The 72,089-nt window shown below is 36.6% G+C and overlaps 3 protein-coding genes across 6 annotated transcripts; all 3 read left to right on the top strand.

Annotated features, from left to right (window-relative positions):
- Positions 1–26,893: 26,893 nt before the first annotated feature.
- LOC143600868 (cytochrome P450 CYP82D47-like) lies at positions 26,894–30,499 on the top strand. 2 transcript variants are annotated; one of them, XR_013147558.1, is made up of 3 exons: positions 26,894–27,862; positions 28,300–29,036; positions 30,444–30,499. XR_013147558.1 is itself a non-coding variant. In XM_077078424.1 (2 exons), the coding sequence occupies exons 1-2, from the start codon at positions 26,897–26,899 to the stop codon at positions 28,930–28,932; spliced, it is 1,599 nt and encodes a 532-aa protein (XP_076934539.1). In that variant the 5' UTR covers positions 26,894–26,896; the 3' UTR covers positions 28,933–29,058. The 2 variants fall into 2 exon arrangements, 1 of the variants encoding a protein (XP_076934539.1); XM_077078424.1 differs by lacking the exon at positions 30,444–30,499 and having other exon boundaries at positions 28,300–29,058.
- A 6,954-nt stretch (positions 30,500–37,453) lies between these two features.
- On the top strand, positions 37,454–41,059 carry LOC143600873 (cytochrome P450 CYP82D47-like). 2 transcript variants are annotated; one of them, XR_013147560.1, is made up of 3 exons: positions 37,454–38,422; positions 38,860–39,596; positions 41,004–41,059. XR_013147560.1 is itself a non-coding variant. In XM_077078426.1 (2 exons), the coding sequence occupies exons 1-2, from the start codon at positions 37,457–37,459 to the stop codon at positions 39,490–39,492; spliced, it is 1,599 nt and encodes a 532-aa protein (XP_076934541.1). In that variant the 5' UTR covers positions 37,454–37,456; the 3' UTR covers positions 39,493–39,618. The 2 variants fall into 2 exon arrangements, 1 of the variants encoding a protein (XP_076934541.1); XM_077078426.1 differs by lacking the exon at positions 41,004–41,059 and having other exon boundaries at positions 38,860–39,618.
- A 6,774-nt stretch (positions 41,060–47,833) lies between these two features.
- LOC143600867 (putative serine/threonine-protein kinase PBL25) lies at positions 47,834–51,136 on the top strand. Of its 2 annotated transcripts, XM_077078422.1 has the most exons (8): positions 47,834–48,024; positions 48,087–48,223; positions 48,963–49,057; positions 49,155–50,083; positions 50,166–50,326; positions 50,404–50,480; positions 50,558–50,879; positions 50,988–51,136. In XM_077078422.1, the coding sequence occupies exons 1-8, from the start codon at positions 47,835–47,837 to the stop codon at positions 51,108–51,110; spliced, it is 2,034 nt and encodes a 677-aa protein (XP_076934537.1). In that variant the 5' UTR covers position 47,834; the 3' UTR covers positions 51,111–51,136. The 2 variants fall into 2 exon arrangements, with proteins under 2 accessions (XP_076934537.1, XP_076934538.1); XM_077078423.1 differs by lacking the exon at positions 47,834–48,024 and having other exon boundaries at positions 48,135–48,223; positions 48,953–49,057.
- Positions 51,137–72,089: the final 20,953 nt, after the last annotated feature.

Raw genomic sequence — 72,089 nt, 5'->3', positions numbered from 1 at the left:
TTTAAAGTAACTAGTAAAGTAACTTATCCTTAATCCTACCTTAATCGACTCGACGAGACTTAAGAGCTAAGAAATTAGCAGCAATTCAGCTTGTACTTCGTTTATATGATCGACAGCTCGTTAAACAGCGTAACGACTCCTCGTTTCTTCGCAAAAACAGCCCTCGACACCTCGGAACTCCCTTGCACGCTTACCAAGGTTAACTATGTGAAAACTAAGGTGAAAATGGGATGAAATGGCTTGAACCCGTAGCTGCCCTTTTATAGGTTAGTTTTGCAGACCATCGCGTAGCGCGATGGCCTTTTCCCCAAAGCCGTCGCGTAGCGCGACGACGCAATTAATCAGAAGCTGTCACGTGTTGACACGTGGTTGGCCACGTGTCCCTGGTTACTTAACTTGGTCATCGCGTAGCGCGATGAGACCAGTGAGTTTCTTCGTCGCGTAGCGTGACGCCTACCTTTTTCTTGAATTGTGTGATTCTCTGTCGCGTAGCGCGATGAAGTTAGTCAGAGGACCATCGCGTAGCGCGATGGGTCTAAAAACCCAAAATTTTCATTTTCAGTCCTTTAACTTTCAGAATTGGCATTTTTAGCCCCTTAACTTCTAATCTTGACATTATTGGCCCAAAACTAGATGGGCTATTTTCACGATGTTACAAATTTGTTCGGGTTTCATCATTATTGGACCGTGTTCAAAGCTTATTATTTCTAAGGCGTTCGAGAAGTTGGATCCGAAAGGTGAACTTCGAACGAATTAATAAGCTTTGTTCATTTGATCGTTGAATCCAGTAATTCAAAATCAATTTGTGGATATTCGAGCTCTTCTCAACCTATATTGCTTAAGATCCGAGATGGATAAAGAAGCGAGAACTTTTTCATGAATGAATTAGGTGGGTCATACCTTGAGGGGTTGAATTGAAACAAATAAGGTTCGGTTTATCGGGTGATATGTGAAGATGCGAGACATGGTTCGACGATATTTTGAGATCACAAGTCAAGGGGGTGATTGTAAGGCCAAAAATGTGACTTGCGATATCAAAGTACGAAACCCGTTATATATTTACGGTCAAGTTAATAATTAATGTCGACGAGAAATCCGGACACAAGACGAGAACTTCGACATGCGTTTAAGTTTAATAAGAAAGCTTCTAGTTTATGTGTTAGGATATAAGTAGACACTTGTTGTCTTTATTTGTGTGTGTGTTTTCAATGGTGTAAGTCATCCACCCAAGGGGAGCTCACCTTGGGTGGGTCGGTTTGTGTTTAACATGCTAATCTTTCATCCGATAACGAGATCGTTCCTATACTTTATATTATCTTTATATATTATGTTCAGTCGTTTGATTTACCGCACCCGTCTCGAGCGTTTATTAAGAACAAAGCCGTTTGTTGTGGGATCCGATCACGGGACCTATAGATGTTACAAAAGATGTTAAACTATCTATAACATAAAAACAGAATATTTTATAAATAAACAAAGCAATGAATAAGAAAAAATATAACATAAATGAACCATTAAACGTGAAAAAAAATAAAAAACACATATTAGTAAAAGATTTTGTAATATTAATTGAAAACTAAGTTTACAAATACATACCAACTTTAAACTGTATCACATTAAGTTTTCGAAAATCTCTTTGTAAACAGCTTTATTTAATTTTTTTAAATGTTCCTAATTGTTCTAAAGAACGTTTTTTTCTTTTTTCTTTTAGAGTGTTTTTTATAAATAATTTTCAGAGATATCTATATTTTTCATGTCATTTCTTAATAAATAAATAAATAAAACTTAAAGAAAATTCAGTTTGATCACCATTCACCGGCTCTTCTTCTTTCCTCAAGAGTAAAATAATCATTGACAACATGGTTATTAATTGGAATAAATAGACTTAATCATGTAGTTAATTGCATTAATTTGAATAAATAGATTTAATTGTAGAATTAATTGAATTAAATTGGAATTCTTATTTTAATTTAGTGGATTAAAAATAATTATGAATATGTGAAAATTATTGATATGGAAATGTGATTACATGAAATTCTATGTGGATAGGCTAGAATAAAAACATGTGGAGAGAATCATCTTGCTTTAATATATTATTAAGATGTTACTAAACAACTATTGCTATGGAAGGCTCCTTGCTACTAAACACCATTGGTACTAACTACATATTACTGCAGATAAATATTCCAGTTGACTTCATGTCTGACTTTGTCAATATATTATGACAATCTCGACAATTATTTCAATGTCCAAACTTAACTTATCCAACAAATGTTAACAACATTCAAATAGTTTAGATATTTTGCACCTAGTAATGCCTTTGTTACCATCTCAAACAATATCAAATTTATCAACGTTTACATCCTTTGGGTTGATAACAACCCTTAAGAAATACAGCATTACATTGATATTTTTGTTCATCTCGAGATACATCTAAGTCTTTGACAAATGTATTGCGCTCTAATTATCTCATAAGATAAATGTTAACCCCAAGTTTAGTTGCAAAACCCTTATAGCTTATTTCACTAGTTCAGTCAAAGCTATACGCTCAACTTCCATAGATGCTAAAACTATAATATGTAGTATAATGATGTTTTCCACCTAACTCGGCTTCCTAGAACTTGAAAAGCATAACCACTAATAATATTACTTTGTCAAGATCTTATGAAATATCGGCATCCACATATCCAACAATCATATATATCATCATCTTGAACATTACTAAACACCAACCCAACCTCCCTTGTACCATACAAGTATCTTAGGATCCAATTTATAGCATTCCAATGTCCTTTGCAAGGATTTGCCCAAAACTACAAACCATACTAACAACATATCTAATATTCGCTCTTGTACATAATATTAGATTTCCAACACCATTGGCATCCGGTACACCCACAATATATTCTAGTTTAGACATTGTTTACGGAGAGTTTTTTGTTTGACAACTTGAAATATTATCAAATAGAAGTTGTCACGGTTTTGCTTTGATTCATAAAGACGTTTTGTGAGGTCATCTTACATAAGCAGTTTGAGTCAATCTTGGCTTCTTAAACCATCTTTTGTTGTATCTCTCCATCCCCATTATCTTCTAAAAGTTTCTCAAATTTTTTAATGTCAATGCTTGTCATAAGAAACTTCTAAGTATCATTTACCTCATCCATATTTTAAAATACAAAAGTAAAATAAACATACTACCTTGTTATATAATCTCTGAAGTCGACACAAGTGTCACAAACTACTCCAATGAACCCCATAAAGGATCATGTACTCATCATGAAGCGTCTAATATACCCTCGTGAGCTAAGACAGCAGTGACGGATCCAGAAAATTTTTTCACAAGGGTCGGAAATTTTGATGATAGGTTATCTATCGCTAAATATTAAAACTTTTTAGTACCTTAAGGTCGGGTCGGGTCACTTAAAAAAATAAAAAACAAATTAAATTGTTACTACAAAACGAAATTACCCAAATCACGAGCCACATTAAGGCAACAAAACCCCAAGTTGGTGAGCAAAAACGCACCGATTTACATATGCAATAAACGTATGAATAAACTTTATATATATATTTTTTATATAAACACAGTGGTGAAGCAAAAAGCTTTTAGCAACAATATTTTTATGCAAAATAAAATGATAAAATAATAATATAACAAAATAAAGTAAATAAAACAAGTTAATAAAGAAAAAGAAAAACTAACAAACGTATACGATAATCCAAGTGAAACTAATAAATACATCAAGTTTGTTTAAATCATTTATCTTTTATGTTACTTTTATTAGAAAAAAAAAGAAGTTTAAATATGAAAAAACATCATGAAAGAAAAGTGTGCAAAGAAAAGTAAAAAATATGCAAACACAAGTACACCTAATTAAATATTATTTTTCTGTTCATCTTCTTTCTCTCACAACTCTACTTCTCCACTGCAACTCAACATTTGCCGAAAATATTTATGCCAATATTTAATATTTCTTCTTCATTCTATCTTTTCTATCCTTCTTTTCTCAATATTTCACAGAGGTCGGTGTCAAATTTTTACAGGAGTCGGTCAGGATATTTCCGTATATATAACACTAATTCTTATTTTATCACAGGATACGGCCGACTCCTGTCGTCAAGCCGTCAGTCCGCCCCTGTAAGACAGGGGAACAACTTGTAGCTTGAAGTGAAAAGATGTGAATCTATGTGCTGGCAACCACTTTTTAAATATGTCTGCAACTTGATCGAGGATATGAACTATAATCACAGCTTTCCTTTAGCAATTTGTTCTACAATAAAGTGATAATCGACTTCAATATGTTTGTTTTTGCATACAGACTGAATTTGATACAAGATAAGTTTCACCAAGGTTTTCACACTTAAGGGTTGGTGTAACTTTTTGTGTATGCCAGAATGTCTTCTAATAATTGTAACATCTCGAGAATACCCTATTCAAGTTGGGCTAAAAATGACATTTATGGAACTTAAGGGGGTGTAAAATGAAAAATTTGGTTTCCAGACCCATCGCGCTACGCGATAGGCAGATATAGAAGATCATCGCGCTACGCGATGCAGTTTCCCAGAAGATATGAAAAAGGGGGCATTGCGCTACGCGATGGTCCAATATCAGGTGGGCACCGCGCTACACGCGATGACCAGGTTAAGTAACCCAAGACACGTGTCTAACCACGTGTCAACACGTGGCACTTCCTGGTGAATTGCGGCGTCGCGCTACGCGATGGCCCTGGGAAAAGACCTTCGCGCTACGCGACGGTCTGCAAAACTCGAGTATAAAAGGGCAGCTACGGGTTCACTCCATTTCATCCCAAATTCACACTCATTCTCACATATTTAGCATAGGGAAGCGCGCCAAGGTGTTCCGAGGTTTCGAGGGCTTGATTTCGCAAAGAAACGAGGTGCTGAGGCATTGTTATACGATCTATTGTGCTGTTGAACGAATCACAAGCTGACCAGCTGCCGATCTGTCTTAATTCTTATTCCCGACTAGCCGCGTAAGGTTGGGGTTCTGCCTAAATATTATTTTATTAATATTATATTACTATATGGCTTAGACCATAGTCAGGGGTATAGCCCAAACCTTGATCATAAGTATATTTACAAAAACTTTACACATGCAAAGGTTATAGTTAAAATAATGTTTCCTCATGATTAAGAAACATAAGCTTTTACATACAAGAAGATATAGTAGTTTCTTCACAACTAAGAAATGTAAGATTTTACATACCAGGGTTATAGTCAACTCAATATTTCTTCTTGAAGAAGAAACCTATCATAAAATGTTTCTTCATGAAGACGAAACTCAACACATGATTTTGTAAACAAATGAAAAGATTACGGGTCTAAATATTTTATTCAAACAAATGATCAATCAAGGTTTAAAGCTATCAAAACCAGACTAAAGGTTTGCAGCTGGATCAAGAGACAATCCGGGTATTTATATATACTTATTTTATTATATAGATCAATCATCATTCACAAAGGTTGTCAAATGAGATCACCATATCATTCAGAACATACAATCACAATCACAGGTGAATACGTTAAACCTTTTTCAGTCAGTCATTAAGGTAAACGGGTTGTTTATCTTAAAACAGTCAGTCAAATATGAGATTACGTGATCCCTAAGTCACAAGGTAGAAAATAAAAGCAACTCAGACCGAGTACACATGTGTCTGGATCCAAACATATCTGTTAACCTTTCAATCAAGGCTACATGGCCGCAGGCTAACAGACATAACAAAAATTCTCCAATGAGCATCAGTTATTGAAGAACCATAATTGTGTGTGTATGGCAGTGGCACAAGTTCCCAGAAATAAGAGACGTTTCTGCTGAGTTTGTTCCAAAACTATCTTGTCAGTCAAATGTTTTCAGAGTCAACGATTCACCAGCATATCGCTGACGTATTTTCCCCCTCATTACAGGAAAACAAGCATAGTACAGATAACAAGGCATAAGAATCATACGTGGAGCTAGATGCTCGCAGATGGAGATGGCTCAGTTTTAAATAGATAAAATATTGTAAACAATAATAAAAAAAGGTTTGTAAACCAAAAAAACTTGGATATTTATTATCAAAGAGATTTTCAAAATAAACTAATATTTTTTTATAATCAAAGACTTCCGCTAATAACCCGCAACTCTGATATATTTTCAAAACAGGTACCAACTACGGGTGTCACGCGTAGGCCCTAAGTCGAGGTGTGACAATAACGCTTCTAAACATGTTAACTCAGCGATGGTTTTGGCAAGAGCTTTGTATTCTTCTTCCGTACATGAGCAAGAAACTATTTCTTGCTTCCATGCAACCCGAAAAAACGAGGTTGGAACCCATATATATGGCAAATCCCCCATAGATCGATGTTCAATGAGGTAACCAACTCATTCTATAGGTCCCTAAACCGGATCTTACAACTTGTTCTTGGATCATTCTAAGTTGTAAGTAAGCAAGCTAGATCTATGTTCAATGAGAAAATCCCTACAACCGAGCTAGATCTCGGATCTTGAATGTGTTTGTGTTATTTTCTATATAAGGAAACTTGAGAGGATAAGATAGAGAAAGAGTGGGTGAGAGTTGTTGATTTTTCAAAAGGTTAAGTTGTGCATGTGCATGCTTCACCTTTTATAGGTGAAGCCATGCCATGCCTTCTTCATTATTCATGGCCCAATGGGCTTTAGTTACAAGGCCTCGGGCCCAAATTTACAAGGAAGACAAATAAAAGCTAACATAATACATCATAAAATAAATGAACATATACAAAAGACTTAAATAAACAAAATAGGCTCTACAATCTCTCTCTAGTCTTTTAGTATTTGTTGTAGCTTCTGTCTTCAATCAGTCTCATACACAAGGCATCCATCCTCTCCTAGTTGATTCTCAACAAGACGACGAACAAACTTGTTGAATGTCTCCACTATAAGATCAGTATTTTCCTTTCCAAGATCTCCGAGTGTATACATGGGAGACTTGTACAACTTCATCAAATCCTCCTTGTCTAAACCCATCAGCTCATGCTCATCAAATGCACGAAGAGGGTGCATGGACTCTCAACGAATCACTGCTTCACCTATTTCATTGTCAAACTCCCAACAGATGAAGTCATGAAGAGTGTTAGGTGGAAATGGTTCTCCATGATAGATTTCATGCCCTTCTTTAGGCATCTTGTACATCCACGCCTTCCTTCCCTTCCCCGTGACAGGATCAATCTCTGTCGGATGCTTATAAGTCCTCCCTTTATTAAGCTTGAAGTTGGAGTAGTCATCCTTTGATTGTTTATGCAGATGCCGCTTGAACCAACCTTCTAATCTCTTCTAACGTACTCCATCACCAGCTGCTCTTCTAAAGTAGTTCATGTCAAGTTCAGACAGCGTATGCATTTCAGTGTATTGCATGTAGGTGATGCCTCCATTTGCTCGTCTGATGACCCAAGACTCGTCCACATGCCATTTATAGTACAGGATGAGAGAGTCATCATGATAAGGGTAGTTCCTACAATGGATAGTGCCACTTTTGGTAACACAGTGCCACTTCTTCTTTCTTGGCTTAGGCACCTGAGCATCATTAGTAGCAGCATGAGTAGGATCTCTGACTTCCGGTTCAGGTGTATCCGGATCTGAAGAATAATTGAGGAAATCATCCTCATAGTCAGAGTCAGGCACCGATTCCTTTACCTGTACTTCAGTACCTGTCAAAGAATCAACATTAAAGATAGAGTGAAAGTCTTGGTCAAGCTTTGCATCCCGTTCTTATTTTCTTGCCAGCAACCCCCGCAGACCAATCATTACGGGGCATATCCTCATGTGGAGATGTCTGGTTACCTCCACCATTGCCACCACCAACTCCAGCACTGCCATCACCTCCATTATTACCTCCATCATTGTTATCATCGTCAGGCTCATCATCATCATCATCTCCAACCTTACCTTTTTCCATCTCCTTTTCCTCATCATCACTGGCTTCATTTTCTACATCAACATTTTCACCACCAGTAACAGTTCCAACAACAACTGCATCACCTACACCGGAACCACCAGAACCAACACCGCTACCACCTGCACCACTACCACCAGCACCATTACTACCACCACCACTTACTATAGGGACAGTCACAACAGACCGCCTCTTCTTTTTCCCATCATCTTCATCATTAGAATTTACCCAACTCCCAAATACTATTTTTAACCGCCTTTTTAGATAATCAATATCCTGATCTGTCATTTCCATTATTTCAGAGGCGTTCTTGTATTTCCCAACAAGATCTTCATTCAACTTGATCTGAAGCTCCTTCAACTGTTTCTGACTGTCGTTCTCTGCCTTCAACTTGTCAATCTCATATCTGAGCTGGTCAATCTCGATCCTAAGACCTGCTTCAGCATTGGTTGAGAACCCTGGATTTTCTTCCAATAAGTAACCCTTAACTCCAGTCTCGCAATTTTAGCAGATCGTTCAATAATGGATAGTGAATGATCGTTTAGCAATATCTGCTGACTGTCCACTCGTGACCGGAGGGTAGCTATCTGTGCCTTCAGCCTAGCTATCTTGGCTTCACCATCGGCCCTCTCCTTTTCCAACTTCTTCATTCTTTCCTTATCAGCCACCCTCTCTTTCTGAACCTCCTCCATTTTCACTTTCATCTTCTTTCTAAAGTCCAAAATAACTCTTTCTCGCTCCACCCTTTTTGCATTTGATTCTTCCAACGCCAAAATTCTATCAAGGACATGATCTTTGAGCACTGGAGACTTGATGTATTTACCACTGGACAGAGGGTTTGGAGTTAGGACATATGGTCGGGTGGAGTGAAGGATGGGGTGGGTTGAGAGGTTGATTGAATAGGCATGGTGATTGTTTGGGTTAGTTGGGTTAAAGGCAAGGTTTGGGTTTGGGTTTCAGGTTGGGTAGTGATTGATATGGGAATGGTAAGCAGTAGGGTGAATGTAGAGGTCCAGAAGGCTGTGGTTTTTAGTGGTGAGGTGATACCTATGGATGGGGACCTAGGTGGAGAGGTTTCGGGTTGGTCAGGGATGGGTGGAAAGTCTAGAGGTGAGAGTGTGGGTTGATCGGGTGAGAAAGATTTGTGGAAAGGTGTGGTTTCTATGGGTGAGGATTAGTGTTGTGGAGAGGATGGTAGGCTAGGTGTAGATGAGTCATGTAATTCGAGCTTTGAAGGTTTTGTTGGTTTAGATTTGGGTTTGGGTCGAGGTACTTGAATTTGTTTACCCTTCATAGCTTCAATATGACGGACCATGGTTTTGGGTGAGGGTGTGGTGGTCTTTGTCATAGTGTGGGTGGTAAGCTTCATTACTCAGGAAGGGGACTTCTTGGAGTCCCTAACCTTTTTCAAACGTTTCAATGGTTGTTCGGACTGTTCTTCATCTTCAGCATGTTATGAAGAACCACAGCAGAAGGCTTGCTAGCGGCCTTCCTTTTCTTCTTTTCCTGCTTAACTGTCCACGTCACCGGCTTTCGAACCATAGCTTCTGTCTTAGTCTCAGTCTCCTCATCGTTAGAATCAACACTCTGCTCATCACTCTCATCTTCATCATCTACAGGTTTGATCTCCTCAAACAACCTGAACTTATCCCCGGGAACATTTCCTTTGTATTGATATCCTCCTCTTGAACTTTTACTTAACATGGATCCAAACACTGTCTGCTTCACCATCCCAGCATGGTGAGGTTCAGATGGTGATATCTCAAATCCTTCTCATCAAACTCGACCTTATATGCCAGCCGAGGTACCTCGGGCATCTTGTCGTCAAGTAAAAACTGCATAAACCTTGGATATAGCATCTGTGAATTTTCTGTGGTGCCATTGGCATGCATGCATAGAAAGATAAATTTTGAATAGTTGAACTGCACTAGAGGTTTGATGATGAGACAAAGACCACTACCATTATGCGTCACTAGAGGTTTGAAGATGAGAGCTGCTATGATGAATCAGTAGCCTGTGAGCAGTTGTTTCTTTTTAGTACATGAGGATGTGTTTTGCAGCAATCTAGTGGTTCTCGGGGGGGGGGGGAGGCATTGATGTATTTCCATACTTTATTTATAGCAAAAGTGATGTTATGTTTGGATAAAGTTGTATATTATAGACCCAATTAGTTGATAATAATTTGCTTGGTCATGCAAAATGGACTCTCTCCAAGAGACACAGGTTATGATTTGCTTATAGGAATTGAAACTGGTTTACACAAGCTAGGTAAAACTAGTGCATAAGATCATGAATGTACTTCTTTTGTTAGAGAATAATACGTTTGCCTTAATCAATCCTAAGAAAATAGTCAAGCGTGTAAAACAGTAAATGCGTTTCTAATTAGTAGTTGGATGCACGATTAAGTTAACTTGTAATCTTATCGGTAACAATAATATCATTCATATAAACCATGATGTAAAGAAGAGTTGTTGTGCCACTTTTGTACATAAATAAAGAGGGATTGCGGTCGTCAAGCCCTAGAACCCAAATTGTAAAGGGCTTGTGATACATAATGAAACCAAACACGCGGAGCTTGTAGCTTTAGCCCATAAAGTGACTTATGTAGTAAACACACATTATTCGGGTGAATAGGATCAACAAAGCCTTGTGGTTGTTTAAAATAGATTATTAATGTGAGATCCCGATGTAAGGATGCATTCTGAACATCAAGTTGGTGTAAGGGCCACTGCTTTCTAATCACAAGGCTAAGAAGCAGTTGAATTGTTATGGACTTGACCACATGATTGTATGTTTTATTAAAGTCAATGCAAGAGGCTGGTGAAACCCATCAGCAACAAGATGAGCCTTATAACATGTAATAACTCCATATTAATCTTTCTTGATCCTGTACATCAAAGCCAATAATAGTTGAGTGAGTACTTAATGATTTGGGAGAGTACTATGGAGTGTGCATAATGTAGTATATATCAGTGTGGGTGAATACTTCAAATAAGCGAGTCCTTTAATGAGCGGGCACTGAAGGCTACAAGTACTAGATGTGGTGAATACTTAGTTTTACGAGTATTAGAGAGTGATACTCAAACAATGAAATACTAGTTGAGCGAGTGCTCTTGCGAGGAGTCATTTAAATTTTCCCAATTATCAACACAAGAATCAGTTGCCAATTCAACACAATCAACTTCTGAAATAACATCAATATTTTCATCCAAAATAAATAACATCAATATTTTCATCCAAAATATCATGAGCTACCAACATCAACATTGTCACAATTAACATTAATATCCATGGATGAGTTTTATGTATTTTGCATGGAAACAGAATTATTATTAGACTATCAGTACAGACAGAGTTGACATTTGATTGTTTTGAATTCACATCATACTCCAAGAAGTGAATTTAAAACATCATTCTTATCACAACTCATGCCATCTCCCAATGATTCCTTATCCACTAAACCACCTGCTTAACAAGATGAACTACTATTAGTACTTAATGGTTCACTAATTGGATCAACAGTCATAGATATCTCAGGGACAAATATCTTAGGCTTTGGTACATGACTAATTTCATAGACCATTTCGTCTTCAGGAGGAAAGTAAACTAAATTGAGGTAGGGGTATATAGTTATGTTTAAATGGTGGTGGAACAACATCATATTCGTAACCAAGACCCTTCTTTTGTTTGAATCCCATTTGTGAACCAATAATACCATTTAACTTTTTAGAAGCCATCTCAAACTTTTCTATGGTTATCTTGCTTTTGGAAAGATCTAACTCAAGTTCTTCAATTTTTGCATTTAATTTATTTACTTGATTTTTATGAACATCAAGTGGCTTCATATAACTATAGATGTAAGTTTGCCATGTCATCATTATGAATTTTAATTCTATCAATAAATATCTTTTCAGTTTTCTTATACTCCAGATTTTGATATCTAAGACCGATAAGTTCTTCTAACATTCTAGCATTATGGGATAAATAGTTTTCTACTTTGTTAATGCATAAATTAGACATAAGTGTGTGTACCTCGGGAGTGACAGGGTTTGCTTAGCTGCTTCCACCTGCAGCACTTGTTGAAGCTTCATTTCCATTCAAAAACGCCATCCCAGGAAAGTTGATCAGCACCATCAGCTCACTCAATTGTGCCATCCAGTCAGGCTCAGAAAATTCACTCGATTGCATCAACAATGCCTTTCCATCTGCTTTCGAGTTCCCTTGATCAATCCTTGGAACCCCTTTGCCTCAAACCCCAGCACCAGAACCTTGACCACTTTAACCGTCAGTCACATCCACAATCTTCACCTCACCAGCATGTGCACTCTCTGGTAAAGTACCCTACTACATTGTAGTTATAACATTGAAGCTTGTATTTGTTAAACTGAATGTTGTCTCTGACGGTTGCACCAAATCTGTTCTTTCCATATTTGTTGATAAATTTTTTTGCCGGTGAACTGCCATAGCCAATTGGTATTTGATATCCATCCTCTCAGGGTCTTATTCATTAATCCCAGAGGCAGGTCCCCTTGAGTGTAGGATGGTGGTAGGAGGTTTCCTTTCAAAAGTTTTTCATGACTAGCTATGAAGGCTTGGAACAATGAAATGTGGCAATAATCAGCTTGGAGAGTGGGTTGTCGTGAGCTACTTGAACTGCTTGTACTCTTATTCAAACCATGAGGGTTCCGAGCTTGATTGACCACTTGATTCACAACATCCTGAATGGAGCTTTGAGTTGTTGAACTGCAAGGACTGGCAGATGAAATAAAGGCTTTGTTTGGTTTAGATTGAGTTACTGATTGAACTCTTTTTAATCTGCCAGCAGTATGAACGGTTAGGTATAACTAGGATAGAAAAACAGTTCCAACTCTTGAACCTGTAGACACCAGCTTGATTGAGGGAACTTATATGGTTATTTATTCGGAGCTTGTCATCCATCTCAAATGATCTGATGGTAGAGATCAAATCCATCAAGCTTGGTGTGTTCATATTCTTGGTTCTTTTGATTGTCGTCACATTGTTGTTCCAAGTATATGGCGGTGAGTTCAACAATTTCTTGTTAACTTTTGACACCTCCTGAATAATCCCAGCACTTCTCATTCTTGTATTTAAAGCTTCAGATCTATCAATGAGTGTTACAACAGTATTTCCTTGAATATTATTAAACATATTGAATTCCCCGTTCAACATCTCTTTCCAGCTTTCCCTCATATCCAAATTTCCCTCAAACTTCTTAACCAATGCATCCCAAAGTGCCTTTACAGTTGTGCATTCTCTAATGGTTTGAGTGATCTTTGTGCCTAAACACATGCCGAGATAACCGTAGACCTGATCTTCAAGCATTTTCTAGAGATCACTTTTGAGTAAGAGCCATGGTAGGAACATGATGGTTGGGTAAAAGTTAGTTATTTTTATATATTAATTAGTTATATTTAGGTAAATAAATAAATGAACATTGGTACTGCAAGCATTGTTATGTGTTTTCAGGACATTGGAAGTTATGGAGCTTAACGAGGATATTTACGGGCTTGGAATGAAGATCGAGAAGTGAGAGATTGGACGTGCACGCATTACGAGGCATTCAAGAAAGATTAAATAAAAAAATCTAAATTTTTACATCTTCGCGATACGCGAAGATGCGAAGAAGGGCAACTTCGCGATACGCGAAGTTGCAGAAATCAGGCCGCGACTATTTTGTCCTTCGCGATACGCGAAGAAGCATCCCTTACATCTTCGCGATACGCGAAGATGCTTAAGTCGGCCAAAAATTTAGGTTTGCCCTATATAAACCCCTTAACCTCCCCATTCGGTTTTTCACGACTTCCAAAGGCAAAAGAGGCTTCTTAGGACGATCTTCCACCATTCCAAGGCTTCCGGTTCATCTCGGGATTGGATGTTCATCAAGATAAGTGATATAATCGATATGTCGATGCTTGGCTAAGGTTCTTGTTCATTCTAGGCTAGGTTTTTGTGTATTTTAACTTTTGACTAGATTCGTATGCTTAATGTTTATGAGCTTGATTGAGTTATTGACTTAGTTTTGCTTAATTCGTGATTAATTATTTAAACAACTTGTGTTTGGGATTATTAATTAATGCATTATTTGTTTGGTTGTGTTCATCAACATTTAGGGTTTAAGCTCTTGTGTCATTGATTAGTTATCATCAGATATTGTCCCTTAATTGGTTTTAACAAACATAAGTTGGTAATTAGGTAAACCGAGTTCAATTGTGTCATCAATTCGGTTAGGGTATCGTTTGACATCACAATCCAACTACTAGGTTTAGTAATTACTGCGTAATCAATATAACTGAATCTGGGATTAAGTTGAATGTCACATTAACCAAACCTAGAATGAATGCTTTTTATTAATATTGTTTACAAAGTCTTTTAAAGTAATCGTTTAGTTTTAATTAATCTCTAAAAACCGCTTGACATCGTCTGTCCGCTTTAGTTAATAATTAATTTAGTAATATTAAATTAGCACTTTCCTTGAGTTCCTGTGGAGATGACCTTATTTACCCATACTAGTTTATAAGTATTTAAGTCTTTAATTATTGTTTTTGAGTAGACCGCGACAGCCTACGTCAGAACATCAACTTCAACACCATCTGCCAAAGTTGTTAGTCTGTGAGGTCCATTCTCAATTGATCTTATCATCCCATAGTAATTTGTTCTAATAAAGTTCTTAAATCTCCACTTTCATTCTTCAAAGTTGCTTTCAAAGTTTAAGAGTGGAGGCGGTTTGTTAGCGGTTCCGACTTTATTTTCAAGCATCAAGAAATTCTTCAACATTATCTCAAATTCAGAAGTCATTTTCAAAAGATTCAAAAATTAGATGTGAAATTAGTGAAAAATTCTGAAAATTCTAAGTTTTTTGAATTGCAATCGCAATGAACAGTAATGCGATTGTGAAGTGAACAGTAACGCAATTCTGGTCAAATGCGATTCTGAAACTTTGCGATTCTGGATGGATGTGATTGCGATGGGGATGCGATTGCGATCAGGGATGCAAGTGCGATTCCATATGCAATTGGTATTTGGAAAAAAATGCGATTACGATTTGTCTCAAATGCCATTGCGATTATTTCCCAAATTTGATTGCGATTGAGTATTTTAAGATACCAAGTCACAAAGAACGTTGTTTAACACGAATTTTCACAAAAACACCCTTTTTAACAAGTACGAAGCACCAAACAACCAAAACAACTCGTAATGCGTTTAAACACACCCTCGAAACACTAAGACAAGACCAAAATCCAAGGTCGGAACCCAAGAACCTAAACTAGTAGAGCCGAAAGCTCTTATACCAATTGTAGGCCCTATGAACAGATCTCAACTTGTTCTTAGATCAACCCGTGTTGTAAGCTAGCGGAAATCACTTACAACACATAGGATCTAGGATCTTAGATCTTGAAGTGTTTGTTATTAACTATAAAAGAAAAGAAAGAGTGATTGTGAGGATAAGGTAGAAGAAAGAAAAGTTTGAATTTGGAAAAAAGATGGTATGAATGTTCATGCTTGCACTATTTATATTGCAATCATGTCTTCATACTTTCTATTCATGAGGCCCAATGGGCTTGTTTACATAAGGCCTCGGGCCCAAACGATACAAACTAAAAGGAAACATAAATCTTACTATTATATTAAAGCAACACACTATGGACACATGACATCTTTATAAAGTGTCCACATAGGATGACACATAAGCTATTTCCAAAATTAAACCCTATTTAAATCTATTAAATTAATTTCCTACATTTATTATTACTTTTAAAATTCCTAAATTAAATTTTCATTAACTCTTATTTAGTGTGATTTCCAGAAATAAAAAAAAACGTTTAAATTTATTTATTTATTACGCCTTTTAAATATTTTATTTCAAAATATTGTTATTATAAAGATCCTTTTCATTTGCACAAAACAACTAACATATGAATAAACTATTAAAAGTCTCTTTTCGAGCGTGTGTACATCTAAATACTCAGAATTTGCGTTATGTGAATATTTAGTTAAATTTGGGTTGACTCTTGATTTGTTTTACCATTTTAAAACCTTAAAGTTATCCTTTAGTACCATTCAATAATTAATACGGGAAAACCACATATGTTGTGTACAATGAGATATTTGAAGGTTTATGAACAATGTTTGTATTTAATCTTTTTTCAAATTTATATATACTATAATATTTAATTTCATATATGAGAAATTGTTATACAATCCTAAATTATACCACGTATATAAACAGTTTTTTTTATTAATATTATATTCTTTTTTCAGCCCGTATATTACACGGGTTACTAACCTAGTATCACATATGTTAACTAAACTAACAAATACAAAAGACTCAAACATGATAAGTGACTGTTGGACTTCCATTTGAGCCGAGCCTGTTCAAGGTGGAGGTAAACAACACCACGGACGAAAAAGGAAAAAGAGGGGGACACTGTAACTACAGGAGAGGATGTAATAACGCGTGATAAAAATCCATAAGTTCTTTTTTATGACTTTGGATGACTTAGATTAAAAGTTGGTGAAAAATAGACTCATCTGCAACGTGTATATATATATATAATTGTTTTAATGTTCAAAGCAAATATTTATAATTGTGCTTCTGTTACTCCCTTAATGTTAATCCAAATGACGTCTTTAGATTGATTCAGCAATATCGTCATTCTTATGTAAAATGGCACAAGAAGATTTTAATGGTCCCTATGTGATTGACGTTATAGTTTATTGTTGAATCACTAAAATGTCATTCTACTTCGATAGACTCCCATCAACTGTTATTAATCAACTTATACATCTTTTTTTTTTTACGACTACACGCACGCTCATCTACTCCTACTCCTACTCCTACTCCTACTCCTACTCCAATAAAGTTTACTATCATGACAAGTTTTGAACTCAAGCCTTTAATCTTAATTAAAGACAATAGTCTTTACCACCCGGCCAAACTTAGAATGCTAAAGTTTTATTTAACTCTTTAGTCAAATAGTTACGTAAAAAAATTATGTTTGTTGAAATTTTGTAACTTATCGTAAAAAACAATATTTTATAAATCACCTACCTATTGCTAGCTTCGGCTATAAGATTTATACGAAAACACACCAAGATTTGCACGGTCTGTGATAAGATGAGAACGGTCTATACAATAAAGTTACGCATGTCGAGTGTCAAGTCCTAGTGTGTCACGTGGAGAGTGTTTTCACCCAAAGAAACGAAAGAAGAAAAAACAACAACATGCTTAACATAATTCAATAGAAGTAAGAATATATGATGATTCTATAGAAATACGGAATAAGTAAATACAGTTCAGGTTCAAATTTCGTGTATGATATATATATGATTGCTTTAATGATATAGAAATGAAAGATATTCTCAAGATATCTTTATTAATCTACTAGCTATTTTAAAATTTTGGTAACTTTTGAGTTTTGACTATCCATATTTATTTTGGAGGGTTCCTTTTCTCTTAATATATTACTTTACGTGATAAATTTAAAAGTTGATTATATTATATTGATATAGAAATTTAAAACTTCACTAGTTGGCTCCCCGCCGCGTTGCGACGTAGTTGGGCTACATGCTGGGTGTTGGGCGCAAACCTTTCAAGTTTAATCCATATTATTGTTGCTAATAATGTTGCATATTAGAGTCCTAAATGATCATTGCTGGTAGATAATATCAAAAGATTTTACTTCTAAAAAGATTTTACTTCTACATGCTAATATCCAAGTTGTCATTTATGGCCTATTTGGGTTTTTTTAGATTTACATACAAACCACTTCATGCTTATAGCCTGAAGCAATTGTGCATAGTAGATGCAAGGACTTACTTTTAACAAAAAATTATTGTCGCGTCCTGCCACAAGTATTGCCTTTGTCATTCTAAAAATTGCTTGTCTCCATCTTCTTCATTGCATCTTTTGCTTCTTTTCTCCCCATTGAGATTGCAGGCAAGGGAATTCTACATATCAGCAAACTTGAGTAGTCGCCTCTAGCTGCACATTATTGTCTTTGGTATAAACTGCAACAACCATAGGTGGGAGACTCTTCGATTTTGTCAAGTAGTCCAAAGACAGACAAGCGTATTTCAAGCAGTTGTTGCAGAACCAAGCACGTAATGAAACCAATCCATTAGGTTGAGTATTTGTCAAAAGCGTTTGAATTTCAATCAGTTTAAAGCTCTCCTACTTTAGGTCAAAAGTAAATCATAACATAATCAAACATCATATTTTAGTGTATATATATAATATGTGCATAAACTGTGTGACGTGTTATTTTGACTTATGTATCTAGATGGAGATTGAAAAGCATTTAAGACTTAACCCACTTAAAATCAACTCTTCCACATTAAAACAAAGTATGTATTGTAGTATAGTTGCACCAAAATGCTTAAGCTGGTTCAACATCTATATCAGTCATAGAATCTAACATATTGAAACTTTTGTGGTTTTCAAGATGAAACTTACTATCATAATTTATAATTTGTTGGAACTCATAGCCCAATTCGTTTATTGTTACTGTTAGGTTAACTACATGAACCTCAAACTAAATCACATATGAGTATAAGACTTACTTTCCCTTGGTGTAAAGTAAAGGAGGTTCCATCTTTTCTCTTTGGCTAATCAAGACTATTTGTTTAGATTGGGCATATAAAAATTTTATTTGTATCTGCATTTTATTTGGTTTGTCAGCATCATCTAACCTGAACCCGTTTAGACCTAAAATCAAGACTCTTGTTTAGATTGGGCATTTGCATCTGCATTTTCTAACCTGAGCCGGCTTGGATCTAAGCAGTTTTGACTAATCATTTCTAGTCATGTTTATAACCTGAACCGGTTTGGGCCCGTTAACTGATTTGTACCCCTCGATTTGTCAACTATGGTAGCCTAAAATGCCTTTTAACACAAATCTTATAGCTCATTAACTAATCATCAACTCAAAGACAGCAAAGAGAAAAGAAACCGACATCAACATCTAATTAAAAATTGAAAACCTTAATAAACGTGACTGCTATAGTTGCTGGCTGTGAAATTTGTGAACGATGTCCTTGCTGAAATGGACTGCAAGCTCCTTCCATATAGCAGCCTCGACACTTCAATTGTATACCAAACCTTATAGGAAAATTCAGTTTAACCAAATTAGGCTTATGAAAAAGATGTAAACATACATTTAGACTCATGAACACAAAAACAAAGCAACAGTAATACTTACATAGATGAAGGCCGTAAGCTCTATTCAACAAAACAAAAGTAAGTTCCTACAAAACAAAAATCCATTGATCATTGTAGAAATCACCGAAACAGCAAAGGAAAGACGAATAAATAAAATTAGATTGCGAAGTTGCAGACCGTTCTTTGCAAAATCAAAACGATAATCCTTTTGTTTTGATGAGGACGAACTGGTGGCGTCAAGAAGAATATGTAAGTGAATCGTTGATGGTGTGAAGAAGCCATCTGTCTCTCCACCATTATCTCTCTATTTGTTTATAATGTTTATAAGGGGGTGTTTGGTAGAGGGATTTGATTGGGGAGAAATGGAATTAGAAATATTTCTTTTGTTTGTTTTCCACTTTTCATTTCTATTTCTCTTTCTATTTCTTTAAAACTAGAGAATTCCATTTCTCTTTAAAACAAAGAGAAATCCATTTCTCAGCAGCCTCCTCATAGCATGTCACCACCCCGTCTCCGACCACCACCCCGTCTCCGACCACCACCCCATCTCCGGCCACCCAACCCGTCTCCGGCCGCCACCCCGTCTCCGGCCGCCACCTCGTCTCCAAGTCTGCAACCGCCACCTCGTCTCCAAGTCTGCAACCACCACCCCGTCTCCGCCGTTCGCAGTGGTGAACACAGAGATGGTAACCGGTTGTAGGTTGCAGGTTGCAGGTGGTACGGGTGAACGGAGATTAGGGTTTCAAGTGGTGGTTCGTGGTAGGTTAGGGTTTTCAGATGGTCGGGTGATTGTGGTCGCAGGTGGGTGACAGTGGTGGTGGAAATCGGCGGTGGTCGCAGGTGGCTTCTGATTATCATCATCATCATCGCCACCACAACCACCACCACAAAATCTCCAAAGAGGCAGTGATGACAGATCTGAACCTCCTTTTTCTATATCTTATGTTCCAAAAATTTGAATCTTTTTAATTTCTTGTGTACTGTGGTTGAAGAAGGGGATTTGGTGGCGGCAGCCGGTGGTGGTGGGCTGTGGTTGAAGAAAGGGCTGTGGTGGTGGTGCTGGTGGTGTGGGGCTGTGGTGGTGGGGCTGGTGGTGGTGGGGCCGTGGTGGTGGGGCTGCGGTGGTGAGTGGTGTCAGGTTGGGTGGAGGTGGGGTTGGGTATGGTAGAGTTCTCTGTTTATTTTCTCGTATACCAAACAAGAGAAATGATTCTCATTCTCCATACCAATTCTCTTTCTCTACAATTCCATTTCCATTTCTATTTTCTCTTCTTTTCCATTCTCTGTACCAAACACCCCCTAAGTTTATTTATGAAACTGTGTGAAGTAGCAGAACCCAACACGTATCACCTCCAGCAAGCACAAAATCGATGATGAGTAAGAGGGAAAGACAGCTGGTTTAAATCATAGATGGCACGTGTAAAGAAACTGTTCCACGTATTACAGAAAAGGAGTTGAATTGATATATTGATTTCTATCTTTCTAAGTACAAAAGTTGTCAATATATAGATAAAATGAAATCAAAATACATAAAGCTAGTATGGAAATTCTCTTAAATTGCCTTGCAACGGTCCATAATTTCTTGGCTGTCATATCTCCCAAAAATAGGCAATGATATCATGAGATTATAATTTGTATTTTAAGTTGAGTAATGGGGCCTCCAATGCTCAACTTGTCTAGACAGTTGCTGAAGATTCTTCCGTTGACGGCTTTTGTTAAGATATCTGCTAACTGGTCTTTTGATCGAACAAATGGCAGAACTATAATTCCTGCTTCAAGTTTTTCTTTGATGATGTTCCTATCGACCTCCACATGTTTTATGCGATCGTGTTGAACAAGATTCTCTGAGATTTGTATTGCAGCTTTATTATCACACATGATCCTACTGGCTTCAGTTTGGGGAAACCCAATTTCTGTTAGAAGTTTGTGTATCCATAGGACCTCTTGTACGCCTCGAGCAATTCCTCGGAATTCTGCTTCTGCACCAGACAATGCTACCACCTTCTGTTTTTTACTTCTCCATATAACAAGATTTCCACCAACCAAGGTGAAGTATCCCGATGTTGATCTTCCATCATCTTTATCTCCTGCTCAATCTGCATCAGTGTACAACTGGACTTTTAGGTGTTTAGTTGGTTGAAAAAGAACTCCGTGACCTGTTGTTCCTTTGAGATATCTGATAATCCTCCAAACTGTTTCCATGTGAGTTACTTGAGGTTGGTGCGTAAACTTGCTGACTACCCTTACCTCATATGCAATATCTAGACGCGTATGCGAGAGGTATATAAGTTTTCCTACCAACCGTTGGTATCTTTATTTGTTTGCTAATTCTCCTTCTTCTTCCATACGGAGTTTATGGTTTACCATTATTGGGGTGTCGGCAGGTTTGCAATCGATCATTCCTGTCTCGGCTAGAAGGTCAAGAATATATTTCTTTTGACATATAAAGATACCTTGTTTAGACCTTAGTACTTCGATTCCAAGAAAGTACTTAAGTCTTCCCAAGTCCTTCATTTCAAACTCCATGAACAAGTTTGTCTTCAAGTTCTTCATTTCTTCCACATCGTTTCCTGTAATGATCATGTCATCAACATATATAATTAAACAAGTAACAAGTTTACCTCTTTGTTTAAGGAATAATGTATGATCAGAGTTGCTCTGTCGAAATCCATATTTTGTCATCGCTAGAGTAAATCTGCCAAACCAAGCTCGAAGAGATTGTTTAAGCCCGTAGAGAGACTTTTTCAGCCAACATACTTCCTTTGTCCTGAAGGTTTCCGTAAATCCTGGTGGAGCTTCCATATATACTTCTTCTTTTAATTCTCCATGTAGAAAGGCATTTTTAACATCAAATTGATAAAGAGGCCATTCTTCATTTGCAGTGATTGAAATAAGAACTCGGATAGTGTTAATCTTGGCTATCGGAGAGAATGTCTCCGAATAGTCAATCCCATATGTTTGGGTATAGCCCTTGGCTACTAGTCGTGCTTTATATCTTTCAATGGTTCCATTCGGTTTGTGTTTAATTGTAAAGACCCAGCGACAACCCACTGGCTTCTTTCCAGACGGAAGGTCACATTTTTCCCATGTGTCATTCTTCATCAATGCCTTCATCTCTAAATCCATTGCATCTTTCCAGTTCTTTGATTTTAAGGCTTGTTCCATGGAGGTTGGAATTTATTTAGTGTATAGAGTTGAAGTAAAGGCTTGAGCTTCTTTGGGCAAGTTGCCTTCGGCAATGTTTGCGATGGGATATTTAGATGTCCTTGACTGTTTTTTTGGAGAATATCGTTTAGGTGGAATTCCTCTATTGACTCTTGGTGGAAGAACATATCTCTCAGTCGTTTTGTCTTATGCTGTTGTTTCTTGTATTGGCTCATCCTGCTCTTCATGCACTATTGGTCCTTGTACTGGCTCGCCTTGTTCTTTTTGCACTGTTTGTTCTGTCTCATGGTTATCAGATATATCAATATTGTCAATTTCATGAGAGTTACTTACCTCAGGCGTCAGGTTGGGAGGATTTTGGTTCGGAACATGGATTGATGGTCCGCCAGATTGTTGGGAAGCCAGTGACTCATCTTGGTTACTGTGATTGATTTCTTCTGATGTTGAAGCCCATTTTGGAACCCATTTCAACCAACTTAGTGTGTCATTTTCCATTTTCTCTTCGTGACTATTGTGCTGAGATATTTAAAAGTATTCAGTTTCAAGGAAGTCACAATTCATGGTAGTATACATATGACGTCTTTTTGGACTATAGCATCGGTACCCTTTTTGGTTTACTCCATAGCCTACAAACACACATTTTTCAGCACATGGGTCAAGTTTTGTTCGGTTTATTTTTGGTATGTGGACAAAGACGGAGCACCCAAATATTCGTGGTTGTAATGTAAGAACAGGGGGGAGTTTGGTAAATTCTGAAAGAGTTTGTAGAGGAGTTTTTAGGTTAAGAGCTTTGGTTGGTACCCGATTAAGAAGATAAGTGGCAGTAGCTAAGGCCTCAGGCCAGAAGGACTTAGGCACTTGAGATTTAATTAAAAGGGCTCGAGTTATTTCTAGAAGAATGATATTTTTTCGTTCGACGGTACCATTTTGTTCCGGAGTATGGGAGCAAGATGTTTAGTGAATTATCCCTTTTTCTTGACAAAATTGTTTCATTGACTCATTTATGAATTCGCCCCCATTATCGGATCGAAGCGTTTGTATGTTGGTTTTAAATTGTGTTTGTATCATAATATAAAACACAGTAAATTTATCAAAAACATCTGATTTGTTTTTTAGAAAAAAAATCCATGTCATACGAGTGCAATCATCAACGAAAAGTACGAAGAAGCGAAAGTTTTGCCCCCCAATAACTTGCGCCGGTCCCCATACGTCCGAATGAATAAGTGAAAAAGGTAAATTTACTCTTGTGTTATTTGGTTTATAAGAGTGTCGGTGACTTTTAGCCAAAATACAAGTTTCACAATTTAATGATTGATTTAAAGGAAATAATTTTGGAAATAGAAGGTGCAAATAACCGATCGATGGGTATCCCAATCTTCTATGCCATAACCAAGCTATGCCTCAATCATTGAATGATAACTATACTAGCCTACCTCACTTTAGTTATAACATTCCTCCGAGGAAGAGATGGTATATGGAATTGGTCATGTACCAAAACCAGTAACATTTGTTACTCCAGCTTCTGAAGCAACTGCTCCAATACATGTTACTGTTGATTCTAGTGGTGATTCATCATCTTCAGCAGGTTGTGTTGAAGAAAGTGGGTCGATGGAAACGGACACGGGTTGTGATTATGAAACCATTTGTGATTAAACTTTTATTGAAAAATGTGTCAACGAAAGTAGGCCTGTTGAGGTGAACATATCAAGTTGTTCATCATCAAGTTGTGAGACTGAGGATAATTCAAGTCAAAGCAAAGTTTTTGAAAATGAAAAGACAAGTACTTCGTGTAAATATGTTCCACCAAATAAACGATCATTTTCTCAAACAACCAATCAATCAATAAATCCTCAGTCATACAACGTATGTGATAACAACTACTATGGTCATTATCAACAAAATTTTGTTGATCCATATTACACAAATGTGTTTTATAATCATGTTCCTATCCAAGGATCACCTTGCCCACCGCACCAACCACATTATAGTTCAGATGAGTTCTATGGCACTCTTAGGAGAAAGTGTTGTTTTATGTGTGGTCACTCTTCTCACCTTGCAAGACATTGCAAGCACTGGTTCAAGCAACAGCTTGATATTCAAAGGCGGCTTAGTCAGTCCCTAAAAGGAGCTTTCAGTAGCCCTAATTCAAGGACTGATCAAATCGATAGTGAACCTAGTGAAATGGATGTGAGATCCAAAGTAAATAAAGTAAAACACAAAAAGAAATACTTTTGGAAATCCAAAAAGGATAAAATCAAAAAGGATCCTACGACTTTAAAGTCTGACGATTCACCAAAAATAGTTTCAAAATCAAGAAAACAAAAGTCCAAAATTGACAAAACCAATGAACAAGTTTTTACTTGGATTCCTAAAGACCGTTCTTCATCAAGTGAGGTTCCACCAAGAAATAAATGGTTTTCAGGAAATAAAATTAAGTTTGGTCAATTTACGGTTGACCTTCCCGGGACAAAAGTGTGCCGGGAACCCATGCCTCAAATTCATGGAATCATATATAAAAATTTCAGGACGGTTCGATGATTCGGGTCGGTTCAGTACATAACAATGCTTTACTGCTGGTTTAATTTGCTAATTATAATCTAAAATTTAACAAATAATTTTACAATTAACAAATTAATCTAAATAATTAACAATATCAAGAACAATTAACAAATGAATATAAACTCACTGTCACGGTCAAAGGATTCGAGGAAGAGTAGCAACTAGAAATGCACTAGCTCATGGCAAACAATGGTGGTATGTGGTCAGCCGGATGCCCGAACTATCAAAGAGGAAGAGTTTGTGTCGCTTGCGTAATCGTGGTGGGGAGGGGAGAAAGATAGAGAGCGTCGTTTGTAATCGTATCTTTGTTTAAAAATTTTGGTTTATGTAACCCTAAAAGTTTGCATAAAATTTTTTTAAAAAAAAGTAGTGTAAAACGGATTTGAACCTGTAACCTCCAGTTATTAATTATCAATTTACCAACTTAGAGAGTTATCCACCAGACCAATAACTTAAATTCTAATTAAGATGGTTCCCTTCTAATTTATAAGATGGTTAACTCTATGACTTTCTATATACTAATACACTATTATTTCAAAACTCGAATAGTTCATGAGAACCATCCATTGAAAAAGTAGAACGCCCATGATTTTTAACCCAATTTATAAAATAGTATGATCCTTCCTTTTTATGATAGTTATTAGACAGAAATACAAATTTTGTCCTTTAAACATAGATGATTTACGGATCTTGTCCTTTAAAATGTTTACTTTCAGGCGGTGTCCTTTATATGATATGTTTCATTACTTTTCGTCCTTTAAACTAACATCCATCCAAAAAGTCAGTTAAGTCATTACATGTGATAGGCATGTGAGGGCAACATCGTAATTTCATCCCTTAACATAATAGTAATAATAAACTTAATGAAATTAAAAGATTCATGACCCACAATTAAATAAACTCTTGGCCCCATCATGGCATCATCTTATCACCAAACATTATCCGGTCACCCGATCACAAGAATCTACCTTGCCAACCGGTTTTAAAACATCCGGTGATTGTCTCCATCATCTCGATTGGCCGGCCAAAATAGAACATCATCGTCGTCATTATCATATTTGTTACCACCGCCACCAACTGCAACCCTATCCGCACCCACCCCACCTGATTTCCGCAACATCTATAACCCCCATTCAAACCAACACACAAATCGACTTTTTTTTTGCAAAACCAAAATCGGATCGAGATAATCGACAATATGAAGTAATCAATTTGTTTCCTCAACCACTACAAGTGAAAAGCCAAAATCAAATCTCTGAAAACTTCCATGGTTTGTGGTGGTGGTGGTGGGCGAATTTAATTTAGGTGTTCATTTAGGGTTTCGGTGTGTCGACGTCGGTGCTTCAGGTTCAAGCAGCGGCGGGCGAAAAGGGATGGAGGTGGTGAAACCCCAAATCACCGTTGCAGATCTGTGATAACCTACAAGCTACCTAGATCGTCGTTATAAATATGTGAAAACCCCAAAATCACCGGAAACTTCCAATGACTTTCCGGCGTGATGGCGGTGGCAGTGTCACCCGGCCGTTAGCGGCGAAAAGAATACTACAGGCGGTGGCAATCATGGTTGCAGGGAATGTATATTATATGTATTTACTTCTATATAATTTTTATTATTAATTAAAAAACCGATGGGTCAAACAAATATTGATTTTTAAGTTATTTTGTTTTTAAATTTAAGGGTACTATTATATTAGGGATGAAATTACTATTTTGCCCTCACATGCTTATCACATGTCATGATTTAACTGACTTTTTAAATGGTCGTTAGTCTAAAGGATGAAAAGCAAGAAAACACGCCATATAAAGGACACCGCCTGAAAGTAAACATTTTAAAGGACCTAATCCGTAAATCAGCTATTTATGTCTAGTTATTAATTGATTTAAATCACGTGTTAGTATTGTTTTGGACATATTATAGTTCATTTTTAAGGATTACGCGAGACAATTTTTTTTAAATAAACTCTTTTAATTTTTAGTTCTGGTAGGATTCGGTTTCGGTATATATATCTTCCATGTCTCTTATTTCAGTGTGCATTCAAAGACCTAGTTCTTCAACGAATCCATGGAGTTCCATCTTTCACAGCTATCAGCCATCACACCAACCACCTATTTATCTTTCATTCTACTAGCTTTCCTACTCCACGTCATCAACAGAAAGATGGCAAAGAGAGGAAAAAACAGAAAACCACCTCAAGCAAAGGGCGCATGGCCTATAATCGGACACCTTCACCTTCTTGGTGGGCCTGAGCTACCTCACAACGTGCTAGGTAACATGGCCGATAAGCACGGTCCTATCTTCACTATCAAGCTCGGTGTTCACCAAGTTTTGGTGGTGAGTAATGCAGACATAGCTAAGGAGTGCTTTACCACAAATGACAAGGCCTTTGCTAGTCGACCCAAAGCAACGGCAGTAGAACTCATGGCCTACAACTATGCCGTGTTTGGCTTTGCTCCGTACGGAGATTACTGGCGAAAAATGCGCAAGATAATCGTGCTTGAGGTTCTTTCTCAACGACAAGTTGAGTCTCTTGAGCATGTTCGGGTTTCAGAGCTTAGAGCATCCGTTACGGATATATATGAAGCTTGGATAAACAACAAAAGGTGTAGCAATTCGGGTAAGGTGAAGGTGGATATGAGTCAATGGTTGGGGAACTATTTATTAAACATTTTAGTAAGGATTAATTCAGGAAGGAGGTTGTCTTCCAACAATGAAGAAGGAGTTCGATTTCAAAGGGTAGTAAGGAAGTTTTTCGAGTTATTAGGGGCATTTGTGGTATCTGATTATATCCCTTATCTTAACTGGGTGGATATGGGTGGATACAAGAAAGCAATGAAGCAGACAGGGAAAGAGTTGGACATGTTTTTTGAGCAATGGTTAAAGGAACGTAGATTGATACATGGAGGATCAGCACAGGAACTTGAAGGCAGCCAAGTGTTCATAGATGTGCTCATTAAAATTCTTCAAGATGCCTCAGAAGACGAATTTCCTGATGTTGACCATGATATAATTATAAAATCCACATGCCTAGTAAGTGTGTATCATGCAAACATATATAGTTCATTAACTGTTGTATATTCGAAGCTAGGTTATAAGTTTTTCAATGTGTTAATGAACCACGAACCGACTAGACCAAACCAAAGAAAGTCAAGGTTTGGTATTAATGGTTTGAAACTTGAAATCAGTTGTGTAAATTGAACCGGTGATGAAATTATCGTTTATTTATTTCATTTTAGGAGTATGAAGTATGGTCTTTGAAAACTTAATAGAAAATTATGCTTTTGAGAAAAATAATTTTTTTGGTCTCAAACCGTTAAATCATAAAAGCATAAGAACGACGGTTCTTTTGTCATTTTTTAAAACCGTGGTTAGCAGTTCGAAACAAAACTTTTATCAAACCCAGCTGAACTAGACAGTAAACATTCTTAGTTGATATATGCATTGCTAATATACATTGAATGTTACAGCAACTACTAGCAGCAGGCTTGGACACAACAGCAATAACATTAACATGGGCTTTGTCTTTGCTGCTAAACAACCCAAAATCAATAGAAATCGCCCAACATGAAATTGATGAGCATGTTGGAAAGGACAGACTGGTAGAGGAATCGGACTTGAAGAATTTAGTCTACCTAGATGCCATCATCAAAGAAACATTTCGTTTATTCCCAGCTGGACCTCTTTCTGTTCCTCACGAATCCGTTGAGGAATGTATTGTGGGTGGCTACAACATCCCAATAGGAACACGTTTGCTAGTAAATCTTAAGAAAATGCATCGTGATCCTAATGCGTGGTCAGAACCAGATAAATTTCAGCCAGAAAGATTTTTGAAGACTAAAAAGGATATCGATGTAAAAGGAAAACATTTTGAATTGCTTCCATTTGGTGGTGGTAGAAGAATATGTCCTGGTGTTTCGTTTGCCCTGCAGGCTTTGCATTTAACTTTAGCAAGTTTGATACAACAGTTCACACTCAAAAATCCAACAAATGAACCTATTGATATGAGGGAGAGCCATGGGTTGAGTAGCAGCAAAGCAACACCACTTGAGGTTCTCGTTGCCCCTCGTTTGTCCTCTAATATGTATCATGTAGGATCATGAATTATCGCGTTTAGATCGTCTACAAACGCCACTCCAGCAACAATATATTTCGTACTAAAGCCGCAACTTATATATGTTTTATTAATATGTAATAAAGTAATGTGGTGTGTTTGGTTAGTCTTAGGGCCGGATTTTGGGCCGTGCAGCCCGTGCAGTGGCACGAGGCCCAAATTTTCTGAGGGCCCAATAGCTTTAAATTTTATTATACCTTGTTTAATATGAAGAGCCCAATTAAAAAAACACCCTATTATACCCAAGCAGGCAAGCAACGATCTATTGGAGGCTGAACGAGAATTCTTGGAATAGAAAGTATTCAAGGTAATCAGGTATGATACTATGAATGATTTTTAATTTTTTATTACTTCGCATCAAGAAGCTGGAACTGGAGACGTGTGTACAATTAATCAAATTAACAAAAACCAAAAAAAACAAAAAACAATATGTTATATGTGTGTACATCAGCGTTGCTTTTATTTAAGGCATACCTTAATTATGATTTTTTTAATGCATAATTTTTAATTACTTTTTGTTAATTTTATGCTTGTAAAATTGAAATTTGATTTTAGGTATAGTTAAACTTGAAGTATAATTTTCATTGATGTATGCTTCAAGTGGGTTTTTGATACAAAATTGTATTTTGTTATAATACAAAAGTGTGTTTTTTGTGACGAATGTCTCATGTCTGACACCTCGTTCATCTCTTTGAAGATGGAATTTTTTTTTTACTATTAACTTTTTTGAGAGAAAGTATTTTAATGAGACTTCAAGTGTAGAAGAAGTTACATTTTCACCTGAGGAGGATTTCAAAGTCAATTACTTTTTATGCATTGTTGATCAAGCTATAGTTTCTCTTGAAACAAAATTCGATCAATACCAAAAATTTGAAAAAATATTTGGTTTTTTGTTTCCTAAAAAGTTAAAGACACTTAATGAAAAAGATCTTAAGTCTTTTTGTTATCGTCTCCAAGATGCATTGAAATATAAAGAAGAATCAGACGTCGATGCTAATGAACTTTATTCGGAGTTGAAGTTGATTGAGACATTCTTACCGAGTCACATTGTTAGCCCTTTTGATGCTTTAAATAATATCAAGTAGCTTGGTCATTTCCCTAATGCTATAAATGCATATAAAGTGCTTTTGACAATTCGGGTCACGATGGCATCGGCCGAAAGAAGCTTTTCAAAATTGAAGTTGTTGAAGTCTTATTTGCGATCGACAATGTCGCAAGAAAGACTTAACGGATTGGCAATGATATCTATTGAAAGTGAAATATTAGAAAGTATGGACTATAAAGACTTGTTCGAGAGCTTTGCTTTCCAAAACGCTAGGAGAGCCTCAAAATTCGCTTAAGTTCAATTATTTTGATACGCTACTTTTTTTTTTTTTATTTTATAACAGTTGTACTTGTATTGTGGTTTTTTTTAATATATAATCGATTAGTTTATGTTATAAGGAGGAGGCCCAAAATTTGTCTCGCACGAGGCCTAAATTTTTTTTATCATTTTCGAAGACGGGCCTGGTTAATCTTATTTAAGGATAGTAAGAACAAAGAGACCTCAATCTCTTATGTGGTTTTTATTTTCCTTTAAATATGTTGTTGAAAGCAATTAAGCTTTCAATTCATATTTTAAACTAGTGATTTCCATAAGTATTTACATTATTATGCATTGTACTGTACGTCAGATTGTGCAGTTATTAAAGTTATTATTAACGATTTCGTTAAAGTTTGCAAACACTAAAAAGTAATTAAGTTGTCTTACAACGGTCTACAAATTCAATCCTGAAAACTATTTAATTAATTTAAACGACATAACATAAATAAACCTCGTGTTTTCCATAATCTAAAGCTTTCCTATATTTGCCATCACAGGTTCCCCCAGTTCCTGTGAGTACTTGTTTTAATTAACTCAAACGACAGAAAGAAATATTATTGAGCTAGAAATTGCTTTGGATCTAGAGACATATTTATCACCACGCAACTCTCCAAGACTCCAACCATCACCACTGCTTTCAATGTTATAACAAATGGCAAGCAGTTCGTGCTTCTTTATTGAAATTGATTTTTTTTTTTGTATAGACATTGTTTTCCTTCAAGATCATGAATCGCGGAGAACTTGTGGGTGCATATTCATGGAGCCCCAATCAAATAAGTTAAAGAATTAAGAAGTGCGCGAAATAGATCTGGACCATTCCTAAACTTTGTTGATGGATAAGATCGAGACCATTGACAACGTCGTAAATAAAGAAGATTGCAAATGATTGAAATGACTAAATCGAAAAAGCCTTGGTTTTCTTTTAAACTAGTTTCATAACATAACAATAATCAAACAACTTTAGGTTCTGTTTGGTATGGGGTAATGAAATGGACGACGGAATGAAATGGACAATGGAATGAAATGAGTTATTACCATTCCAATGAGATGTTTGGTTACTACATGGGAATGCAATGAATGATTACAAAATTTTCAGTAGGTAGGAAAAAGAAAAAGAAAAAAGAAAACTAAAATGGTAGTGAGTGGCGGTGGTGGTGGGAGGTAGGTCGCGGTCGTGGCATTGGTGGGCGGTGATGGTGGTGGTGGGTGACGGGAGATAATGGTGGTTGGAGGTGGGTGGGTGGTGGTGGTGTTGGGTGGTGACGGTAACAGTGAAGGTGGCAGGCGGTGGTGGCAATGGCGGCGGTGGGCAACGGTGACGGTGGGCAGCAAGTGGTGGTGGTGAGGGGCGGGGGCGATGGTTGATGGTGGCAGCAGACGGGTGGCGGTGGTTAGCGGTTAGCGCTAATGATAGCGGTTGGTGGCGGTAACAGCAGCGGTGGACGACAATGGTGGTGGTTGGTGGTGACGCCGGTGGTGGTTGGTGGTGGTGGTGGTGGGTGTTGATGGTGGTGGGTGGTGGTAGTGGGAGGGTGGTGGAGGTGATGTATGGTGAAAGAGGGAATGGAATGAAAAAAAAACATGGGGTATGGATGGAATGAAATTGGGGTATTTTAGAGGAAATGGAATGGACTAGGTAATGGGTAATTCAATTCCTTTAATCAACCAAATACATTTTTCTTCATTCCCTCACAATAAGTCATTCCATTCCGACCTCCATTCTTGCATTCCAAACGCTACCTTAATACTTTATTATTGTTTTTTTAATTATACCATAAAACCAAGACTTTTATTATTTTTTAATTGAGTATACTATGATATATTATATACACTAGATTAGCTACTCGTGTAGCACACGGGTTAGAATAAATAAAATATTTAAATAATTACACAATGCGAAATACAAAAAATATGTTCAAAAGATATAAAGATATATCATATGGTATAATAATTACACGTTACACATATGGAAATAAAAAGTTGTTTAGAAAATTGATAAATCTCTAAATATTTCTTTGTGCACAATATTTTTAGTTTTATTTATAACTTTAATTTCTATGTCAAAACTTAGTAGTTTCACATTGTTTCTGTTTTTAACTCTGGATAATGCAATACATAATTGGTCATGAGTTAAAAAAATTGTCTCAAAAACAAACTAACCATCTATAACGATTGACCTTATCTTTTATTAATCTTCATTGTAAAAACAAAAATAAAGTGAAAGTTTCATTCTTTGAAATTAATCATTTTATTCAAAGGTATAAGATTTTTTTTTAAATAAAAGTGTGAGTTTCAATATTACTTTCGGATATGATTTCAGCTTCTACAGCACGGTTATCATGTTTTACTTTCACATATAGTTTAGTTTTATTGCATAGACCAATTTGTTAGTTAATATTTTAAGCATCATCACTTCAACATCGGCTTTTAGGACTAACCTATAACTTAACAACCTTAGATTTTGAGCCATTTAAAACATCAAGAAACTAATACTTTCTTGTGATGTATCATTTTATGTTTGATGGATACCATCTGAAGAATGGGAATATTTTTCATCTCCTAGAAACATGGATATCAAACGTTTGCTAATTTTTTAGGCTGGTCTCATTTTCCGAAGCAAGTATAACTCGCTCACTAAATAAATCTATATTTTTGAAATCTTCAATAATATAAGGATATACAAAGTCAATTTATCATATGATTAATAGTGTGCTAATGTCTAACATTTGTATTCCAAAGATAAGAAGTTATCTTATCCACCTAAAAAACCAAAACTTGTAGTCTAGTGTTTATATTTTTGTGGAGTTTTAAAATGATGAACTTAACCTAAATGATGGGTTAATTAAATAGTCAATTAAAAAAGAAGTTGTAAATGGCTACTTTTTTAAACTAACCCATGGACCGAAACTCATTCTAGTCACAACTGTTTTGACCCGAGCCATATTTGAGACTTTAACCGGTTAGAGAACCCGCTCATTTAAGTTAATATAAAGATTAAGAATGCATCAATAGTGAATTTGTCTATTCAAGGTTTGAAAGAAAAATACTTGTATTTAGTATTAATCATATATATTTAATAAGTTAAAGTTTATTGAAATTTAATTTTTAATTAATGTTACCTCTTCATCCAATAATATCATTTCTTATAAAAACCTTAATTAATATAACATATTTAAAACCTCAATTTTTGGAATCATTATTCAAAATCAACGTGAAACTGGTTAATTCTAAAAATCTAATATTAATAACTAATATAATATATTTATATAAAAAATAACATATTAATGTTGGTATTAAATTTTTTAAATCAACAAAGAATTATTAAAAAGAGAAAATGAAATATTAAAAAGTAAAAAAATAAAATACAAAATTATTAATAAGAAAGAGTGTCAAATGTATTTAATATGAAAGAGATGAGGGGAAAATTTTGTAAGCATCACTTTGGTGATGGCATGTAGCGTTTAGAAAGTTTTTTTTTTTATTATATAGTATTGATTTTTCAAATTATTTATAATAGTAGCCGATGATTCATTTTGGTGTTGTTTGTTTTTTAAGAGGTAAAATGTCTGCAGTCTACGGACCACATCTGCAGACATCTGTAGCAGAAGAGGTGGACCAAACCTCTGCAGTCTGCAAAAAGAAGACTGTTTATTTTTTAACACGTCTGCAAACTATTAAAATTAACAGAAATTTAAATAAACCGAATTTTAAACATAAAAAAGGTCTTCAAACGACTTAAACTTTATGCAAACCTAATGTAACAAGATCTTCATTAAACCAAAACTTTCTACAAGCTTTTTTAAACAAAAAACTAATGATAACTGGACAATTATACAAACTAATAATTGAACAAAAACTAATAATAATTCAACAAACTAAATTCTACAAATCAATTTCTTTAAAAAAAAACTAATAAAAATTCAACAATAATTGAAAAATAACTCTCGAGCTCTCGTAAGTCAAAACGAGCCAAGCTCAAGCTCGTTTACACAAAATAAACCTAAATTGATATACACGACATTAATACTCACTCGACGAACATCAATTAAACCTGATTTCAACAAATTCCGATCTTATAAACTTTCAATAGTATAATCCAATACACAAATTCAAATCGATTACATCACAAATCATACAAATATAGGTAAAGTACACAAATCAACAAAACAATAATACACGGACTGGAGTTGTGGATGTGTGGCAGTGGGCGGCGGAGACGGCGGACCTGCGGCAGTCGAAGGGCGGTGGAGATATGGGGTGGTCGGAGAGAGGGCGACGAAGGTAGGGGAGGGGCGACGGAGGTGTAGGGTGGCTGGATAGGGGATAGCGGCAGCAGGGGTGTGGCGGCGGAAGTTTGGGGTGGCCGGAAAGGGGGGCGACGGAGGTGTGGGGTGACCGGAAAGGGGGCGGCGGAGGTGTGAGGTGGCTGGAAAGGGGGCGATGTTGGAGAAGAGGAGAGGGGTGGAGGAGTTGCTAGGGTTGATGGAAGGGTTTGATGAGAAGATGTGGGAATATGTTAAAAGCTGATGGTCCAAGTCTTCTTCAAGAAGAGGGAGCGCAGACGTTTTTTAATGAAATTTCTTCCGGAAAACAAACAGTTTTCAGACCATAACATCTGCGCGTGGTCTGCGCGGTGCAGACATAAGAGACCAGGAAGATCTTCAGAGAAAAAACAAACACTACCTTTGTGAGATTAAGGTTGTTTAAATTGCGTAATTATTCATTTGTTAATGATAAGTAGGTAATTTTATACATATGCCGCGTTGTTAAATAGTTCGTTACTTCATAAGCATCTCATTGAAATTCGATTTCCTATCCCCTTTGTGATTTAAATAGTGAAACGATGTAAAATATAATCAATTATTAAGAAATCGTAGTCAATTGTCTGGCAAAAAGAGAGAAAATAATAATGCACCATCCACCACAAGAATGTTGACAATAACTACTATAATAATACCTGTAAAAATTAATGTGATCACATGTGGCGTGTGTCCTGTCTTGACAATAACATGCCCCACGATATCAACATCGTCCACTTGCCTTGGGAGCAAGGGTTGATTTCATTTAAGAAAAATATACACGTATATAACAATGCTTTACTGCTGGTTTAATTTGCTAATTATAATCTAAAATTTAACAAATAATTTTACAATTAACAAATTAATCTAAATAATTAACAATATCAAGAACAATTAACAAATGAATATAAACTCACTGTCACGGTCAAAGGATTCGAGGAAGAGTAGCAACTAGAAATGCACTAGCTCATGGCAAACAATGGTGGTATGTGGTCAGCCGGATGCCCGAACTATCAAAGAGGAAGAGTTTGTGTCGCTTGCGTAATCGTGGTGGGGAGGGGAGAAAGATAGAGAGCGTCGTTTGTAATCGTATCTTTGTTTAAAAATTTTGGTTTATGTAACCCTAAAAGTTTGCATAAAATTTTTTTAAAAAAAAGTAGTGTAAAACGGATTTGAACCTGTAACCTCCAGTTATTAATTATCAATTTACCAACTTAGAGAGTTATCCACCAGACCAATAACTTAAATTCTAATTAAGATGGTTCCCTTCTAATTTATAAGATGGTTAACTCTATGACTTTCTATATACTAATACACTATTATTTCAAAACTCGAATAGTTCATGAGAACCATCCATTGAAAAAGTAGAACGCCCATGATTTTTAACCCAATTTATAAAATAGTATGATCCTTCCTTTTTATGATAGTTATTAGACAGAAATACAAATTTTGTCCTTTAAACATAGATGATTTACGGATCTTGTCCTTTAAAATGTTTACTTTCAGGCGGTGTCCTTTATATGATATGTTTCATTACTTTTCGTCCTTTAAACTAACATCCATCCAAAAAGTCAGTTAAGTCATTACATGTGATAGGCATGTGAGGGCAACATCGTAATTTCATCCCTTAACATAATAGTAATAATAAACTTAATGAAATTAAAAGATTCATGACCCACAATTAAATAAACTCTTGGCCCCATCATGGCATCATCTTATCACCAAACATTATCCGGTCACCCGATCACAAGAATCTACCTTGCCAACCGGTTTTAAAACATCCGGTGATTGTCTCCATCATCTCGATTGGCCGGCCAAAATAGAACATCATCGTCGTCATTATCATATTTGTTACCACCGCCACCAACTGCAACCCTATCCGCACCCACCCCACCTGATTTCCGCAACATCTATAACCCCCATTCAAACCAACACACAAATCGACTTTTTTTTTGCAAAACCAAAATCGGATCGAGATAATCGACAATATGAAGTAATCAATTTGTTTCCTCAACCACTACAAGTGAAAAGCCAAAATCAAATCTCTGAAAACTTCCATGGTTTGTGGTGGTGGTGGTGGGCGAATTTAATTTAGGTGTTCATTTAGGGTTTCGGTGTGTCGACGTCGGTGCTTCAGGTTCAAGCAGCGGCGGGCGAAAAGGGATGGAGGTGGTGAAACCCCAAATCACCGTTGCAGATCTGTGATAACCTACAAGCTACCTAGATCGTCGTTATAAATATGTGAAAACCCCAAAATCACCGGAAACTTCCAATGACTTTCCGGCGTGATGGCGGTGGCAGTGTCACCCGGCCGTTAGCGGCGAAAAGAATACTACAGGCGGTGGCAATCATGGTTGCAGGGAATGTATATTATATGTATTTACTTCTATATAATTTTTATTATTAATTAAAAAACCGATGGGTCAAACAAATATTGATTTTTAAGTTATTTTGTTTTTAAATTTAAGGGTACTATTATATTAGGGATGAAATTACTATTTTGCCCTCACATGCTTATCACATGTCATGATTTAACTGACTTTTTAAATGGTCGTTAGTCTAAAGGATGAAAAGCAAGAAAACACGCCATATAAAGGACACCGCCTGAAAGTAAACATTTTAAAGGACCTAATCCGTAAATCAGCTATTTATGTCTAGTTATTAATTGATTTAAATCACGTGTTAGTATTGTTTTGGACATATTATAGTTCATTTTTAAGGATTACGCGAGACAATTTTTTTTAAATAAACTCTTTTAATTTTTAGTTCTGGTAGGATTCGGTTTCGGTATATATATCTTCCATGTCTCTTATTTCAGTGTGCATTCAAAGACCTAGTTCTTCAACGAATCCATGGAGTTCCATCTTTCACAGCTATCAGCCATCACACCAACCACCTATTTATCTTTCATTCTACTAGCTTTCCTACTCCACGTCATCAACAGAAAGATGGCAAAGAGAGGAAAAAACAGAAAACCACCTCAAGCAAAGGGCGCATGGCCTATAATCGGACACCTTCACCTTCTTGGTGGGCCTGAGCTACCTCACAACGTGCTAGGTAACATGGCCGATAAGCACGGTCCTATCTTCACTATCAAGCTCGGTGTTCACCAAGTTTTGGTGGTGAGTAATGCAGACATAGCTAAGGAGTGCTTTACCACAAATGACAAGGCCTTTGCTAGTCGACCCAAAGCAACGGCAGTAGAACTCATGGCCTACAACTATGCCGTGTTTGGCTTTGCTCCGTACGGAGATTACTGGCGAAAAATGCGCAAGATAATCGTGCTTGAGGTTCTTTCTCAACGACAAGTTGAGTCTCTTGAGCATGTTCGGGTTTCAGAGCTTAGAGCATCCGTTACGGATATATATGAAGCTTGGATAAACAACAAAAGGTGTAGCAATTCGGGTAAGGTGAAGGTGGATATGAGTCAATGGTTGGGGAACTATTTATTAAACATTTTAGTAAGGATTAATTCAGGAAGGAGGTTGTCTTCCAACAATGAAGAAGGAGTTCGATTTCAAAGGGTAGTAAGGAAGTTTTTCGAGTTATTAGGGGCATTTGTGGTATCTGATTATATCCCTTATCTTAAATGGGTGGATATGGGTGGATACAAGAAAGCAATGAAGCAGACAGGGAAAGAGTTGGACATGTTTTTTGAGCAATGGTTAAAGGAACGTAGATTGATACATGGAGGATCAGCACAGGAACTTGAAGGCAGCCAAGTGTTCATAGATGTGCTCATTAAAATTCTTCAAGATGCCTCAGAAGACGAATTTCCTGATGTTGACCATGATATAATTATAAAATCCACATGCCTAGTAAGTGTGTATCATGCAAACATATATAGTTCATTAACTGTTGTATATTCGAAGCTAGGTTATAAGTTTTTCAATGTGTTAATGAACCACGAACCGACTAGACCAAACCAAAGAAAGTCAAGGTTTGGTATTAATGGTTTGAAACTTGAAATCAGTTGTGTAAATTGAACCGGTGATGAAATTATCGTTTATTTATTTCATTTTAGGAGTATGAAGTATGGTCTTTGAAAACTTAATAGAAAATTATGCTTTTGAGAAAAATAATTTTTTTGGTCTCAAACCGTTAAATCATAAAAGCATAAGAACGACGGTTCTTTTGTCATTTTTTAAAACCGTGGTTAGCAGTTCGAAACAAAACTTTTATCAAACCCAGCTGAACTAGACAGTAAACATTCTTAGTTGATATATGCATTGCTAATATACATTGAATGTTACAGCAACTACTAGCAGCAGGCTTGGACACAACAGCAATAACATTAACATGGGCTTTGTCTTTGCTGCTAAACAACCCAAAATCAATAGAAATCGCCCAACATGAAATTGATGAGCATGTTGGAAAGGACAGACTGGTAGAGGAATCGGACTTGAAGAATTTAGTCTACCTAGATGCCATCATCAAAGAAACATTTCGTTTATTCCCAGCTGGACCTCTTTCTGTTCCTCACGAATCCGTTGAGGAATGTATTGTGGGTGGCTACAACATCCCAATAGGAACACGTTTGCTAGTAAATCTTAAGAAAATGCATCGTGATCCTAATGCGTGGTCAGAACCAGATAAATTTCAGCCAGAAAGATTTTTGAAGACTAAAAAGGATATCGATGTAAAAGGAAAACATTTTGAATTGCTTCCATTTGGTGGTGGTAGAAGAATATGTCCTGGTGTTTCGTTTGCCCTGCAGGCTTTGCATTTAACTTTAGCAAGTTTGATACAACAGTTCACACTCAAAAATCCAACAAATGAACCTATTGATATGAGGGAGAGCCATGGGTTGAGTAGCAGCAAAGCAACACCACTTGAGGTTCTCGTTGCCCCTCGTTTGTCCTCTAATATGTATCATGTAGGATCATGAATTATCGCGTTTAGATCGTCTACAAACGCCACTCCAGCAACAATATATTTCGTACTAAAGCCGCAACTTATATATGTTTTATTAATATGTAATAAAGTAATGTGGTGTGTTTGGTTAGTCTTAGGGCCGGATTTTGGGCCGTGCAGCCCGTGCAGTGGCACGAGGCCCAAATTTTCTGAGGGCCCAATAGCTTTAAATTTTATTATACCTTGTTTAATATGAAGAGCCCAATTAAAAAAACACCCTATTATACCCAAGCAGGCAAGCAACGATCTATTGGAGGCTGAACGAGAATTCTTGGAATAGAAAGTATTCAAGGTAATCAGGTATGATACTATGAATGATTTTTAATTTTTTATTACTTCGCATCAAGAAGCTGGAACTGGAGACGTGTGTACAATTAATCAAATTAACAAAAACCAAAAAAAACAAAAAACAATATGTTATATGTGTGTACATCAGCGTTGCTTTTATTTAAGGCATACCTTAATTATGATTTTTTTAATGCATAATTTTTAATTACTTTTTGTTAATTTTATGCTTGTAAAATTGAAATTTGATTTTAGGTATAGTTAAACTTGAAGTATAATTTTCATTGATGTATGCTTCAAGTGGGTTTTTGATACAAAATTGTATTTTGTTATAATACAAAAGTGTGTTTTTTGTGACGAATGTCTCATGTCTGACACCTCGTTCATCTCTTTGAAGATGGAATTTTTTTTTTACTATTAACTTTTTTGAGAGAAAGTATTTTAATGAGACTTCAAGTGTAGAAGAAGTTACATTTTCACCTGAGGAGGATTTCAAAGTCAATTACTTTTTATGCATTGTTGATCAAGCTATAGTTTCTCTTGAAACAAAATTCGATCAATACCAAAAATTTGAAAAAATATTTGGTTTTTTGTTTCCTAAAAAGTTAAAGACACTTAATGAAAAAGATCTTAAGTCTTTTTGTTATCGTCTCCAAGATGCATTGAAATATAAAGAAGAATCAGACGTCGATGCTAATGAACTTTATTCGGAGTTGAAGTTGATTGAGACATTCTTACCGAGTCACATTGTTAGCCCTTTTGATGCTTTAAATAATATCAAGTAGCTTGGTCATTTCCCTAATGCTATAAATGCATATAAAGTGCTTTTGACAATTCGGGTCACGATGGCATCGGCCGAAAGAAGCTTTTCAAAATTGAAGTTGTTGAAGTCTTATTTGCGATCGACAATGTCGCAAGAAAGACTTAACGGATTGGCAATGATATCTATTGAAAGTGAAATATTAGAAAGTATGGACTATAAAGACTTGTTCGAGAGCTTTGCTTTCCAAAACGCTAGGAGAGCCTCAAAATTCGCTTAAGTTCAATTATTTTGATACGCTACTTTTTTTTTTTTTATTTTATAACAGTTGTACTTGTATTGTGGTTTTTTTTAATATATAATCGATTAGTTTATGTTATAAGGAGGAGGCCCAAAATTTGTCTCGCACGAGGCCTAAATTTTTTTTATCATTTTCGAAGACGGGCCTGGTTAATCTTATTTAAGGATAGTAAGAACAAAGAGACCTCAATCTCTTATGTGGTTTTTATTTTCCTTTAAATATGTTGTTGAAAGCAATTAAGCTTTCAATTCATATTTTAAACTAGTGATTTCCATAAGTATTTACATTATTATGCATTGTACTGTACGTCAGATTGTGCAGTTATTAAAGTTATTATTAACGATTTCGTTAAAGTTTGCAAACACTAAAAAGTAATTAAGTTGTCTTACAACGGTCTACAAATTCAATCCTGAAAACTATTTAATTAATTTAAACGACATAACATAAATAAACCTCGTGTTTTCCATAATCTAAAGCTTTCCTATATTTGCCATCACAGGTTCCCCCAGTTCCTGTGAGTACTTGTTTTAATTAACTCAAACGACAGAAAGAAATATTATTGAGCTAGAAATTGCTTTGGATCTAGAGACATATTTATCACCACGCAACTCTCCAAGACTCCAACCATCACCACTGCTTTCAATGTTATAACAAATGGCAAGCAGTTCGTGCTTCTTTATTGAAATTGATTTTTTTTTTTGTATAGACATTGTTTTCCTTCAAGATCATGAATCGCGGAGAACTTGTGGGTGCATATTTATGGAGCCCCAATCAAATAAGTTAAAGAATTAAGAAGTGCGCGAAATAGATCTGGACCATTCCTAAACTTTGTTGATGGATAAGATCGAGACCATTGACAACGTCGTAAATAAAGAAGATTGCAAATGATTGAAATGACTAAATCGAAAAAGCCTTGGTTTTCTTTTAAACTAGTTTCATAACATAACAATAATCAAACAACTTTAGGTTCTGTTTGGTATGGGGTAATGAAATGGACGACGGAATGAAATGGACAATGGAATGAAATGAGTTATTACCATTCCAATGAGATGTTTGGTTACTACATGGGAATGCAATGAATGATTGCAAAATTTTCAGTAGGTAGGAAAAAAAAAAGAAAAAAGAAAACTAAAATGGTAGTGAGTGGCGGTGGTGGTGGGAGGTAGGTCGCGGTCGTGGCATTGGTGGGCGGTGATGGTGGTGGTGGGTGACGGGAGATAATGGTGGTTGGAGGTGGGTGGGTGGTGGTGGTGTTGGGTGGTGACGGTAACAGTGAAGGTGGCAGGCGGTGGTGGCAATGGCGGCGGTGGGCAACGGTGACGGTGGGCAGCAAGTGGTGGTGGTGAGGGGCGGGGGCGATGGTTGATGGTGGCAGCAGACGGGTGGCTGTGGTTAGCGGTTAGTACTAATGATAGCGGTTGGTGGCGGTAACAGCAGCGGTGGACGACAATGGTGGTGGTTGGTGGTGACGCCGGTGGTGGTTGGTGGTGGTGGTGGTGGGTGTTGATGGTGGTGGGTGGTGGTAGTGGGAGGGTGGTAGAGGTGATGTATGGTGAAAGAGGGAATGGAATGAAAAAAAAACATGGGGTATGGATGGAATGAAATTGGGGTATTTTAGAGGAAATGGAATGGACTAGGTAATGGGTCATTTAATTCCTTTAATCAACCAAATACATTTTTCTTCATTCCCTCACAATAAGTCATTCCATTCCGACCTCCATTATTGCATTCCAAACGCTACCTTAATACTTTATTATTGTTTTTTTTAATTATACCATAAAACCAAGACTTTTATTATTTTTTAATTGAGTATACTATGATATATTATATACACTAGATTAGCTACTCGTGTAGCACACGGGTTAGAATAAATAAATTATTTAAATAATTACACAATGCGAAATACAAAAAATATGTTCAAAAGATATAAAGATATATCATATGGTATAATAATTACACGTTACACATATGGAAATAAAAAGTTGTTTAGAAAATTGATAAATCTCTAAATATTTCTTTGTGCACAATATTTTTAGTTTTATTTGTAACTTTAATTTCTATGTTAAAACTTAGTAGTTTCACATTGTTTATGTTTTTAACTCTGGATAATGCAATACATAACTGGTCATGAGTTAAAAAAAATTGTCTCAAAAACAAACTAACCATCTATAACGATTGACCTTATCTTTTATTAATCTTCATTGTAAAAACAAAAATAAAGTGAAAGTTTCATTCTTTGAAATTAATCATTTTATCCAAAGGTATAGGATTTTTTTTAAAATAAAAGTGTGAGTTTCAATATTACTTTCGGATATGATTTCAGCTTTACAGCACGGTTATCATGTTTTACTTTCACATATAGTTTAGTTTTATTGCATAGACCAATTTGTTAGTTAATATTTTAAGCATCATCACTTCAACATCGGCTTTTAGGACTAACCTATAACTTAACAACCTTAGATTTTGAGCCATTTAAAACATCAAGAAACTAATACTTTCTTGTGATGTATCATTTTATGTTTGATAGATACCATCTGAAGAATGGTAATATTTTTCATCTCCTAGAAACATGATTATCAAACGTTTGCTAATTTTTTAGGCTGGTCTCATTTTCCGATGCAAGTATAACTCGCTCACTAAATAAATCTATATTTTTGAAATCTTCAATAATTTAAGGATATACAAAGTCAATTTATCATATGATTAATAGTGTGCTAATGTCTAACATTTGTATTCCAAAGATAAGAAGTTATCTTATCCACCTAAAAAACCAAAACTTGTAGTCTAGTGTTTATATTTTTGTGGAGTTTTAAAATGATGAACTTAACCTAAATGATGGGTTAATTAAATAGTCAATTAAAAAAGAAGTTGTAAATGGCTACTTTTTTAAGCTAACCCGTGGACCGAAACTCATTCTAGTCACAACTGTTTTAACCCGAACCATATTTGAGACTTTAACCGGTTAGAGAACCCGCTCATTTAAGTTAATATAAAGATTAAGAATGCATCAATAGTGAATTTGTCTATTCAAGGTTTGAAAGAAAAATACTTGTATTTAGTATTAATCATATATATTTAATAAGTTAAAGTTTATTGAAATTTAATTTTTAATTAATGTTACCTCTTCATCCAATAATATCATTTCTTATAAAAACCTTAATTAATATAACATATTTAAAACCTCAATTTTTGGAATCATTATTCAAAATCAACGTGAAATTGGTTAATTCTAAAAATCTAATATTAATAACTAATATAATATATTTATATAAAAAATAACATATTAATGTTGGTATTAAATTTTTTAAATCAACAAAGAATTATTAAAAAGAGAAAATGAAATATTAAAAAGTAAAAAAATAAAATACAAAATTATTAATAAGAAAGAGTGTCAAATGTATTTAATATGAAAGAGATGAGGGAAAAATTTTGTAAGCATCACTTTGGTGATAGCATGTGGCGTTTAGAAAGTTTTTTTTTTATTATATAGTATAGATTTTTCAAATTGTTTATAATAGTAGCCGATGATTCATTTTGGTGTTGTTTGTTTTTTAAGAGGTAAAATGTCTGCAGTCTACGGACCACATCTGCAGACATCTGTAGCAGAAGAGGTGGACCAAACCTCTGCAGTCTGCAAAAAGAAGACTGTTTATTTTTTAACACGTCTGCAAACTATTAAAATTAACAGAAATTTAAATAAACCGAATTTTAAACATAAAAAAGGTCTTCAAACGACTTAAACTTTATGCAAACCTAATGTAACAAGATCTTCATTAAACCAAAACTTTCTACAAGCTTTTTTAAACAAAAAACTAATGATAACTGGACAATTATACAAACTAATAATTGAACAAAAACTAATAATAATTCAACAAACTAAATTCTACAAATCAATTTCTTTAAAAAAAACTAATAAAAATTCAACAATAATTGAAAAATAACTCTCGAGCTCTCGTAAGTCAAAACGAGCCAAGCTCAAGCTCGTTTACACAAAATAAACCTAAATTGATATACACGACATCAATACTCACTCGACGAACATCAATTAAACCTGATTTCAACAAATTCCGATCTTATAAACTTTCAATAGTATAATCCAATACACAAATTCAAATCGATTACATCACAAATCATACAAATATAGGTAAAGTACACAAATCAACAAAACAATAATACACGGACTGGAGTTGTGGATGCGTGGCAGTGGGCGGCGGAGACGGCGGACCTGCGGCAGTCGAAGGGCGGTGGAGATATGGGGTGGTCGGAGAGAGGGCGGCGAAGGTAGGGGAGGGGCGACGGAGGTGTAGGGTGGCTGGATAGGGGATAGCGGCATCAAGGGTGTGGCGGTGGAAGTGTGGGGTGGCCGGAAAGGGGGGCGACGGAGGTGTGGGGTGACCGGAAAGGGGGCGGCGGAGGTGTGAGGTGGCCGGAAAGGGGGCGATGTTGGAGAAGAGGAGAGGGGAGGAGGAGTTGCTAGGGTTGATGGAAGGGTTTGATGAGAAGATGTGGGAAGATGTTAAAAGCTGATGGTCCAAGTCTTCTCCAAGAAGAGGGCGCACAGACGTTTTTTAATGAAATGTCTTCCGGAAAACAAACAGTTTTCAGACCATAACATCTGCGCGTGGTCTGCGCGGTGCAGACATAAGAGGCCAGGAAGATCTTCAGAGAAAAAACAAACACTACCTTTGTGTGATTATGGTTGTTTAAATTGCGTAATTATTCATTTGTTAATGATAAGTAGGTAATTTTATACATATGTCGCGTTGTTAAATAGTTCGTTACTTCATAAGCATCTCATTGAAATTCGATTTCCTATCCCCTTTGTGATTTAAATAGTGAAACAATGTAAAATATAATCAATTATTAAGAAATCGTAGTCAATTGTTCGGCAAAAAGAGAGAAACTAATAATGCACCATCCACCACAAGAATGTTGACAATAACTACCATAATAATACCTGTAAAAATTAATGTGATCACATGTGGCGTGTGTCCTGTCTTGACAATAACATGCCCCACGATATCAACATCGTCTACTTGCCTTGGGAGCAAGGGTTGATTTCATTTAAGAAAAATATACACGTATATACGCATATTGTACACGTATATACATGTTACTCAACTTTTTTTTTTTTTTAACTTTTTTACTCTATAAAATATTTAGAATAATTTTAGCTTGTGTTTTTTTTTCATAACCAATATTATGTTTAGAATTGCAAATACTGAATAAAGTTTTTGTTCGGTTACAGAGGTTGTACAAACCGATTTGGGTTGGACGCGGATTGAAGAAAGTCAAAGGATCGGGTTTAATCAATTCAGGTCAGATTTAACCGCGTTTGACCAGGTTTGAAGTATAGGATTACAACCCGATTTCAACCCTGCGGTTGTCGTTTTCTAAGCGATTCTTGCCAAACCAATTCACTCCAGGTAACAACTCGATTCCAATTATTGAACATCTTTTTAAGGTTATATAATTGTCTTATTTTAACTATTTACGAGCTTAAAACATATTTTTATAAAATCTACCTATTCTAATAAAGTAAAATAAATGTGGACACTTCTCATGTTTTGATTAATTTTCATAATTTTTTCCCTCCAAAACTAATATACCTTAATATATATAATAAATCAATAATTATTCATTTTCCTTTTACACTATATTTATATAATATCTATATATTTTTATAAATATAATTATTAACATATTATTTTACTATATATTCAAAATACGTGGTGAATTCCAAAAATCAACAACAAATCATGTTTCTCAAATAAAAATTGTTTCGGGTTTTTTTGTAGAACTTAAATTTGATTTTATGGGTCAAAAGTTGGTAAATAGATTGTTTGGTACAAGTTAACTACATTTTGGGTCAAAATTTGTTAGGGTCAAAAATGAAAATTTTGAGTATTTTTAAAAATTTGAGAACGCAGAATGGATTTATTGTCAAATTTGTCATGGGTTCAAAGTGTTGACTTTAAAATGTCAAAAGTATGAAAGTTAAAATTTTAAACATGATTCGGGTTTCAAATTTATTTTTAAGGGCATTTTTTGAAATAATCAAAAGGTTCGGGATTTGACAAACTGACTATTTTCCCCTCAACTATTAAATTTTAAGAAAACATTGCGAACACTTTCGACATGCCACCCCATGCCTATCAATGCTTAACTTTTATCAAATTTGAAATATTTATATCAATATTAATTTTTCTTTTAATGGTGATTAGAACATCGTATGGGAAGCATGACATGCTAAACTATGCTCAAATGAAACAAAATATTCACAAAATTGAATGGGTTAATGTGTTTTTTATGTTGTCATTATGACAAAGTCGAAAAGCCCTCTGAAACTTATCAAAATATTTTTCATGGTGTAGCTCAGAAAAATATAGTTCTTGAAGAATATCCATTGTTACAATTTAATGTTTTACTTTTCTTTGATGGTTGGTAAATTGATAAATATATCAATAAAAGTAACGCTCCTTTTGTATTTTGGTTGAAATGTTAGAACAACTATCATATGAGAAGTCTTATTTCCGAAATTAGTTCATAACCAAAATTCTTTCATATATATATGACACCGAGAATGAATTTTTCAATAGAAAGAAGCATTCTCGGGTACGTTTTTGCACGGACATTTTTTTATTTAGTTTATTTAAAAAAATCATTTTGTGATATAAATAAAATCAATTTATATACACACTGTATAGATACAAGTATAAATATAATATATTTTTTTTTCATTTACGCTATGTAATTATTTGTTTTACTTGTCTCGTGTGGTGTGACACGGGGCTCTAAAACTAGTATCATAATATTTAAAAATATAGTTTAAGAAAGCGAGTTGTCAGCTCTCGGAAATAAATGAAACTCTGGAGCCGCCTCATTTTCCCACTTAAATACAAGCTTCCTTCAATTCATCCCCAATTTGTCACCGGTTCTTCAATTTACATCTCCCGGCCAAAGCCCATCAATGTTCGCGCCAAAACAACACGAACATCCCGTTGAAAAAGCACGCCGTAAGTTGCCGGAGAATGTGATCGTGGCCGTGAAAGCATATGAGAAGATAGTCTCAAAGGAAGCTTTGGCCTGGGCTCTTACCCATGTGGTTCATCCGGGTGATTGTGTTATGCTGCTGGCAGTATATTCCAGCAACAAAACAAGTAAGTAACCCATGCATCAGTTACTGTTTTATTATGTCGGTGGTAATGATAACGTATTGCAGGTCAGAAGTTTTGGAGATGGCGACGGTTGAATGGAGACTGCCATAAAAGTGAAGATTGTGTTAATTTACCGGATCGGATATGTCAGATCTCAGAAACTTGTTCACGGATGGTCCTACAATTTCAAAATCAATTTGAGGTAACAAATATTATTATTTACATTTGCATAATAGTTGCTCCATTGCAATTAGATGCAGAATCTGTCAAGGGGATTAACCGGATTGGAATTTTATATGTCATTTTTCAAATTTATCTATATACAAAATTTTATATATAGTTTGTTTTTCAAATACTTCAAGGATTTTGACCAATTTTGACTGAAATTCGACTGATTTAGTGGTCGTCTAGGTGAAATGGAATCAGTAGCCCTCCGATTTCCGCTTAATTATCGGTGCCTAATCGCGATTTTTACAACACTGCCCAGTTCATAGTTGTCAATTGCGACAATAGCGCTTGATATAGCGCACCACGTAGCGTATAAGTCATATGTTGCTATAGGGTGTTTAGCGACCAAATAGCGACTGTTCTGTAATTTTTATTTATTTTTATTAATTTATTTGTTTACTTTTTTAGCTATTTTAGTGATGTATGTTTATTTACCGATTATAATTGCTAATTTGGTGGTGTGAATGTTTATTTATTGTGTATAATTGCTACAATAGTTTACTACTTGAATGCGAAACATTTCTTAAACTTTCTACTACTTTATTGCTAAACATGAACTAGAGGGCACTATTTCGTCGATATCGCTACGTAACGTATAGGTAGCTTGTCTCTTTTTCCCGCTATTCACTATTGACAACTATTGCCCGGTTACACACAGAGAATTGCTATCAGTTAGGATGAAATTCATATTGACCTCAACTAGTCAACTGTAGGTAATGGTGCAGATCAAGGTGGTGTCAGGTACACAGGTGGGCTCTGTGTCAGCTCAAGCGAAGTATAACGCCGCCAATTGGGTCGTATTGGATAAGTAAATAGAAGTAAAACTATTATCTCATTGTATGAATCAGATTAGAGTCCAATTTTTTATTTTCAAGAGTCAAATGGTTTTATGTTGTTTGAATCAGGAAATTGAAACAAGAACTTAAACACTGCATGGAGGAACTGCATTGCAATATTGTGGTGATGAACGGTTCTGTACCCAAAGTCCTGAAGCTTAATCTGGGTCGACCCGACGAGCTTCAAACACCTTTCTTTTCAGCAGCTTCATCACCGACTGCAGATCCTGAAAAACTTTTAGGCCATGGTGTGAATCATTCCACTCCAGTCAGCAGCCCTGAAGAAACATCTGTTTTCCATCCGCAAACTTGTAATAAAAACCTGTTATCAAACTCGGTCACGTCGTCTGTTTTCCTTGTTTACAAACAGAACCCGTTGTTTGAACACCTAATCAAAGGAAAACCATCACAAATCAATAAACCAGATAATTATGACAATCTGCATAATACAACAGACTCTTGTGGCGAACGAATCATAGCTCTCTCACTAATATCGAATCCATCTTCTAAAGTTCCTCAAGACAACATTGCAAATCATTCCATTATTAAACAAAATTCCCAATTTTCATATCCAAAAGAAAAGATCTTTAGTTCTGGAATTAGAGAAGCGGTTTCTTTGGGAAGAACAGTGTCACTACCGCCACCATTGTGTTCTCTTTGTCAATATCAAGCACCTGCACTGGTGAAACCGTTAAGACAATTTTTTTACAGTGAGCTTCTAGAAGCTACTGATGGTTTCTCTGATCAAAGCTTTGTGGCAGAAGGACGGTTGTGGGTTGTTTACAAAGGTATGCTAAAAGATGGTCTAGTCGTTGCAATTAAACAGTTAAAGTTTTCCGGGTCCCATGAAGATGCTGATTTCTGTAAAGAAGTGAAAGTACTAAGCTGTGCACAACATAAAAATGTCGTCTTGTTGGTTGGCTTTTGCATCGACCGGAATGAAAGGTTATTAGTGTATGAGTATGTTTGCAACGGCTCGTTGGACATTCATTTACACGGTATATAATATCATGTTTCAGTTCTTGATTTATAATAATTAAACGCTTTAAATGTACTTACACAATGACTGTTGAATAACAGTTAACAAAAGAACATATTTAGACTGGTCGTCACGTTTGAAAGTAGCAATTGGAACCGCAACAGGATTAAGGTATCTTCATGAAGATTGCAGAGTCGGATGCATAGTTCACAGAGACATGCGGCCTAAAAACATCCTGTTAACTCACGATTACGAGCCTTTGGTACGCCACGTTAATTAAAACCAAATTATTAAGTTTTTTTTTAATCTAATTTACCAAATGCATCCTTACTCATCCAGGTTGCAGACTTCGGTCTTGTTAGCTTACACACTGAATACGATTCATGTGACGAGGATCGGGTCATAGGAACTTCAGGGTATGCCAATCATGTTCATCCATAAAAACAAATCATAATCTTTCTTTTTTATGTAATATATCATGTTTATGTTTCAGGTATCTTGCACCAGAATACTTCAATGGAGGAATAATAACAGAGAAAGTGGACATATATGCTTTTGGATTAGTACTGTTAGAGCTAATCACCGGTCGAAGAATCAATGAGTTACAATGTTACAAAACACAACATTTTTGGCATGATGTTTATACACCGGAACAAACGGAACCTGTGCATCTTTTAGCTTATAAGCATAATCTGCTGGACCGACGGTTAGGATCATATCAACCTCATAATTTTCCTAACGAGTTGCATGCTATCGGTCATGCTGCCTCCTTATGTCTTCAAAAAGAACCAGAATGCAGACCACCCATGTCAAAGGTCTGTTATTATTTTAATTATTATTGTTAGTTTGTCGTTTATTATTGTTTGTTAACTTTAGATATCATATCATTATGCTAATGTGTTTGTTTACATTAATATTGTTAGGTGCTTAAAGTATTGGAAGGAGAAACAAGGAATTACTTGGGTGCAGACCTGCATTCCATTGGTAACCGAAGCGGTCGCCTGCGAACCGAGAGGAGGACCCATTCTCGCGGATTGTCCTGCTAAAATGGTTGGAAGATTGGTGCGTTTTTTACATAAAATATAGATGTATAGGTTTTTATTAATCTCAGCTATTATCTTTTGGTCGCTGCTGGTCCCAACTAACGAATTGGCATATATCGATCCCACCTTTTATCATATGTGTTCCCAACGATCCGCGACTAACAGAACTCCAACGCCATTAGTTGTAGGTCGGCGGAAAAACGTTTTTGGCTGAAAAACTCGTATTTTTACCGGAAAACTCAACATTTTCGTCCCAAACATATTTGTAACTTTGGACAGACCTTTAGGAACCTTTTTTCTAGTAAAAGCCCCAATTATTGAGGGCGCCGGAACCCTAGAACCATCGTTGAAATCGGTTGGTAGTGCTCAAGTAGTGAGCCGGTTGGTGGTGAGTCAATTGGTGGTGGTGGCGGTGTTCAGATTGAGTTTTCCAGCAAAAATTGTGATTTTTCGGGCCAAAACCGTTTTTCAGACGACCTATAAGTAACGGCGTTAGGATTCCGTTAGTGGCGGACCGTTGGTATGAGATGCATTAAAAGATGGGACTGCTATCAGCCAATTCGTTAGCTGGGACCGGCAACAACTTAAAGATAAAGATGATAGTTGGGATTAATAAAAACGAATATACCTAAGGTATATATTAAATCTTGTAACTTTTATAAAAAGTGTACTTTTGATATTATGGCAGGTGAGTAACCAAAACATGTCTCGGGGAAAGATTGCAATAAAAAGGAAAAGGAAGAACAGTAGCAGTTTTAAAATAATATGTGATGGGTTTTTGTTATTTATTAAAGGTAAACAAAAGTTATATATATATATATATATATATATATATATATATATATATATATATATATATCATAATAAACTATATAAAGTAAATACGTAAAGAAAAAAGATGTAACATAAACAATCCATGGAATCCATTTTTTTTTCTTCAACAATATCGAGCTTTTTGTATGATTTAGTTGAAATGACATGCTTGTTTATTTGAAGAATAATTTAATAAGTTTTTTATTTTGCTTTGGTGAAATGGGTTTTTGCTTTTTAGAAGTCTAGGTTAACCTTGTTCAGTGATCTTAGTCACATCACCTAATGTATGGAGGATTACTTTTGATTATAAATAAAATTATAGGTAGATTTGGAAACGGGTTTGGTTAAAATCCACAAATAATATTTGTATACTTGGTTTTATTTTCTTCAACAAAGTTATTTTGCTTTCAACAAGTATTAAAGCCCGCGTTGCGCGGTTGGGTTGTAGGAAGGTGTTGGCTAGAACGTATTTGTTACTGTTACCAGGTTTATCGATGAATTAATATATAGAGCATATGTGCTTAAAGAAAAAACTCTATTAAAGTTTAGGAGTGGAAACGTAAACCGTTTAAAATAAAAAGAATTAACAAAGTGCAAGGGTTAAAACTTAAATCATTTAAAGAAAAAGAACTATTAAAATTATGAACCGTATAACAACTCTATTAAATTTTGGTGAAAAATTACCAAAAATTAAAAAATAAGAGTCCAATCCTAAAAACATCATATGACACCACATGCCCTATCGTGATTTAGAAGTGTTCACAACTTGAATTGTTAGTTAAGAATTGCTTGTCTGATCACAGTAACTCAAATGAAAAGGTTGTTTTCTGACGTGGCTTTTCAATTACAAACGAGTAATTGTTATGTTTAAAACAGTTTCGGCCTCAGCCTTTTTTATTTGTTTTGTAAATTTTTGATCATTTGCCTCTCAAAATTCATTAAATCAATGTAGCAAGTAATGTGTATCATTTCAAAAATCAAGGCGAGCATAAGATGAGATTTATTGGAATTCAACACGTATTGATTTTCTATCCTCAGTCCTCACCTCGCATTGACTAGTGGCTAGTGCCCTTTATAGGCAGGCATATACACAAGAAATTCATAATTTGTGAAAGGAAAACCAACTGACAAATGGTATAAAGCACTAACTCACCATAATTCTACTAACATGCATAAAGAAAGTCACCTAGATGATGATTGGGTTACGAAGAACATATGGCAACGTGACGGTGAACCAATTATTCAATTCTATACGTACTATAGTGACGAACTAGAAAGAGATGCCGCATAGATTTCTAAATACAACTGAATTTATGATGTCGAAAGGGCATAAATTACCGAGTATTTTGCTGGATTTTATTGTTGCGTAAAAATCAATGAGGGGTTGTATATATAGGCTTCGAAGCACCCCATCCAATATGTGTAAATATGACCGCCCTAGTGCCCTACGAACAAACATTAAAAGCAATTGCCGGTTGACTAGTTGTGTTAATTGTTTGGTTTAGGCATGAAACAGACGTCATGCAACCGTTGATGGGTCTAAGAAAAGTGAAATAAAGCAAGGCGCCTCAACTTCCCTAATGCATTTAAGTTATTAAAAAAGCAATTATATATGGATTATATAAAATTAAAAGGAGAATAAATCTTTTTAACAGGAAGTGCCCCAATTTTATTATTTGCTTTCCAATTGTGAAGTCATAACTTTTTTTTCCAGTTCACAAGATCGGCATTTGAATGCATAATTCTAGTCAAAGTTTTGGTCTAGGTCAGGGACTCAAGTCACACGCTGTATGAAGATGATTTTAGTTGCGTTTAGATGATTTCACCGATTATTTTAGGTTTCAAATCAAATCAATTTGATAATTATAAACCTAATTAATTACGGTCAAGTCAGGCGGTGGCGGTGGCGGTGGCGATGATAGTGGTGGTGATTGTTGTTGTTAAGTGGTTTTGTTGAGAAAGTAGAGTGAAAGAGGAATGAAATGAAAAAAAAAGAGGGGTGAGAAGTAATGATTTTGATGGAATAGGATTCCATGTATAATGAGTGATTTATTCCATTGAGCAACAAAACATAACTTTTTTTTTTCATTCCAAAGCAATGAATAATTTCATCCCACTATTATTCCTGCATATCGAATGCTACCTATTTTTTATTGAATCTAGGATACTTGTTTATCTTTCAATTTCTAAAAAATGTGCCTCAATTTAATTATCTACTACGGAGATTGGCTATGAAGATTTAGGTGCTGTTTGTTTTTTCAGAGGTAAAATGTCAGCAGTCTGCGGATCACATCTGCAGTCATCTGTAGCAGAAGAAGTGGACCAAACCTCTACAGTCTGTAAGAAGAAGACTATTTGTTTTTTAACGTCTGCAGACTGCTAAAATAAAACAGAAATATTTTAATAAGCTGAAATATAAATAAAAAAAGTCATTCAACATCGAAATTTAAATAATAGTCAAACAAAAGTGCCATAATATTCGTAAAACAACAAGAACATTTTTTTTTTCAAATAATCTATTCAGTACTTTGCATTAACTGCTCCACAATTTCATCTCATAACTGCGTCATATATTCATGATCTGATGCAGTGCCATGCGCTTCAACCTCGTCTTCATCAGCAACGTGTACATGAGTATTTCAGAATGACACATCGGGTTGATCGTATTGTTCAAACAACTCATCGCTCAAACCTTCTTTCTTAATAAAACTATGTAGCGCGAAATATGCAACTGTGAGATTCCTTTGTGTCTCCAACGAAAATGGTGCCATCCTCTTCAATATAGGGAATCGTGCTTTTAGGACACCGAAAGAACGCTCAATGACGTTTCGAAGTTTTGCATGTGCATGGTTAAATTTTTCTTTATTTGTCAATGCACGTCTCTGACGAAAATCTCCAATCCAATACCTCACATTACGGTACGTAGCCATAAATACTCGCGCGTGTGCATACGCCGCATCACAAAGATAATATTTCTTTGTAAAGATATACAAGTTAATTAGATTATTAAATTAAGATAGAAATAACAAACAAACAATAAACATAACTGGTGGTGGAAATGGGAATGGCGCATGTGGATCTGATAATGCCTTTGATAATATTTTATAATCATGTGCTACCCCTTCCCAGCCGGCCACGGTGAAGGTAAAAATCATGTTGAAGTCACAAATTGCTAATACGTTTTGATAACAATCCCTTTTTCCCCTTCCTCTATATAAATCTTGTTTCTTAGTTGGGACAACAGCATACATCAAGGTTTCGTCTAGTGCACCAACCGCTCCTCTAATAACCCGTCGTAGCCTCTTATATGTCCCGGAATGTTTGGATTCATATTGAAAGAAGTTGGTACTATCATATCTTTGGCGAAAAGCATCAGTTTATCCAACACCTCATAAAAAAAATTTATGAATTGTTTGCTTTGAGTGTTGTAATCTATGCTTGATAACTACGTAACGTTGATTATGATCGACTATCATAAAAAACATAGCCATCTTCTCCTCGATCGATACATGTTTACTATCATTTAACGAATAATTTGTCCTAAAAAGTGCACATAGTCGGACAAATTATTCACGAGACATACGTAGCAATTCATTGCATTGTTTGGGATTTCCTTGCAGTAACTCTAACGTGTATTTATGCCCTGTTATAGCCGAATCATTGTCTCGCATTCGTTTCAAACCATTCCTCCAAAAAAAGCGGATATACAAGTATATAAGAATTACTAGAAGTAATTTCTTATCGTGATCCATTATGATCCTATGATAATAAAACATAAACAACCATTAAAAATAAACATCCATTAAACATCAACAACAACAATTAACATAAACATCAAAACAACCATTCTACATAAAACTAAATAAACCCAAAAGCATACAATCTCATCGATGCATACAATGTCAACATAAACTAAACAATCATTCAACATAAACCAAAAGCATACAATGTCAACACAGAAAAAACAAATCTAAAACCCCTCAAAATACCAAGTTCTTCACTCCTTTAATATTCCTAAAGCTATGCCCGTCATCTTAATCCACCCTTTTAACACTTCGGGAGTATTTGGCAATTCCATCCATACGTCTCTCAATTCCAACATTCCAAATATACGAAAAGTCGCTAAAAATAGAGGGTCCGAATCTTTTAACCCAACCAAGCTTAACTTCTACTTACATTCACGAACTGTAGGCTTATCTTTGCCTTTAACCAAATATTGTAAGGTCTTTTGCACATCAACTGCTAAATCATCAATAGTGACAGATGATGACTTTAAGGTTAGTACCTTTTATTTGAATTAGGCTCGGGGGTAGGCTCAGGTGTAGGCTCAGTAGTAGGGTTAGGAGTCGGGCCAGGAATAGTGCCAGCATCATCATTTTCAGTGTCAACAAAAACGTTAACCATAATCATAAGTTGTTGGACCCGATAACAACAATGAGATGTGGAACAAACCACTGATGGTTGGGTTGAGGTCCATTTGCGATTCCCAGTGGCAGTATTACCATCAAATAATCGTGCACAAAGATCTGGAAATGGCAATGGGGTTGTTTTTAATGATGCAGCCATCGGATGTTCCTAAACCCAAAGTAGAAAATGGCATAAGTTTTTTTCATAACTAGATATTAAAAAATAAAATATATGAACATACCTTCTTAAATTCCTCCCATTCCTCATTTGTTAAGGTGAACGTGTTCGTTTGAGCATTGCAAAGGTTGCCGGTTTTGTTTTTTAAATACACCCATCCTATGTATTTGGCTTTAAGATTATCATAAGCATTTTTCATTTGTTTTTGATTCAACTCTAACCCAAACTTTTCCTTAAGAACACGCCCTAAGTTGTTCCATGAATATTTTTGCAAACTCAAACCTTTTCTACCCACCTTGTTTATCTCTTCATTGGAAGTCTCTAATAAGCGTTTTAGATGCTCATTTGACCATTGTTGTTTCTCTCCCATTTCTATTAATCAACAACCAAACCTAAACATAATCAATAATCAACAACAAAACCTAAACCTAACTATGTATCTAATAAAATTCATAAGATAATCCTAAGATTGAAAACAATAATCATTTCAATGAACAAATATAACACAAGAAATCAAACCAAAACATAATCAATATTCAAGTGGTCAATTAACATTAATAAACAACAAAACCTAAACCTAAGTATGTATCTAACAAGATTCATAAGTTAATCCTAAGGTAGAAAACAATTATTATTTCAATGTACAATTCTACTACAAAAAATCAAACTAAAAAAATAATAAATATTCAAAATACATATAACAAATCTAATAAAAGAAATCAAACCAAAACATAATAAATATTCAAAATACATATAACAAATTCAATACAAGAAATCAAACCAAAACACAATAATTGTTTCAATGTACAAATCTAATACAAGCTTACCTTGACAAAGATTCCGGTGGTGGAGTTCACGGTGGTGGAGGAGCGGCAGTGTGGCAGCAGCGCTGCGGTGCGGCGCCGCAGTGGAGGTGGAGCAGCGGTGGTGGAGGTCGCCGGTGGTGGAGGTCGGGGAGGAGAAGAAGGGGAGATGGTAGGGGAGGAGATGAAAGGAAGGAGAAGTTAGAATGAAGGAGGCTAGGGTTTAGAATAGGATGTATAAGATGTGAAAAGATGTTGGTCCATGTCTTCAAGGATAAGATGACGTGAAGACGTTTTTTAATGAAATGTATTCAGAAAAACAAACAGTCTTTAAGCCTAAAGGTCCGCGCATGGTCTGCGCGACGTAGACATAAGAGGCCAGGAAGATCTTCAAGCAAAAAACAAACACCACCTTAGATGATGTTTGTTTTTTCAGAGGTAAAATGTCTGTAGTCTGTGGATCATGTAAGTACCGAATCTGGATCACTACAATTATGATATAAACAATCTAGGTGTTGGTGCTGAATTCCAACACTAGATGATTCAAGAACACAGGTGAACACAAACACGTAGAACACAAGAATGGCTTCAAAACACACGTATTATTATACGTCGGGTGCTTAAGCACTATCAATACAAAACACGTCTAGAACAACCCCTAGACGGTCAAGACACCAGTGAAATGAACAACCCTTAACCCTATACAATACATTCTATATATATAGGGAACTAACCACTCAAGCCCAATATTAACCAAAAACCCACCGAGATCCAAATGGGTTCTCGGTTTACATACACAGCCCAAACAAAACAAACAAACTAAGTACAAACCAAGTAACTAGGCCCAACAATCTCCCCTTGGTTTGTAGCTTGGTTCTCAATCATGCTCCATATAATTGATGTCAGCGTCTTTCAAACCACCTGCCCAAAATTTGCATCTGATAATAGAAGCCACCATGCTTGTATATTCTTTTGCAGCCGGTTCAAAAATCGGGTTGGCAATTATCTGAAATGCACTAAGTGTCTTGATGTCTTTCTCTCCAAGCTTCAGCAGATCTCGTGGGTCAACAAATCTATACTGCCCTTTGCCCTTCTGCAGACGTACAATCACGGTAGCAATTTCACTGTCATACATCCAGAATCTCATATTATCTAGAGTACCATCTGGAATAGCTTTAGGCACAGGAATACAAGTGACTTTCTTTGTAGCAGGCCACATGACATTGACCATTGTCTTTCCTGTCTTTGGATCCACGAACCCCTTTGCTTTCTTCAAGAACGATTCTGCAGTTGGCATCTTTGGAAAGCCTTGATCAACTTGATTTCTCAGAAAGTTCCAGAAATCCCTACCACGTTTATCATTTGTTGGATTGTGGAATGGGGAGTTTATCAAGTCACTGAGATCCACCTTAGTCCAAGAACCAAAGTCTTTCATCTTATTATAGTACTCAGTGGTCCCGGACTTTCGTTTAACCCACCACATGTTCTTTTCAGCATCAAAACCCCATTACACAACTCCAAAACGATCTCCATATTTATCCGAAAAACCCTTTTGAAGAGTAACAACGAATCTGTCTGGGTGATCGGATGATTCAACATTCTGATTGGAGTTTTTCATCACCAGCAGCTTCTTCTGAATTCTATCCGACTTTTCTTTGGTGAGTGGAGGTTCAGATAGATACTGTTTCAGCGTCTCAGATTCATCTATAATTTCATCCTGACGAACAGTAGAGCTACCACTTTGATCAACGTTGGGCATCTATGAGGTTTTATCATTACTACTCTTGAATTCATCTCCAAAATTTTGAACAAGCTTTTGTTGGAGGTCTGGATAAACGACAGTTAACTCTCCCATGTTGGACTGAAGCTCTTTGATCTTGGAGTCTTTATTAGAATTGCTGGCTTCCAGCTCTTGAATACGCACATCTTTCACGACAAAATCTTGTTCAAGTTCAAAGACTCTACGTTGAAGAGCTTGCACATCAACGGGAGCATCTTCAAGCACCACTCCCTTGCCTTTATCTTGCAAATATATTTCTGGCATAGCCAGAATCTGAGCAACCTTTTCGGAAACATTTGAGCTTGACTGACCCAGATTGGACGGGCCAGAAGATCCAGAAGCAACATCAGTGTATGGCATAGTAGCCTCATCAGTGGATGGAATATCTGACTCAAAATCAAAATCATGAGAAATGTTATCAAGCATCTGATCTTGAGTCAGTGGCTCTGCATAGGATGAACATGGTTCAACTTGAGTCTCTGGAGCTTGTGACTCAGGTTGTGATTGTTGCAGTACGCTAGTGGTTGTGATTGATGCTGGTGTTGTGGTTGTTGTTTCAGTTTCACGAACCAACATGCCCGATCTCGGATCTTTCTTTCTGCGCTTTCGTGGAATGAGATCAGTGGCTGGTTCCTCAGGGATATCAACTTCTTCATTTACAACAACTGCCTGAGGAGGCTTCAGAGCAGTTGACTGTAATAATTCTTTGAAGGCTTCAAAATCTCTTAATTGCTCATCAGTCAGAGCAGTATCCTTTTCACGGTGTTCTGTCTCTTCTTCTTCATCTGAACTGATCTCAAATGCAACAGACTGCCTTTGAACAGGTGTCACATGTTCATCGACAATTTGAGCTGTAACTGGTACAACTTCAGTCTCAGCAAATTTACCAAACTTTTCCAGAGCATTGATGCCCTGATAGACAATCTTGGAGCCTTTCCTGGACTGCTTCATTAACCCAAAGGTGTTGGGTCCCATTGACTTCATATCTAATGTATCAATAGATTTGACAAGGTCGGTGTAGTGAAAGTCAAAAATCATTTGCAGAAATCTAGGATACATGAGGAACATCTCTTTCTTCTTCCCTTTCAGATTGCTCATCATTTCATTAAAAATGAACTTGGAATATTTGTAATTCCAATCTATGATCAGAGCAACAATAGCAGACATCTGAGTATGACTGATCTCGTCAGATCCCCCCTTTCTTCCTGACACGCATGTGAAGAACGTGTGTATCAAAAACCTCCAGTATGGGTGAAATAGTTTCTTGATTGCTGGAGGATAAGCACCCTCATAACCCATCCTGGTAAAAATCTCAGAGACGGCAGTAGCAGAGTATTCTGTCGGGTGATCAGGTTGATCACCAAACAAAAGCACATCCCTTATAATAGTCTTTGTGATGACGACCGGCTTATTCTGCACTTTGGAGTCTATCTACACAACTCCATTTGCTCCTCGTGGATTGATTGAGGCATTATTCCAAAAATCAGTGATCATCTTTCTGCAAATGACAGGGTTTTCTCGTAATGCGTGAGAAATCCTGCAAGTGTTGAGGCCGACAATCATAGACTTAAATTCCTTGTGGGCCAGTGGTGGATCAAACAAATGTCCAACTATGTTATGTGTGTCCACAAACTTTAATGGAGCCTGATCAGCCATTTCTGCACCAAACGAATCAAGTTAGTAAATACAAACTTGACTATAGTTATATTTTAAAGCAAATTAGTCATTTTTTAAAACATGAGGGGCCAATGATGACAAGATCACATTTGGTGGACCAAAAGGAAAATAAAATAATAGTTTCACAATTGATCTCGGTCCACAAACAGTTTTCTGTCAACAAGACAAGTGTTTTCTGTCCAGATTAACCGAGAACATGAGTTCTCGGTTAATTCCAGCGTTTTCAGTCAACGAAAGTCAACCCGAGAACATGAGTTCTCGGTCAAGGCCTGGAGATCTCGGTCAACGAAAGTCAACCCGAGAACATAAGTTCTCGGTCAAGGCTGGGAGATCTCGGTCAACGAAAGTCAACCGAGAACTCCTTGACAGCTGGGGACAGAGAACCCTTTGGGTTTCTTCTTGGAATGTGTATCGTCTTCTCCAAGTCACCGAAATCTCCATTAATCCTGCAACGAAACCCCTTTAACTTCCAACAATTAACCCTAAGACAATCCAATACCTGTAACACGATCAAAAGAACACCAAATACAATGGAGTGTGATTAGCTTATGTTTGTGGGATTTTCGGCTGAATGGTTTGAAATATGAAAGTGTTTTTGAATGACTGAGAACAAAATCTGGGATAAATATCATTTATACCCAAAAGAGATGGGCCGAGAACCCACAACAAGCCCAACCCTTTGTTTCAGCCCAAAGACATGTAATCTCATACCTGACAATCCAGTCTAAAGCCCAAAGTAATATAAACACATACAAAACCGCCCAGTTAAATCACATGTTTCGAGGAGAGTGATTTCGAGATAAAACAAAAAACATAAAGAAAACAAGAATAGTAAAAAGATAAAAATACAAGAATAATATTTTTTAGATTTTTGCAGATTGGGATCAAATTTCAGTTTTGTAAAATCGCTGTCTTTTATAAAAAGATCCGAACATGAAATCATATTGTTTAAGATGCTGTCACAAGGATTCATGTTCAGCGTTATTATGACATAAAGAGACAGGTTGATAGCAGGTAAAATAAACTTAGCATGACTTTCATTGCATCAGTGATATGAAGTAGGTTCAGTTCGGCATAAAACTTAGATGGACATCACTCATGGATCTGTGACTCCTCCTATCTTTTCTCAAAACGTATTTGGCTTTCCCAGATAACCCCAATTTGACTTCAACCCCCTAGTACTTGATCAAAAAGGTTTTTATTTGAAAATTAAACAAAAATTTGAGCTTTAAGGTTGAACGTTGGACCTACAAGCCATCCGGACTTACAGGCCTTTCATTCGAGACATGACAGGATTTACTTTTATGCCACCATCTCTGTAGTTCTAGTTTGGCCCTTTAAGCTTTTGAAAAACGAAAAAAAAAAATTTAAATACCATAATAATCAATATATATATATATATATATATATATATATATATATATATATATTTAAATAACTTAGAAACAAAACATTTTAGGTGATCAAGACACTAACGGACTCGTGTATGTCTGGGTAATTGCTTTTCTGTCTATCATTCGGAGAGATGTATATGGAGACATGCACATTTCTTCAAAATGACTCTCCACAGTAAGTTTAGCAAATTTAGTTTATATCACTTCAACTTTTACGCATCATGGAAAGCTACCATACAGATCAATGATTTTTCTAGAGCCTTTTAAGCTTAATACCTTCACCCTTTAGGCACACAGAAACAATATATCTATCATTTTCCAAAGGTTGGATCAATTTTCGTTTGAAAATATTTAAAGCTTCTCAAAAGTTGTTAACTGAATAGTAATATCATTTCCCAAAAGACAGTTTGAGACTTGATCACCCCGGTCACTCTTAGGTTTCAGGTAAATGGCTACCCCTTATGTCTACAAGTGGTTAACAGGACCAAACACATAAGAAAATACATGTCCTTCCAACTTAGAGTTACCGACATAATTTTAAGTGAAAGAATTCAAATCACAAAACATATCACAATCGCCCCAGATGCTTTCAGTTTTTAGACAAATGGCTATCCTCTGTGACTTTACAAGTAGATCACCGGACCAAACATATACAAGTATATGTTCTTCAAACTTAAGCAACCGATATAATTTTAAGCGAAAATGAAACTTACACACACAAATTTTTTATTTTTATTTTTATTTTATTTTATTTTTTTTTATTTTTCTCCCCCTAAAATTGTACAAATTAAGAAGATATGTACGAGTTTACACTCAAAAAGACTCAATCCTCGAAACGAAGCATTTTAAGAAAACTCACAAGCACATTAAATTTGGTTGTTCCGACCGGTTTTGTAAATAAGTCCGCCACATTATTATCAGTGTGAACTTGTTCAAGGTGAATCAATTTTCGGTCATAACAGTCACGAATAAAGTGAATTTTAATATCGATGTGCTTGGTTTTAGAATGTTGAACTGGATTCTTAACAATTGCAATGGCAGCATCATTATCACAAAAGATGGGAGTATCAAGAAATTCTAAACCGTAATCCAGCAGTTGATTTTGCATCCAGATAACCTGAGAGCAGCAGGCTGATGCAGCAACATACTCCGCTTCGGCGGTCGAGGTGGACACCGTCTGTTGTTTCTTACACTGCCATGAAATGAGACGATCTCCTAAGAACTGGCATCCGGCAGATGTAGATTTCCTGTCAATGTCATCTCCACCATAATTGCTATCAGCAAAAGCATAAAGATCAAATTCTGATTGTTTGGGATATCAAAGACCTAACTTCGGTTGTCCCTTCAGATATCTAAAAATATGTTTGACAGCAATTAAATGAGAGAGTTTAGGATTAGCCTGGGAACGAGCACATTGACAGACTGCAAACATGATATCGGGTCAGCTGGCGGTGAGGTACATTAGAGACCCGATCATTGATCGATAGTATGTTTGATCTACGGGACTCCCTTCCGGATCAGATGACAGTAAAGGCCTTTCCGCCATGGGAGTGTTAGCACTCTTGGAGTCTTGAAACTCAAACTTTGCGAGCATATCCTCAACATACTTCCCTAGATGCAGTAAAATTCTTGCCGAGCTTTGGCGAACCTGTAATCCCAGAAATGTTGTCATTTCTCCTAGCGAACTCATCTCAAATTGTTTCTTCATTACTTCTTCAAACTCCGCGCACAACTCAGCACTAGTGGATACGAAGATAATGTCGTCTACATAGATCTGGACTAAGATAAAATCTTTTCCGACAGTTTTGCGGAACAGGGTTTGATCAATGGTTCCTCGCTTGTAGCCATGATCTAGAAGATGTGCTGTCAATGTAGCATACCATGCTCGAGGAGCCTGATGAAGCCCATACAATGCCTTGTCTAACTTGTAAACATGATTTGGCTTCTTGGAATCAGTAAAACCCGGTGGCTGTTCCACATATATCTCTTCCTTGACCTCGCCATACAGAAATGCAGTCTTAACGTCCATTTAATACACTGTGAACCCCATAAATGAAGCGTAGGCCAAAATAATTCTGATGGCTTCAAGTCTAGCCACTGGAGCATAAACCTTAGTGTAATCCAACCCTTCAACTTGACGAAACCCACAAACTACCAATCGAGCCTTGTTTCGAAAAATAACCCCGGTGTCATCTTGCTTGTTTCGGAACACCCATCTCGTATCAAGTGCTTTCTTTCCCTCCGGTAACTCAACCAATCTTCAAACTTTCAACTTATCAAACTGATTTAACTCTTCATGCATAGCGTCTACCCAACTGGGTTCCTGGAGGGTCATGTCTACAGTCTTTGGCTCTATCTGAGATATGAAACAGGAAAACAAACAACTGTTTATATTTCCAGTCTGACTTCTGGTGGACACGCCCGTTTCAAGAGGACCTATGACGTTCTCAATTGGATGATCTTTCTGAATTCTTGAGGGAAGTAATTGATCGGAAACATCACTAGTGGAATTCAAGTTTGACAAGTTTACGTCAATGTCAGCAAGGGGGTTCTTCCATTCGGAGGTCGATGTACTATGTCAGTACGAAGTGCTGGCGACATATTCATTTGGAATGACATCGGGAAATAGTATGCTCCCGAAAATCTGACGAATAGGACTCTCCCCCTCAACTGTCGCGGTATCTTCAGACGGACTTTGCGAATATTCATTTTCTGGAACTGCATTCGGCTGAGAAACAGATGCGGGTTTATCGCCATTAACTGGTTCTGGGACATCATCATCCAAGAGTGGAGAGATGTGGGATACTGCATGTGAGTCATCTTTCTCAGCATCCACTGTAGTGCTGCCTGAAGGTTCTGTGTTGATGACCGGAAACACATTGAACGGTTTGAAGAGTTCATTATAATCGAATAACCAGTCCGGACCAACACGAGCATCAGTCTCGTTTTCTTCCAACCAACGAACATCATAAGATTCTAGAATCTGTTTGGTAGACTTGTTGTAGACCCTGTAAGCAGTATGGCCCGCATAACCAACAAAGTAGCAATCATCAGCTTTGGCCCAAAATTTCGGAGTAGACTCGAGGTTCAGTAGAGTGCATGGGCAACCAAAAGCCTTGAAGTGCGCGACAGTAGGCTTATGTTCATAGACAATCTCATAAGGAGTCTTCATTTGTGATTTGTTGATTATCACCCGATTTTGAACATAGAAGGCCGTATTAATAGCTTCTGCCCAGAAAAATAATGGCAGCTTAGAATCACACAACATCGTCCTTGCCGCTTCAATAAGAGTTCGGTTTCTTCTTTCAGCCACACCATTTTGTTGTGGTGTCCGTGCCGAACTATATTGACGAAACACTCCCCTCTCTGAGCAGAAATAATCTAATGATGCATTCTTGAATTCTGTACCATTATCACAGCGTATTCCCTTCAGCTTCAAGTTCAATTGGTTCTCCATGAGCACTATAAACCTTTTGATCAAATCTGCAGTTTCACTCTTATTCGACAAGAAAAACACCCAAGTAAAACGTGAGTAGTCATCAGTAATAACAAGACAATAAGAGCTGCGTGAAAGACTCAAAACATGCACTGGACCAAAGAGATCCATATGTAGCAATTGACAAACTGATGAGATGGTGTTGATCAATTTTGGTTTATGAGTTTTTCGATGATGTTTACCCAAAGCACAAGCCACGCATTTTTCAATAGTAACAAAATCTTTAATGGGTAAGCCATGGACCAAATCATTTTTAGCAAGACGATTTAAATTTTTTGTATTAGCATGACCAAGACGACGATGCCAAAGCATAGCATTGTGTTCCGACACTTTTGAAAACAAGCATGTTATTTCATCAGGAACGTTTTTGTTCATGTCGATCACATAAGCATTATTGTTGGTGCATTTTGTGACCGTCGCTATGCAATTCAGACCAGCGGAACGCCACAGGTGAAGTTAGAACAACTTCGCCTTAGGCGAAGTTAGAACAACTTCGCCAACGGCGAAGTTGTAACAACTTCTGCCTTAGGCGAAGTTATCACAACTTCGCCATAGGCGAAGTTATGAACAACTTCGCCTACTGACGCCTACTGAAGTTTATATATATATACGTGTGTCTTGTTTAGGTTAAGAAATCCAGTAATTCAGAGAGTTGTGTGTTACAGTTTGAGTGTCGAGAGAGAACAAACAGAGAGAGAGTGTCGTTAGGGACGACCCGAGGTAGAGCTCACCTCGGGTCGGACGTGTTTCTGTTTATGTTACGGTATGTAACGTGTTTGTTTAATTATTATTATAAAGAATCTGCAGATTTGATTATCCCGTTCTTGTATTTGTTCGTGTATTTGTTCGTGTACGTGTTTGTGTTCTTCATCTTTACACCAATAAACGAGTCTAGGAGGATTCCGCATTCCTAGACCTCGTGCGGATCTCGTATCGATCGGCGACGCCCCCGGGGGGACCTACATGTGGTATCAGAGCCTTAGGCTCTTATGCTATGGTTCGAGATCTGCGTTTTGGTGTTTCTGGCACGTTTCTGTGCGTTTCTGGCCGAACAGCGCCGCAGGCGAAGTTATTGTTCATCAGGCGAAGTTGCCGTCACTGTTCGTAGGGTTTCAGCGAAGATATAAGGTCTGGCGAAGTTATGGACAGGCGAAGTTATGTTCAGGCGAAGTTATGAACAGGCGAAGTTGACTTTAGGCGAAGTTGACTTCTCGGCGAAGTGAAAAAAAAAAAAAAAAAAAAGAGTATTTTGGTGTTTTCGTCTGTATGGCCAGGTGTACACGATTATTGTGAGACCAAAGATGTTGTTCCGTCAACGAGTGATCATGTTATCTCTTGGTCTTACGTGTGAACAAATACGTGTCAACTCTGGATATGGAGTTGAGGTTGTGAATGGGATATTGTTTGAAACTGGATATTGACACATATTTGGGTGTTTGTGGGCAATGAAATTGTTGTTGTTCGAGGTTGACCAACTGAAGAAAGTCAAATTGAACTGAAGGTTTTTGTCATTACTGGATTGCGGTCAGAGCATATTATTTATGTTATTTTCAAGGCGTTCGAGAATTGGATCCTGAAACGAGATGCTTATTTATTAGCGTGAAAATTCTGGAACAAGTTGGATTTAATCGGGAACTAAAGTGTTTATGTTCTTGATCGTTATCCCTGGTGATTGAAGATGCTTCGGATTAATTAATGGTCATGTGTTAGATTCTGTCAAGGTGGTTTTGTGATGAAATTGATCACTTGATGTTGAGTAGTTGAAGATTAAACCTTATCGTATGCCGACGAGTTGGTGAAGTTGTGAAGGAAGCCCAACTTCACGTGTTGGTGAAGTCAGATGGACTCACGTGATTGGTTGAGATGATCTATTGGCACGAGGATGCATGCATTTCAAAGACCTCAATCGTTATAGTCGGAGAAGCTTACACTGAAGGGGAGATCTGATATGGAAGACGCTGGGTGATTGGTAGATTTGTGAAGCTACATGACAGTTTCAGACACGGCTGGTTGAAGGGCAAACAGAAGATCATCAGTTAAGAGGGAGTCTGTTGGTGCATGTTTTTGTAACAGATGATCTTTCGTGTTTGTTAGAATTGAGAGCAACGGTCAAATGGGAGACTGTTGGTGCATTTTGTGACCGTCGCTATGCAATTCAGACCAGCGGAACGCCACAGGTGAAGTTAGAACAACTTCGCCTTAGGTGAAGTTAGAACAACTTCGCCAACGGCAAAGTTGTAACAACTTCTGCCTTAGGCGAAGTTATCACAACTTCGCCATAGGCGAAGTTATGAACAACTTCGCCTACTGACGCCTACTGAAGTTTATATATATATACGTGTGTCTTGTTTAGGTTAAGAAATCCAGTAATTCAGAGAGTTGTGTGTTACAGTTTGAGTGTCGAGAGAGAACAAACAGAGAGAGAGTGTCGTTAGGGACGACCCGAGGTAGAGCTCACCTCGGGTCGGACGTGTTTCTGTTTATGTTACGGTATGTAACGTGTTTGTTTAATTATTATTATAAAGAATCTGCAGATTTGATTATCCCGTTCTTGTATTTGTTCGTGTATTTGTTCGTGTACGTGTTTGTGTTCTTCATCTTTACACCAATAAACGAGTCTAGGAGGATTCCGCACTCCTAGACCTCGTGCGGATCTCGTATCGATCGGCGACGCCCCCGGGGGGACCTACAATTATCCTTTCGTTGTGATCGAACAAGAATCCAGTCTTTTGGTATAATGATACCAGGTTTCAAAATCAAACATTCTTTCTTAGTAAAGTGAGTTGAAAACCCTTTGTCACAGATTTGTGACACGCTCAGCAAACTATGCTTCAATTCAGGAACGAAATTAACATTTTCAAATTTTAGAACACCGTTACTTACAGTACCCTTCTGTGTGATCTTTCCCTTTTCTCCTCCCGCAAAGGACACATATCCACCGTTAAAAGTTTCAATGTCGTGTAGTTGGGAAATGTCTCCTGTCATGTGCTTGGAACAGCCACTATCAACATACCAAGGTGTGATGATATTCCTCCATAGCTGTCCCTGCACAAAGCGCGGGATTAGTTAGATTTTGGTACCCAGTCCATAGTTACACTGGGTGACCCTGATGCATTTAAAGTTGTCACGGGTTGCCATGACATGTCCCTTTTATCATCAAACGTGGATTTTTCAGATTCCTTTGCCGGAGATTTAGGAAACCATTTGTGTCTACCATTGTATGATTTGGCATTATATGTACGAATGGTTGTCGTAACCTTCGGTGTTTTGGGGTTGGAAGAAGACAAGGTTGCCTTTTCCACCCGTTTTGGCTTAGAATTTGTGTTCGCTTTTGAAACCGAATCACTTTTTCTAACCTTTTTTCGAAACATGTTAGGCTTGGTCTGATGAGAACTAAACCTGCCAGATTTGTTTTGGTTCCAATCATCATCAGAGGAATTAACCTGACTATGCCTGAATCTTTTCCTGTACGAATTATGATGCATGTAGGGCATATTCCTCTGATAATATCCATAATAAGGAACATATGGACGATGTGGACAATTTCTGGCAATATGACCAGGAGTGCCACAATTAAAACAAGTGTGACGTTTTATGTAGAAATCATTTTGGGCAACTCCTCGTCTGGACTGGTTGTGAGGACCAGTTTGCTGAAAATTGCGATGGCCCCTTTTTACATTATTCAGCTTGTCACCGTGTTTGTCATTAGAGCATCCCTCTTTAACAAATTTAGGTGGTAAATATTTGTTGGATTTTGAATTTTGAATTTTATTTGAAACCACATTGTTCGAATTCAAAAGATTAGCCGAATCAATCACACAAAGATTCTTTCTCTTTGAAACAGAGCCCACACAAATAGTCGGAATAACAGAATTTAAAACAGGCAGTTTTAATGGAACATCAGAAATAATGTCATTATTAAATTCAAAAAAAGGGTCTTCGTCCTCATCAGTCCATTCCCTCACAGTTACTTTTTCTGCACATGAAGCAAACATGTTAGAATCGTTCACTCTTGAAGTGGACGCACTTGCATTCACGGAATTAGCTTCATCATGTGTATCTAGTTTGCCGTACTGCAAGTCGTTTACCTTTTCTTCCTGTTCTTTGGTAACAGGAGTACTAACATAATTGTGATGATAAGGTGGTGGAACATTACTATAACCTATGCCTTCACCTTTGTTTTCTTTCCACCACAATTGATTTTCAATCATTGAGTCAACTATTCTACTGGAACCCTCGAATTTTTAAAATCTAGTTTAGCTCTTTCAAATTTACTAGCTAGATTCAAAATTTCCAATTTAGAGGCTTCCAGCTTAGCAGTTAATTCAACAATTTCCTGTTTGGCATCCAGGTAATGACAGCATTTTAGACTAAATTCAGACTTCAGCTTAGAAAAATCCTTTTTATTTGCTTCTATTTTATCTAGAAAACCTTTTTCATTTTTCTTGAGTATAAAGTTTTCAGATTTAACTCTTTCCATGTCTCTAGTTAAGTTATCATTGTGGAGCCTATATAATTCTATCTTATCAACACAATCTTGAGAACATGGTTGAAAACTTACCTCAGATGAGTCGGGAGAAGTGAAAGCCATATATGCAAACTGAAGTTCCTTGATTTGCTCTTCAGCAACGTTTTCTTCTTCAATGTCTTCAACATTTGCAAAATTTGCGGTCTGATTTCCAATGTTGAGAGCAGCCATCTGATCCTCCCAAGAAAACTGTTGAGCAACCAATCCCTTTCACCATTTCCCGAACTAACACCAACATTTCCCCTAGTATTACCCACTGGAACCAGCGCCCTTTCTATGTTTCCTTCCTTCGCTGGGTTAGTACATTCACGAGAAAAATGACCCGGCTCGTGACAGTTATAGCATCTCAGAGTGTTCTTGTTAAAACCCACCTTCTGATTATTAGGCATGTTCCAATTATTTCTACCAGTCCTCTTAGTGAATTTCTTGGCACGAAATATTGCCATGGCGATTTGCCAAGAGATATCCATTTCTTCAACATCACCAGGGTGAATCTGATCGAGTTCAGCAGTCACAACAGGTTGAACCAAATTTCCAGCTAGGAAAGCATTATAGCAGTTCATGAATCCTGCCATTATAGCTATGTTCTCCCGAGTCTCTTTCGGAATGGAGGGAATCTGACTTGAGTTCTGACCTTGAGCAGCACCAGCAGATGAAGGTTGAGCTGATGAAGATTGAGCAGACTTAGTGAAGAAAACTGGAGCTGGTTGAGGCGGAGTAGAGGATGACTGGCCTTGAGTAGACTTAAACATCTGAAAGTTTCCTTGGTTTGGAGGTTGCTGAGTGGCCTTGAACATAGAGAAACTATCTTGAGAGATAAGAGCATTGTTGGAGGCAACGTTGTAACCAGCTGCACTGTAAGAATTCGCATGGTTTATTGCATGTTGCATGTCGTCCATATCACAAGCCTTGATAGTAGCCAACATCTCAGAGATAGACATTCTGTTGAGATCTTTAGTCTTCTTGATAACAACAACATTCGTATCCCAATTCTTTGGCAATGAGTTTACCAGTTTGTTGTTTATCTCTGAAGTTGCTAGATAAATACTCGCAGATCTCATTTCAGTCACTAAAGATATGAACCATTGGAGTTGAGTTTCCAGTGACTCCCCCAGAACATGGTTAAACATGTTGAACTTTTGTCGCAGCAGGTCTTGGCGACTCCTTTTCATGTCTTCGTTTCCCTCATACACCTCGATTAATGCCTCCCATAGTTCCTTAGCAGATTGAAGTTCTCTAAAACCAAGGGCAATCTTAGGTGAAAATGCCATGGTTAGAGTTGAAAGTGTCTTTTCATCTTCCTCAATTTTATCAAAATCATCATCATCATACAAGGCAACAGGCTTCACAAGAATTTCAGTCGAGTTTTCACGTTGATAGGTAATTCTTTGAGGCCCCATAAGAATACTTCTCCAAACTTTGGGATCCTTCATCTTAACGTACTTTTCAAAACGAAATTTCCATTCACTAAACCCCTCATGAGACAAGAGACGGGGTATACGAGTGGTGGTCCCCATTATAGAGTCGAGTTCTTGATGGAGTGAAGTGTTGGTTGAGACATTGCTGTTTGTTAACTAATCCATTTTAAAATTAGTTTAAGATTAATTCAAGTCCAGAAAGTTTTAAAATCCAAGAATCAGGCCCAAATCAAATTAATCAGGCCCAAAAGATAACAGAGAACACCAATGTTGACCGAGAACAATATTGACAAAGAACAATATTGACCGAGAACAGTATTGACCGAGAACAATATTGACAGAGAACAATATTGACCGAGAACTACTGGCAGCCAAGAGAAGATGCCGAGAACTACAAAAGTTGACCGAAAACCCAAAGTCAACCGAGAACAACCTGTGGCCGAGGACAAGGATTCTTGAACAGATTGTGGCCGAGAACAAGTTTTCTTG

The sequence above is a fragment of the Bidens hawaiensis genome, unplaced genomic scaffold (genome assembly GCF_021521415.1).
Source record: "Bidens hawaiensis isolate Kalapana, Puna unplaced genomic scaffold, B.hawaiensis_p1.1 tig00055015_1, whole genome shotgun sequence".
Classification (NCBI taxonomy): domain Eukaryota; kingdom Viridiplantae; phylum Streptophyta; class Magnoliopsida; order Asterales; family Asteraceae; genus Bidens; species Bidens hawaiensis.
Note: the sequence above shows the minus strand (reverse complement) of the source record. Positions and strands in the feature narration are given on the sequence as shown.

What these genes read in the sequence shown, in the direction of transcription:
- LOC143600868 (XM_077078424.1), top strand. Translation starts at nt 26,897, where the DNA reads ATGGAGTTCCATCTTTCACAGCTATCAGCCATCACACCAACCACCTAT. An exon ending in TTATAAAATCCACATGCCTA is followed by an intron (nt 27,863 to 28,299) that starts GTAAGTGTGTAT and finishes TGAATGTTACAG; the next exon opens with CAACTACTAGCAGCAGGCTT.
- LOC143600873 (XM_077078426.1), top strand. Translation starts at nt 37,457, where the DNA reads ATGGAGTTCCATCTTTCACAGCTATCAGCCATCACACCAACCACCTAT. An exon ending in TTATAAAATCCACATGCCTA is followed by an intron (nt 38,423 to 38,859) that starts GTAAGTGTGTAT and finishes TGAATGTTACAG; the next exon opens with CAACTACTAGCAGCAGGCTT.
- LOC143600867 (XM_077078422.1), top strand. Translation starts at nt 47,835, where the DNA reads ATGTTCGCGCCAAAACAACACGAACATCCCGTTGAAAAAGCACGCCGT. An exon ending in AATTGGGTCGTATTGGATAA is followed by an intron (nt 49,058 to 49,154) that starts GTAAATAGAAGT and finishes TGTTTGAATCAG; the next exon opens with GAAATTGAAACAAGAACTTA. An exon ending in GCAGACCACCCATGTCAAAG is followed by an intron (nt 50,880 to 50,987) that starts GTCTGTTATTAT and finishes TAATATTGTTAG; the next exon opens with GTGCTTAAAGTATTGGAAGG.